Source organism: Punica granatum, chromosome 1 (genome assembly GCF_007655135.1).
Source record: "Punica granatum isolate Tunisia-2019 chromosome 1, ASM765513v2, whole genome shotgun sequence".
Lineage (NCBI taxonomy): Eukaryota > Viridiplantae > Streptophyta > Magnoliopsida > Myrtales > Lythraceae > Punica > Punica granatum.
This window is the reverse complement of record NC_045127.1, coordinates 8,233,883-8,286,649: the sequence shown is the minus strand read 5'-3', so window position 1 is coordinate 8,286,649 and position 52,767 is coordinate 8,233,883. Positions and strand designations below refer to the sequence as shown.

At 40.0% G+C, this 52,767-nt stretch overlaps 5 protein-coding genes across 7 annotated transcripts; 4 read left to right on the top strand and 1 right to left on the bottom strand.

Annotated features, from left to right (window-relative positions):
- Positions 1–14,397: 14,397 nt before the first annotated feature.
- LOC116192140 (polyadenylate-binding protein RBP47-like) lies at positions 14,398–18,757 on the top strand. The gene is made up of 6 exons (XM_031520596.1): positions 14,398–14,878; positions 15,464–15,944; positions 16,839–16,897; positions 16,977–17,107; positions 17,344–17,440; positions 18,012–18,757. Exons 1-6 carry the CDS (start codon positions 14,480–14,482, stop codon positions 18,174–18,176), a joined length of 1,332 nt encoding a protein of 443 aa, XP_031376456.1. The 5' UTR covers positions 14,398–14,479; the 3' UTR covers positions 18,177–18,757.
- A 6,205-nt stretch (positions 18,758–24,962) lies between these two features.
- LOC116192834 (uroporphyrinogen-III synthase, chloroplastic) lies at positions 24,963–30,637 on the top strand. Of its 3 annotated transcripts, none has more exons than XM_031521503.1 (9): positions 24,963–25,285; positions 27,028–27,115; positions 27,604–27,670; positions 28,076–28,194; positions 28,667–28,762; positions 28,849–28,904; positions 29,487–29,572; positions 29,755–29,857; positions 30,199–30,637. In XM_031521503.1, exons 1-9 carry the CDS (start codon positions 25,043–25,045, stop codon positions 30,208–30,210), a joined length of 870 nt encoding a protein of 289 aa, XP_031377363.1. In that variant the 5' UTR covers positions 24,963–25,042; the 3' UTR covers positions 30,211–30,637. The 3 variants fall into 3 exon arrangements, with proteins under 3 accessions (XP_031377363.1, XP_031377362.1, XP_031377361.1); XM_031521502.1 differs by lacking the exon at positions 30,199–30,637 and adding an exon at positions 29,970–30,188; XM_031521501.1 differs by having other exon boundaries at positions 24,965–25,285; positions 29,755–29,889.
- A 9,323-nt stretch (positions 30,638–39,960) lies between these two features.
- Positions 39,961–41,142, top strand: LOC116192393 (transcription factor MYB44-like). The gene has a single exon (XM_031520935.1). The coding sequence runs from the start codon at positions 40,096–40,098 to the stop codon at positions 40,942–40,944; it is 849 nt and encodes a 282-aa protein (XP_031376795.1). The 5' UTR covers positions 39,961–40,095; the 3' UTR covers positions 40,945–41,142.
- A 4,974-nt stretch (positions 41,143–46,116) lies between these two features.
- Positions 46,117–47,214, bottom strand: LOC116192120. Its single transcript, XM_031520569.1, has 2 exons — positions 46,950–47,214; positions 46,117–46,605 (listed from the first exon to the last, which is right to left on the bottom strand). Exons 1-2 carry the CDS (start codon positions 47,137–47,139, stop codon positions 46,370–46,372), a joined length of 426 nt encoding a protein of 141 aa, XP_031376429.1. The 5' UTR covers positions 47,140–47,214; the 3' UTR covers positions 46,117–46,369.
- Positions 47,215–48,963: 1,749 nt separating this feature from the next.
- LOC116192320 lies at positions 48,964–50,447 on the top strand. Its single transcript, XM_031520855.1, has 2 exons — positions 48,964–49,465; positions 50,065–50,447. Exons 1-2 carry the CDS (start codon positions 49,025–49,027, stop codon positions 50,206–50,208), a joined length of 585 nt encoding a protein of 194 aa, XP_031376715.1. The 5' UTR covers positions 48,964–49,024; the 3' UTR covers positions 50,209–50,447.
- Positions 50,448–52,767: the final 2,320 nt, after the last annotated feature.

The window sequence follows — 52,767 nt, the reverse complement described above, 5'->3', positions numbered from 1 at the left end:
AGGATCGACCCACTAATTTATAAAACTTTTCCAGGCGTGAATTTTCTCAATTCACTAAATACTTCAAAACTTTTCATTCATTAATATGGTTTACTAGATATAGAACATATATATTTTTTTATGATAATTTATAGTTATTAGATGGTTAGCCGTGTTATGTGCAGTTTTTGTTATACAAACTCTTCAAGTACATAACATAAATAAATTAATTTACACTAAGGTTTTAAATATTAAAACTCAATGAAAAAGCACACAATCGTGCATTAAAAAAAAAAAAGCTTCACTATATGTGTATTAACATGCATGTAGTTTTCTTCTATACGAACTCTTCAAGTATATAACATAAATAAATTCATTTACACTAAATTTCTAATGATTAAAACTCAATGAAAAAGCACACAATCGTGCATAAAAAAAGCTTGATTATATGTGTATTAACATGCATGCTTAGCATAATCAATATATATACATGATCTATAGATATGTATAGATATGTGTATATATATAATCTATAGATATATATAGATTATATATATTCTATATATGACTTCACTTCTCACATATAATAATAATAATAATAATAATAACAATAACAATAATAATAGATAATAATAGATTATGATTAAAAATACTATTTTTATGTTTAAGTACACTTGAGAATTAAAAAAAATTCTCTAATTCCGCCTCACGGTTAATGTAATAAATTCATATTAATAAATTTGTGATTATTCAATAAATTTATATTATATAAATTATTATACATATACAAAAATATATATTTCTAATTCACATTAAATATATATATATATATATATATATAAACTTGATTCCCATGTAATAAGTACAATGATGAAAATATTTAGAAAACATATACTGTAATTATAATTAGAAAATAAGTAAATCTGAAAAAGAAAAAGTTCAATTTAGAGTAGCTATTTTTTCTTCTTACAATATAATTCATATATTCATTATAGGATTTTAAAAAAATCATACGGTATATCTTTAAGGATGAAAACATCTCACATACATAGAAAGTAAACATAATTTATGAAAATTATGTAAAAGTGAAAATACTGTTTGCACTAAAAACAAAAAGTGAAAATAGTGAAGACTGTTATATATTAAGTATTTTGTTTACCCTTTTGAAATAATAGGTAATTTGAAAAAAAGAGTTTTAGATGGAATTTTTTATTATTTCAATTAAGCATCATAGAAATCAACGTACTTTTGAGAAAAAAATCGAATTAATTATTTCATAATTAATATGACTCCAAGATTTTTAGTATATAGCCAGCAATACTAGTAATTGTTGAAAATTTATAACTTAAATAAAACTCATAAACAAAAAATAATAAAAAATAATAAAATATGTAACGCACGGCTACAAAATTAATATTGTATGAGACGAAAAGCTTGTGCATGACTGTTATTTCAAGTGTTTGTTTGGTGAATTTGAAAAAGTATCCCATATCTCGATGAATTTCTTAAATATTCGAGAAGATTTTTAATTTTTCAAAAAGACTCATAATTAAATACCAGTACATACAAATAATATGGACATATATTTAAAGTTCCTCAAATATGATATATCAAATAACATACAACAAAAATTAATTTAACTGGTATTTGAAAAGACAAATGCATGAATCTTTCCATTAGAAATTAATCGGAGAAGTTCAAAAGACAATTAACCATGAGTTGAGAGTTTTCAAAAGACGACGTCTCACAAGCGCTTGTCGACTTTTATATATTATAATAGATAGATAGATAATATCCCAGATTTAATGCAATAAATGAATTTATACATTCATTTATTGTGTACATTAATAAATAATGGCCAAAAAATTCATTTATTAAATACATTCATTTATTGTATTAAATCTGAGATTTCCTGGGATTTAATTCATTAATAAATAATGGCCAAAAAAATTCATTAATAATTAGAAGTTCAACCAAAAAAATATTATTATATTAGATTAGATGGAACTAGAAAATTAAGTATTTACTCCTGCTATGGCCTATGATCTCTATAAATACATGGATCCATAGGATCACAAAATAATCTCAAGCCATTCTCTCAACATTTTGAAAAATCACTCTCTCTCTGTTTTTCATGGCTCCACTCAAACTTAAGAGCACTTCTCTTCTCATCCTCCTCTTTGTAGCCTTCTGTGCTACGATAATCATGTCTTGTGAGGCAAGGAAGCTCCTGCCAAGCAACATAAACACTGATAATCTGTTCACTGCCTCCCGGAAAGGCAGCATCAAGCATACGGACCCTGGCCACAGTCCCGGCGTTGGACACCTAGGCAGCATCAAGCACACGGACCCTGGCCACAGTCCTGGGGTTGGACACTCTGTGCCCATTGCCCAGATCAACCAGGATTACTTCCGACCCACCACACGGGCGAACAGCCCAAAATCTGGTCATTCTACTAGGAATAGTCCATAGCTAGATTATGTCTTGCATGCATGATCAACCACATAGATACAATCATATGCGTCTGTCTATGAACCTATATATCTGGATGTGTATGTAAATGAAAATAATGTTTTGTCAACAATAATTATCATGCATTTCTATGTGCAGTACATCCATCTTCTTCTCTCACACAGGTCGTCGTGCAATTGATAATTTGTCATCACACAGCGATTACTCCGTAAGAGTAAGATTGTAACATGTAAGACTGTTTATCGTCGCTCAATACCGTACCATACATAATCCGTTGGATTGAAGATGATCTGTTAGAGAGGATCGGGAATGGTGGTCAAAAATTTCACAAAAACACTATCCCAATAAACATTACCATTCTTGCATGCAATATTATTTCTGCAAATTATGCGATTACGAGCTTCACGACCGCTCCGAAACCAAATCAAGTCTCATGAGACTTAGATGCTGAGTTGGGTGACTCGATAAGTGCACCATAAATAATAGGAAAAACAGCCCTATATAGCACAGTTTTTACCTTATTTTCACTTCTTAACACGTTTTTTAAAGTTGTCACGATCTAGTACGAATCACCATTTTATTCCGGGATCTAGCACACCGTTAAACTCCGACTAAAAACCGTTAAACACCGTTAGACAGAGTGGTTTTTAGTCGGAGTTTAACGGTGTGCTAGATCCCGGAATAAAATGGTGATTCGCGTTAGATCGTGACAACTTTAAAAAACGTGTTAAGAAGTGAAAATAAGGTAAATATTGTGCTATATAAGACTTTTTCCTTTTTTTTTTTTAACTTGAAGATTCACAGCATAGTTATCAGAACCGGACCGACCGGTTCGACCGGTCGAACCGAAAATCGGCACTATGATCGGTCCGGTTCCACCTTCAAAATAAATGAATGCGGTGGCCTTGGTGGGATTTGAATCCCTACCCCTCCATTTCACACCCAAATTATGACCATCTCACTAACCAGCTAAGCCACAGGTCCTTTTTTGCATAACTATACAAATGTTATGTATTTATTATCAATTTATTTTTATCTAAAGCAATAATATAAACATTTATTATACAATTAATTAAACACGCGGTCCGACCCATCGAACCCCCGGTTGAACCCGTGAACCCATGCCTTACCCGGTTCGCTATCCGGTCCGGTTTTAATAACACTGATTCACAGTCCAGAAAAATCTGAAAATTAGTGTGGAGCTTTATAATAATATCAAGAACATGGGTTAAAAGTTTAAACTATTTTTTAGATCGGACGATTCACAAAAATTATCAAAATCACAATAAAAAAAGGGTAAATATTTTTTATCTAAAAATTCACCATCTAGAAAAATTTGGGGTAATAATATCAAGAATATGGGGTAAAAGTTTCATCTCGTTCTGAGATCGGGCGATTCACAAAAACTATCAAAATCGGAACACCGAAAAAATAGGTAAATATATTTTATCTGAAGATTCACTGCTCATAAAAATATGAAAATCTGTGAGGAGCTTTATAATAATGTTAGGAACATGGGGAAAAAGTTTCATCTTGTTTTGAGATCAAACGGTTCATAAAAACTATCAAAATCATAGCACAAAAAAGAAGGGTAATTATTTTTTATTTGAAGATTCACCGCCCAAAAAAATTTGAAAATTTTGTGTGGAGCTTTATAATAATATCAAGAACGTCGGGTAAAATTTTAACCTTGTTTTGAGATTAGACGATTCACAAAAGCTATCTAAATCACAACACCGAAAAAAGAGGTAAATATTTTTTATCTGAAAATTCACTACCCAGAAAAATTTGAAAATTAGTGTAGAGGTTTATAATAACATCAGGAACATGGGGTAAAAGTTTTAATCTCGTTTTGAGATCGAGTGATTCACAAAAACTATCAAAATCGAAACATCGAAAAGATGGGTAAATATATTTTATCTGAAGATTTACCGCTCAGAAAAATCTAAAAATCTGTGAGAAGCTTTATAATAATGTTAAGAACATGGAAAAAAAATTTATCTCGTTTTGAGATCGGATGATTCACAAAAGCTATCTAAATCACAACACTAAAAAAAGATGTAAATATCTTTTATCTGAAAATTCACCATCCAGAAAAATCTGAAAATTAGTGTGGAGGTTTATAATAACATTAGGAACATAAGATAGAGGCTTCACCTCATTTTGATATCGTACGGTTCACAAAAATTATCAAAATCAGAACACCGAAAAAAGTGATAAATACTTTTTAAGGGAAAATAGCCCCATGTAGCACAGTTTTTACCTTATTTTCACTTTCTAGCACGTTTTTAAAAGTTGTCATGATCTAGCTCGAATCACCATTTTATTGCCCGATCTAGCATGCCATTAAACTCTGTCTAACGGTTTTTAAACGGAGTTTAACAGTGTGCTAGATCCGGGAATAAAATGGTGATTCGTACTAAATCGTGACAACTTTTAAAAACGTGTTAGGAAGTAAAAATAAAGTCAGAATTGTGCTATATGGAGCTATTTTTCCTAAATAATATAATGACATGCTCGAACAATATGATTGCCATGAGAAAACGAAATTGCTTCATTCCTAGGTACCATATATATTAATCATCTCTCAAGCAGCGCTCCTTGCCCTATCCATGGCTGCTAATAGAGGACTAACGAAGATCTAGTTACATTGCGATGCTTTGCTACTAGTAAAAGCCATTTTGCACCCACATTCTTCTTCGTGGGAAATTAGAAGCATAGTTTCCGATATTTTAGTATCTCTAAACACTTTCTCGGATTGGATTTGCTCTTGGATTCTTAGGACCGAGAATACCTTTGCACATGACCTAAGCCACTTCGGCGTAAGGTCAAATTTTCATTCGCTTTGTTCTATTGATAGATATTCGGACCCCGTTTGTTTTCAAGGTTAAAATCACAAAAATTTTAACTTTAACTTTAACTCAACCCACTACACAACAAAAATACACATTTTCCAAGTCAAAAAACTTTAACTTTAACTTTAACTCAACACACTACACAACATTTGTCATTTTCCACAATTAAAATCAAAGTTACTTTAACTCTCAAACCAAACGCACCGTAACTCTTGTAATTGACTCTAATTATTAAGTTTCAACTATATGCTTTATTCATAAAAAAAAAATCTCTTTCCTTCGTTCCTATTTCCAAAATAATTTTGTGAGCAAGAATGTGATTTCGGAGTCGCCCTTGACTTAATATCAATTCTAGTTTCAATTTTTACAGGGTAAATTTGTCATCCCCTTTATTTCTCTTCCCCTACCCTTTTATTAAGTTCATAAGTCTTCGTTAAAACTCTCTCCTCTGTTGAGAGCTCTCCTCTCTTCCCTCCGTTGGAAGCTCAGCTCCCTTCTTCTTTCTTCTTCTTCTTCTTTACTGCACTGATGCTTGGATCTTCAATGGCGCCACCCACCCCCCTTTTCCCACGCAAAGCTTTCAATACTCATAAAGCCAAGATCTATTCTGATCTTCTTTCTGAACATTCCTCACCAACTGTGTACTTCAGAACAAAAATGGCATTTATGAAGCTCTCTAAACCTGATCCTATCCCTCTATATCCTCCTGCGACTTCAGTATCTCTCACTGCCCAGATTGCTCTCATTCCTCCTCTGACCCCACAAGACACTCCCCCACCGAGCAGAAAGATCACAATGGACCCTACTGACCTCAACATCAACCTAGCAGAGATGTTTAATGCCCATATGTCCATGGCTCCAACCGCTGAGGTGCTCGATCTTCCTGCCAATGATGAAGAGGCACCTGATCCCGCCCCGCTCACACTCCTAGTCAAGCCTTTCGGTTTCAGAATCCCTCCTCCGAAGCTTATCATCCCACGCCTCATTCAGATTTGGGCTGCGAAAAGGGTGTCACAATAATCCCTGATGACAGAGATAAAGAAATACTGGTCTGCCTCTCAGGGACCAAAGAGACCTCATTACAATAGAAAAGGGAGGTGCCTACCACGTCCAAGGCGCCCACATGATGCTGGAAAGGTGGGACCGAGCCCTCCCGTTCGAGGAGATCAAGTTCAACTCTGTTGCCTTCTGGATCCAACTCAGGGGAATTCCCCCAGAGCTCCTCTCGCACCAGAACATAACCCAACTCGCTAAGCAAGCTGGCTCAGTGGTTCAAGTTGACTGGAAAAATAAAGGCAGTGTCCCCAAGTGGTTCGTCACCCCCGCGCACTGGTGAAAGTTCCCACAGCTAAGCCTCTGTGCCCAGGGTACCTAATTGCCAGAGGAAACAATTCGGCCTCGTGGGTTTACTTCAAGTACGAAAAACTCGCAACCTTCTGTTACGACTGTGGAACCCTAGGCCACGAACAGGGAAATTGAAGCTCAGACCAGCCGATTATCCCCGACCAATACGGTCCATGGCTCAGATACGATCCAAAAAACGACCTCCCACCACCCCAGGTAGCTGCCGTCCCTGACTCTCCCCCTCCAAACACCCCTCTGGCGCGACCGGAACCGAGCCCAACGGCTCTCCGCACACCCCCTACCTTTCCCCCAAACCCCCAACTCACAGAGGCGACACCGCTCCCAAGAAACCGAAATTCAAAATAATCTTCAACATACCTGACAATCTTGCAGCTTTAGCCCCTGACTTTGACGTCCAATCTGACACGGAGGAGGGAGCCGTTGCTCAAACTGTTGGGAATTGGTGTATGCCCTAGAGGCAATCTATAATCAGTTCTGTAATATGATATCTATTTCATTATATTACGAGGCATATCTGTTATTGTGTAGATTGCGCTAAATATGATTTTACACAATAATGTCCTTGGAATAGTAGGTTCAATAGGCATCAAGTGTGACTTGATTGTGAGATCCTATAATTAATGAACATTATTCCTAAATGTCCATAGTCAAAGTATTATCGTTAATTAGGACAACGATAATACGGTTAGACTAGTGTGAGTGTTGATTGATGACCAAGTCTCATAGGTCATGGATATGGAGATATCAAATCACACCACATGTATACATTAAGAGTAATGTGTATTGGACTGACCCACCATGAGATTGCTACATGGGTTGTTACGTGACTGTCATTAGCATATCTCAAAGTGACTATAGTGTAATGGTCCTTTGACTTGAGGTCACCATAGATTCCTACATGTAATGTCATATACTTTGATACTGTCAAACGCCACTGTAACAGGATGGTTATAAAGACAGTTATTGGGTATATCACAGAGCATGGAGAGGAATGTGAGTAACCAAGATAGGATTTGTCCCTCCTACGAAACGGGAGCGATATCTCACGGCCACTTGGTGGTTAAGTCTAAAAGTGTATGCATACCCAAATGAGTCGATATAGCGATATCGAGCTCATTTGTTCTGATAGACTTACCCAGTAAACCAAGAAAGAGAGATATTGAGCCATACAAGGATGTCATCGACCATGCCTTGGGCTCAATAGAGATATAGAGGACAATGGATTATATTACACACGTAATATAGGTCACAAGGTTCGTCGAGAAATTGACTTTTCGATTACTTAAGTAACAGTGATGCATTGCTAGATGCCGCTCACTGTTTGTAATATTAAAATAGAGATTTCGATATTACTATCAACGTAATTGGGAACCTACAGGGTCACACACTACGACTAAATTGACGAGATATTTTGAAACAATAAAATCGTCTAATAGAGATTAGATGATTTATGGTGCGACTAATTAATCGGATATTTAATGAGATTAAATTTGTCGATTAATTAGACTCGATTTATTAGATTAAATGGACCAAATTGATGCACGATTAATACGGTGACACATGGGCCATACATATGTCTACATTTATACATACACATGGGCTAATTAAATGATGCCATTTACCTAGACACATGTCATGTAGGGAGCCCATGTAATTCTAATCCCACATCGGTGGGATTTGAATTTTCTTCCCTTCCTGTTTGTTATATAAAGGGTACAGAGCATACAAATATAATATAGATGAGATATATATGTATGCATGTGTTTGTGTACGTTTACATACACAAATATATATAAGATATACATGTATGTATATAAATGGGCATAATTGAGTTGAATTGTTCAACTCATTAGGTCCAATTAAGTCTAATAAATTTCGAGAGTCGCACCAGTGTTTCTTCGAGTGTTGGTCACTAGCACCGCCGATCTCGAAGACTCGTCGACAAAATCGGTGTGGACACCGGTAGAGGCGTCACGCGTGGGACGCTCGGTCGACAACTTTAAATATTCCAGGTACGCTTTTATTTACTCTTATTCTTCTAGTAGGTCTTGGAATTAGTTTCACGGGTATGAAATTTTGAATTTCTGTTCCTTTTCGCTTCCGTTGCGCCCCGTGGAACTAGCACAAACCCCCTCTCAATCCCCTCTGTCTTCTGTGTACGACGATGAGCAGAGGAACCATAGCAATTTTCCCCCCAATTCGTGACTGAAAGGAGAAGCCCAGCAAGACGGGCCTGAAGAGGAGGCTCAAGGAAGCCCATCTCAGCTGGGCCAAGTCTGGGACTTTACGGGCCAGCAGAGCAGCCCAATGGACTCCCTTTACTTGGGAATCACTAGCAGCCCAATGGACTCCCCAACGGGCCCAATTTACCCGGTCCATTACTCGCCCGAATTCAACTGTCCTTCAGCCAACACCGTTTTCTATAACCCATTCGCCAGGAAAAGAAAATTGGAATTTCCCACTATAGTGCCAGTTAAGCGAGCTGCTCCTTACTCGCCCCCCCCCCCCCCCCCAACAGAATGGCAATATCCCCGGGGCAGCAGCAGCCAAATCGGCACTACTACGTTGAGGAGATGGAAGATAGCGATACCCCCAATGACATCCAAATGGCCGAGGAGGCGGGCCCAAGCATGCCCCCAACTTATCCATGAGTATCCTCGCTTGGAACTGTCGGGGAATGGCAGGAGACCCGACAGTTCGCGCTTTAAGGCTCCTCCAAAATAAGCACCAGCCCAGCATAATATTCCTATCAGAGACTAAAATTGATTCTGATCGATGCAAGAAGCTAGCTCGGCGATGCAAGATGGACGGTATTTTCTCGGTGGATGCTACAAATTCAGCAGGGGGACTATGCTTGCTTTGGAACACGGAACTCAAGGTACAAATCCCCAACACTCTCCTCATTATATCCATGCTATCATTGATCATGCTATTTTACCTGCCTCTTGGTGTCTTACTTGTGTATATGGCCCCCCATATGTTCACCTAAAACATGATTTCTGGACTGATCTAGCCAACATTGCCACTGATATTAAACGCCCTTGGATGCTTATTGGTGATTTCAATGAAATTTGCTCTAGAAATGATAAGAGGGGCGGAAAACCCTTTGTTTCCTCAAGCCGCCCCTACCTTGATGATTTTATGAGCCTCTCGGGCTGCATTGACCTAGGTTTCAGTGGAAATCCTTTTACCTGGAGAAATAAACGATCCGGGCTTGCTCACATCAAACAAAGATTAGATCGTGCTATTGCAAATGATGAATGGCGTCTCTTGTTCCCAAAAGCTGGTGTTTTGCATCTGCCTAGCATTAAATCCGATCACAACCCTATATTAGCCAAGCTTTGGATGGATTCTACTAAACGCCCTAAACCTTTCCGTTTTGAAGAAGCTTGGACCCGCGATCCAAGCAGTAATGAAGTAATTCAAAATGCCTGGAATTACGAAATAAATGGCTCAAAGGCTTACCAATTTTCCTCCAAACTTAAAATCATGAAAAAAGACTTGAAAAACTGGAACAAAAATTGTTTTGGCCTTTGTGATACTAAAATTGCAGGCATCATTGAAGAACTTGATGAGATTCAGTGCGATATTCCCAATCCTGAAACTAAGCAAAGAGAGGACTCACTGCTTGCTGAGCTTGATGAGATTTTGCTAAGGAATGACTTAATATGGCGACAAAAATCCCGGGAACTATGGTTAAAAAATGGTGACAGAAACTCCAAATTCTTCCACCTCTCCACCATCATCAGACGGAGGACAAATCACATCGCCGCTGTAAAGGGAGAAGGGAATCAATGGATAGAAGACCCTGAGAGCATCGGAGATTATTTCCTTAAAAACTTCAAGGACCTATTCACCTCTACCTCCCCCACCTTCCCGGAAGACCTTGAAGGATTAGTGGAACCTATCATCACAAATGAAGAGAACATCCTCCTTACCTCCATCCCAACCCGTGAAGAGATCACACATGCCCTAAATTCCATTCCAAATCTCAAGGCACCTGGACCAGACGGCATCCCTTCACTAGTTTACAAGCACTACGGCAACATCATCAAGCCACTACTCACATCGGCAGTCCAAAGCTTCTTCTTCTCCGGTAAAATCCTCAAGGAATGGAACAACACCTTCATCACCCTTGTCCCCAAGTCCAAAAAGGCTTCCACCTTTAAGGACTTCCGGCCTATAAGTCTCTGCAATGTCTGTTACAAAGTTATATCCAAAATCATCGCAGAAAGGCTAAAGCCCCTACTTCATAAACTAATCTCGCCAAATCAGATTGCCTTCATTGAAGGCAGATGGATCAATGAAAATGGACTTCTCGCGCAAGAAATCATCCACACAATGAAGACATCAAGGGCGCGAAAAGGCTGGGTCACCATGAAGATCGACCTAATGAAAGCCTTTGACAAGTTAGAGTGGAGCTTCATAATTACAGTCCTCAGGCAATTTGGCTTTCATGAAAAATTCATCGCCTGGATACACCAGTGCATCTCCACCTCTGCAATGTCCATCCTCATAAATGGGTCACCACACGGATATTTCTCCCCAAAAAGAGGCTTAAGACAAGGTGATCCAATCTCCCCCTATCTTTTCGTCATTTCCATGGAGATATTATCCCGTCTCATGTACAGGGCCGAAGAGCAAGGTGCCATTAGAGGAATCCAAATCTGCAGAGGCGCGCCCCAAAATCTCTCACCTAATGTTCGCTGATGACCTGCTAATTCTAGCTAGAGCAACCCCCGCCGACACAAATATGTCAAGAATATCCTTGATAAATTTTGCTCATGGTCGGGACAAGAGGTCAACAACGCAAAATCAGGAGTATACTTCTCAAAGAACACTCCAGCCGCTTCTCGCAGAGATATCAAAAATGCAATGGGAATGAAAAAGCTCAAAGAAGACTCCCGCTACCTTGGTAACCCCTTCCTTATCAAGAAGAAACGAAAAGATTCATTCCAATTCATTATTGATAAAATCAAAAACAAGTTATCCTCTTGGAAAGCAAGATCTCTATCTTGGGCGGGAAGAGCTACATTAGTGAACTCAGTTATCTCCTCAATCCCCATATACACAATGTCCTTATTTCGGCTCCCCAGATCAACTCTAAATGAAATTGATCGAGCTACAAGCCGATTCTGGTGGGGGAACTCAAAAGAAATAGGACATACCTTCACTCCAAAAAGTTGGGCCGCTCTATGCCAGCCTAAAGCATCCGGAGGCTTGGGCTTTCGAAGGGCTGAAGACTCCAATCGCGCCATGCTTTCCAAAACGGCTTGGGCCCTCGCCTCTAATTCAAATAGCCTAGCCTCGCGAGTAATGAAGGCAAAGTATGGGAGTCCCCTAGGCCCAAACCAACGTACTCCAGCTTCCACTTCAAGCATTTGGAAAGGACTTCTATGGTGCAGAAATACACTTCAGGCAGGTACGTGTTTCTCCATTGGAAATGGCAATTCCACCTCCGCATGGCATGACCCTTGGATCCCAGGTAATCCATCCTTTAAACCTATCCCGAGTATAGGTATTCAAGCCGAACCAGACACCAAGGTTCGCGACCTAATGCTCTTCCATCCCAAAGATGGAACACCCCTCTGCTCCTGAATCTCTTCGATCAAGCCACGGTGAGAAATATCTTGAAAATCCATATCCCTCTAGAAGATTATGGTGATTCAATTGTATGGACTCCGTCCTCTTCAGGATCGCACAGTGTCAAATCTTTCTATCTCTTAGACCAGCACCACAGATTCAACACGTCCCAGACCACAAACTGGAAAAGCTTTGGAGCTTAAAGATTCATGACCGCCTGAAAATCCATTTATGGAGAGTTGCTAGTGAATGCCTCCCCTGGTTCTCTCAAAGCGATACTCCTTGTCCGCTTTGTCGTACCAGCTCCGATAACTTTGCGCATCTCTTTCGAGAATGCATCTTTTATCGCGTCGCTTGGAGGGAATCACCATGGGATATATGCGCTGAAGCAATCCCATGCACTACGCCTGCTGATATTGTCAACTTCATTGCGAATCCTCCTGTTTGCATTTCTCGCCATTTGACTAACAGCTTACACTTTTCTCTTTATGGCTCCATCATTTTATACCGTCTCTGGTCTCTAAGAAATGATGTTTTGTTTGCAGGGCGAATCGCCGACCTATCCGAATACCTTCGCAGCATCGGGCGCGCTTTCACAGAATACAGCACATGTCGGGCTCCACTGCCTCATTTCGAGCCCATTTCGGGATCTGACCAGCAAGAAGAGGAAGCAAGCAGTCTCTCCGCAGAGTGGAGCTTCATACACACTGATGCCGCATGGACCTCAGAAAACGCCACCCTTGCAGGAACTAGAAGCCAACCAAACAGGCTCACATCACACTCATGGATTTCAAAAGCAGAAACAGCCTCCCCCCTGCAAGCTGAAGCCCGAGCAGTCTTGCTCGCAATCTCCGTGGCGCTTGACCAAGGATGGCAGAAGATCTGGATTAGGTCGGATGCCCTGCTGCTAATTGAAGCTATTATTTCTCCGCATCGCTCCCCTTGGGAAATCAAACCTTTAGTCTCCGACATCGTTAGATTATTAGCTCTTTTCTGGGACTGGAAATGTACTTGGATTCCACGATCTGATAACTCTCAAGCTCATGACTTAGGCCAGCTTGGCAATAAGTAAAATTTTCCTTCCTTTTGTATGTTTGAGGGTTATCCAAAGATCGATGTACCTTTTATGAATTAATACAGCTCTTATCTTATTTATCAAAAAAAAAAAAGTCTCCGTTAAAACTGATTGTGTGGCCCTCGTTTCCTTCAAATTGAAGGGAGAGTTGGGCTTGCATAACTTGGGGGCCTCTCTTAGCCATGGCTCCAGGAAATAGACAACATGCGATGTAAAACGCAATGCATTACAGCAATTATCATGTTTGTGCGGACTAAAGTTTAATGAGCGTTCGAGACCGACTTAGAAAATCAGTTAACACGCAAAGATGGAACTACCCTATACGGCGTGAATGAGAACCATAATAATTCTCCTCTCATCAACTCGGAACTCATGAAACTCTCAACCGTGCAATCTTTCACTCAATCAAGCAATATCTGCATTAGATTTTCCTCTATACTTTGTAGAATTTTTTTTTTCTTTTTCTTCCGTCTACAATTTTAAACGTAAATCAAATTATAAAAGTTTGCTAGCGGTTCTTTAAAGAGATCATGTAAACTTTTACGCACCTCGAAAAACAAATGACGAGACAATTTCAGGGCCTAGGAAACGTCATCGTACGACACAAGACACAAACAGAAGCCCCTTTTCATGGTAAAGCTCCGAAACCGAACTGCAAAAAGAATATTTCGGCAAAACCCCGAAAAAGGAAAAAAAGAAAATATATCGACTCAGTACAGGAGAGGGAATCTCCAGTTCGTGCAACCGGTGCACGTAAGCCCACCGTGTCACGAGTGGGTCCCGCTCATGCAGTCACGTTTTGGCTTAGATGCGCCGGGAGTACGGTGAATCTACCAGATGAGATGAGATGGGATCAAGAAGAGAAAAAAAGGGGAAATAAAATTAATATTAAGTAATGATGAAAAATGGCTAAGAAACCTTGGCGGCGGATCCAGCAGTTAGATCCCCCACATGCATATCCCCAGATCGGACGGCCAGGATCGCCCCTCCCCACAGCGATCCAACGGTTCAACCGACAACCGCGTTTAGATGGCCAAATCCAATCTTCTCCTCCTCCTTCCTTCTCCTAAATAAACAAACTAAATCGTCTCTCTTCCTTCTCCTTCCCTCTCATTGATTCGGGGCGGCGGTTCTTTAACGAATCCCATTATGCAGTCCAACGGCGGCAGCGGCTCCTCCGGCTCGGAGCCATCGTCTCAGGAGCAGCGGCAGCAGAGACAGCCTCCACCTCCGCCACCCCAGCAGCAGCAGCCTTGGATGGCAATGCAGTATCCGGCGGCGCCGGCGGCAATGGTCGTGCCCCACCCCCACCACCATCCCCATCACATGGTCCCCGCCCAGCACTATGCGCCCCACCACTACATGGCTTACGCCCAGTACCAGGTGGCGGCGCCCCTGCCTCCCCAACAGCAGCAGCAGCAGAGGCCCCACCACGGCCAGCAGCAGCCCCAGGGTGGCGGCGAAGAGAACAGGTCGATTTGGGTCGGTGACTTGCACCATTGGATGGACGAGAACTACCTCCACACCTGCTTTGCCTCCACCGGCGAGGTCATCTCTGCCTTTCCCTCCATCCCCTGTTCTTGAACTCCGTATGATCTGACCTTACTTATTATGTACTGTATTGTTATCAATTATAAATACATATGTATATGTGTGTGCTGGAACAAGTGCATATTTGCTGTTTCAGTGATGAATGTTGATGTGAGAAAGATAAAACTGGAAACTTGTTTGCTGGACGATGTACTGAGCAATGAATAGGAAAACTGGTAATCGATGAATCAATTGGAAGTATGCAATTTTTCTTGTCGATGGTGAAGAAATCAGTTGTATGCATTCATATTACAACAATACTTGTTGGGTAATTGTTATAGGCCAAAAATGAAGAATCTAATTGAGCAGAACCATAGTCGAAGGTTTGTGCATTTGTGCGAGTTTTTCCGTTTGGTGCAGAATGTAGCTCGGGAATTTAACGGAAACGTGTTATTTTTTGCGAAATGTTGCCATAGAAAGATGAGAGATATTCGGATAATGTCACTTGGAGGAGAGTTTCGAAGAGACCGACCTGCTAAAATTTATTTCGGACGTTGGTTTTTTGACTGGCTTCTCTTTATTGATTTTCATTGCTCAATGCAGATTGCGTCTATCAAGGTAATTCGCAACAAGCAGACTGGTCTGTCCGAGGGCTACGGGTTCGTGGAATTCTTCTCACATGCTACAGCCGAGAAAGTACTGCAGAACTATTCAGGCATTCTGATGCCTAATACTGAACAGCCCTTCCGCCTCAACTGGGCAACCTTCAGCACTGGCGACAAGCGCTCTGATAATGGCTCAGACTTATCTATCTTCGTAGGCGACTTAGCTGCAGATGTTACGGACAGCTTGTTACACGAGACGTTTGCCAGTAAATACCCATCTGTTAAGGCCGCAAAAGTTGTATTTGATGTTAATACAGGTCGTTCGAAAGGGTACGGGTTTGTGAGGTTTGGGGATGACAACGAGAGGACTCAGGCGATGACTGAGATGAATGGTGTGTATTGCTCGAGCAGGCCCATGCGTATTGGAGCCGCAACTCCAAGGAAATCATCTGGCTATCAACAACAGCACTCTTCGCAAGGTATTATCTATTGGTTTTACTGTTAATTTATCTTTTCATAATTTTATGAATTGCTCTCCCTGTGACATAAGTTGTTTACATTTGATATACAGAAAGAGCGATTATTTACCCAGAAATGGGTATATCCAATGAACAGATCCGCTCTTGTTCATTTATGCAAAATGTGAGCTTACATATTTGCAGAAGTATCTAGAAAAATTTCAACCAAGGTCCAACTGAGAAAGTGGATCGTTTTAGATTGATTCAACTGCAACCACAAATTCTTGGGGGTGCCATGCTGATTGTCATGGATGCACAGCGCTCTGTGGTTGTGATTGACTCAGTCTAAAAGAACTTATTTCTGCAAGAACCATTTCAGATGATGGTCTAGGCAAGAGTTGGACAAGGTTGTACGGCAATGTGCTTGCCTTCCTTTTCTTCAATACATACTTCTCTTTTTGTCTGGTAGTTATTGAGTTCAAAATCCAACCAATCATTGTCTACTAAATATACCTGGAGATGTCATACTCACAGTGCCCCTTTTTTTTTTAATTCATTCTTGCATGATAGATCTATGAGCATTTGCTCTGATTAGTTTTTCGTTTAGTTTACTTTTGACTACATGGCTTTAAATTCTGCTACTTGGCAGTGTAATCTTGTTTTAACCGTCTCTGGTTTCTGCTTCGGCTTTGCTAGAAACACTTGTATCCCCCTCTAATCCTGATTGACAGAGTTTCCAACCGAAAATTTTCCCATTAATTACCATTAAATGCTTGCGGATTTTTCGCATTTTATTGGTTGTTCAGCATAATTATTTTTCAGATGCACTATATTTCCATTGAGGAACAGCTTTGATGTGCAAAACATATTGACATAAAATTTCTTCCATCTTTTTTCTTTTTGGGATCTTGATAGGTGGATATTCATCAAATGGTCCTTCAGCTCAATCTGACGGAGATTCTACAAACACTACAGTGAGAATAGCTTCGTTTTCTTTATGGATGTATAGATTTAGAATATTTTCTTTTTCTTCGGCTAATTTTTTATCATTAGATATTTGTTGGAGGCCTTGATCCAAATGTTAGTGACGAGGATCTCAGGCAGCCTTTCTCTCAGTATGGGGAGATAGTCTCGGTCAAGATACCAACTGGGAAGGGATGCGGGTTTGTACAATTCGCCAATAGGTACAATTTAAATGGTCATTTATACACTGGAAAATGATGGAATTACTTGATCATCCCTCGCACTCGCTTAAAGTAGTGGTTGACTGAATGTTGTTGAAATTACATCCATGTTTTTGGTGAATGAAGAAATTATTACATGTTAACAGATGTCTTTGTGATATTCATAGCTTTCATCCTGATCCTTGGGGTTTTCTAGCTTTTGCTCCCCTATCATCTTAAGCAACATGATTGGACAGGAATAATGCTGAGGAGGCATTGCAAAAGTTGAACGGGACAACAATTGGCAAGCAAACAGTGCGCCTCTCCTGGGGTCGTAATCCAGCAAATAAGCAGGTAGTCTCCTCTGTCTCTCTTGTGTTACATGTTATGCTTGCGTTGTTACATAAATTATTTCAGCTTTCCTTAATGCATATTTCCGCACAATGGAAAACGGCATATAACTGCATGAAGGAAAGTCTAATCTATCCCAGTGCAAAAGGGAACGCTTTAGGCACGGTCAATCATGACCTATTGAGTATTGTAGATCCACATGAATCTTTGTGGGATTTGTGAAAATTTGCAGCGGAGATTGATTTCTTCCAAAATAACTTCATAGCACCTAGTTGGTACTGCAAATTTTTCTGTTAGATATTGTATGCAAAGAGGTTCTGTCAAGTCGATAATGGCTAGGCTATCTCATGTGGAGCCTCGTCTAGCCAATCTTTAGTAACATGGTTATGCATAATATTTTACTAGTTTTCATATGCATGTTTCTTGTAGAACGAGTCTTGATTCAGGGCAATTTTTCTTTGTTTGAGCAAAGGAAATTTTATTTCTCTCTTCAATGATTTAACTGAAATAATCTGCTCAAAAAGCATATATGTTTTTCTCTGATCTTAACCGTCATTTCTTTTCGACATTGCAGTTCCGAGCAGATTTTGGTAACCAATGGGGCGGCCCAGTCTACTATGGAGGGCAAACATATGATGGATACGGGTACCCTCTACCTCCACCGTACAACCCAACCATATATGCAGCAGCATATGGAGCTTACCCTGTTTATGGAAGCCACCAGCAGCAAGTGAGCTGATGAGCTTGGGGAGCTACAGGGAAGTGTGTAACCGTACCGCTTGCAAACCTCACCACGATCTGTCATGCTAAGACTGAGCGGCGTATTTATCACTGTAGTAGCACGCACCTAGTAGCCAGCGGCAATAGCAGTAGCAGTATTTCACTGGGTCTGTAGTGGGAATATATAATCCACTCGTAACGGGGGGGTGGAACTGAATTTTGATGATGATGACTAGCAATCAGTTGGTAGTTCGTTCTCTAGGGGAGATTCGTTTGAAATGTTCATTCCCGAATTTCGGGCAAAACTCATAATACTTTCATTCGTTGGAAATGGGTGGTCGAGACTGCTGGGGTGGATTCGGAATAAGACGTGATGAGTTTGTGACGGGGCATGCACTTGAGGAGCTCGAAGAGCTATTCGCTTGCTTTGCATTTGAACTTTTCCCTTTTTGGAGCTTCAATGTTTTTCATCTTTTAAGATTCCTAAGATAGGAATAGAATTTTTCTTCCTCGTAGCATGCAGTAGAAAGAGATGGAACCTTACGATTTGTTGGAAGGATAAATAGGAAATATTATCGATCTAATGACCGTTTTCATTCATATGAGACCCATCACCAAGTATTGATGTGACGGCTCTCAGAATCTCATAAATTGTTCATGCTATGAACATAATATTTTCTTGTTACAAAGTTATGTCGTATAATTCGAATGTTGAGGTTTGTAATAGGAAGAGTCGCAGAGAAAGCCCTTGGTTACTGATCATTTGACTTAAACATCGATGTGGTGATGTCGCAGGGCATGCGAACCCTTTTCTAGCCGGGGTGCAGCGAAAAACAGAAAAAATCCTTATAAAACGAATGGGACTCTTTGTCATATAGTCAAGTTCAATACTTTCTCACACGATCCCAGGTTCGAAACCCCTTGAAATTACTGGAGCTCTGGGATTAGTAAGGCGAAATTTGGACGCTCCATATTAGCAAAAAAAAAAGTTCAATACTTCCTTTTTTCAGTATATGATCTGGTATCCAAGCCCAACAAGTATTGATTAATTTCATTTGAGTCTGATCGACAAATTAAGGGATAAAATTCTTCCAATTAAGGGTTTTTTCCATTTACAAAATCTAAACTCGAAATCTTGTTTAAAGAAAACGGACGTTAAACTGCTTAAACCAATCGTTATTGGTAGTTTAACACCTCTCTTTTTTTTTTCTTTTTTCTTTTTAGTGAGATGCGGAGACGTAGCCCGAAGTTGATCACCTTTTTACTTGGACTGGGTAATATAAATTCTTTATAATTGTTTGTTTGTTGCCAATGTCATTATGAGTGCTCATGACGATTTTCAGAAAAATAATTATGAGCAAAATTCATTTAAAATTAACTAAAAGAATTAGGATTGCTTGCAGATCCAAAAGAATTTTAAAAAATTGATCAATCCATTATGTGCCCCCCAACCCAACTGCACCAGACAGAAACATCCTATAAGCTTAATAAATAATAAAAATATTAATCAGTGACAGTAATCTCCCAAAAAATAATAATAATCAGAAAAGGAAAGTCCCCAACGTGAGAAGGAAAGGGAAGCTTCAATTATGGCTGCATGCAGGTTCCTCAAGTACAGGACCTTCCCTTATATTGTAACCCTGTATACTATGGTATGCCGGGTCCCTCGTCGGACAACCTAATAATATTTATCAGAAATTTTCTCAATCTACTTTAGTCGGATATAATCCATAACTTATATATGCTATAAGAACTCACGACATTTCAGGCACAATCTAAACTTACCTGTTGGTATTCTATGCTGGTTCAGATAGCCTTTCGTTATGTTTAGTTGTCGGGTTTAGGATAAGGATGGGGTTAGGATGAAGTGGGATTTTTTATCCTATAGGATTACAATATCCTAATGAAGTGCTCGGACAATGTTTAGGTTTAGAATTAGGATATTAAAGCAAAATGACCATTACATGATTACATATGTTAGAATAAATTTTTTAATTTAAAAAATTAAAATAAACTCTGAAAATTAAAATTTTAATTAAAAAAAAAGGCCATAAAGTTTCAAAGCACAAAGGGAGGAGTAATGGCGGTGGCAGCCCATGCCGGCCACCACGTCCTCAGCGAAGTCGCTGACAACCTCACCTGGGCGATGGTGTCTGGCATTGGACACCGTCGCCGGGAATTTAAAAAAAAAACACAAAAGAGAAAGAGATCGAGACTGTGGTGGCCCTATGCCGGCCACCGTCACCCAATCGAGATCGCCGATGGCCTCTGTGGTCTTTGGCGACATTGATTGGGGCGATGGTGGCTGGCATCGGGCCACTACATCTGCAATCTATCTATCTGTCTCTCTCTCTTCCTTGTGTTTCTTTTTCTTTTTTTAATTATGGGCGGCAATGGCTCGACTGTCAACCACCACCACCCTAGGCGAGGTCACAGGTGACTCCTGGGTATACCGACAACCTTGTAGGGGCGGTGATGGTCGGAGTTTGGCCACTGTTGCCCCTCCCGATCTTTTGGCTTCAACCCTTAAAAAAGAAAAAAAAAACTATAGTGGTAATTTTGAAAATTTTGATGTTAGGACTGGGGCATTTTCGTCTTTTGACACAAATTTTAATTCCAATCCATCCTTATCCCACCGCCTGCATGGGATTAGTTTATCCTTATTCTAAATCCTATCCCGATCCTATCGACACTAAAGCCTTGTCATGGAACGGCTTGATAGAGCAGTAGCAAATTCAGCTTGGCATCTACTCTTCCCAGATGCTATGGTTCATCACCTTCCCCGTACACACTCCGACCATTATCCTATGCTGCTTCAGCTTAGCCCCACAATGTCGCCTAGTGTGAACTGTCCCTTTCGCTTCGAAACTATGTGGCTAACCCATAATGAATTCAAAGGGCTGGTTCAACACTCGTGGGCACAAGCTGACTTTGTTCACAGCTCTGCCATTACAATCTTTAAAGCAGTTGCTCAGCGTTGGAACAAAGACACATTCAGAAATGTCTTTCGAAGGAAACGGACCTGCTTAGCACGCCTTGCTGGTATTCAACGGTCCCTTGCCCTTCGGCCTAGTAAGTTCTTAGTCCAGTTAGAAAAAGATCTTCGTCAAGAGCACTCCCTGATTCTCACTCAAGAGGTAGCTCTTTGGGCAATCAAATCAAGAACGAACTGGATAACCGAGGGTGACCGAAATACTAGATTCTTCCACATGTCAACCATTGTTCACCGTCGGCGTAATAAGATTTTATCACTCCGTAACTCAGTTGGAGAATGGATATCAGACTATACCTCTCTCTCATTCCTGATCCAGCAACATTTTCAACAATTATTTTGCTCAGAGGAAAACTCTTGCTCACGAGTTACTCCTTCCTTACAGACATGGAGAAGGACATTTAACCCCAATCGAGCAGCTTCACTCCTCCGCCCTGTGTTGCCTGATGAAATCACTGATGCATTGTTCTCTCTCCAGCCGTATAAATCTCCTTGCCCTGATGGCCTTCATGCTTGTTTCTATCAACGCTGCTGGGATATAGTTCGAGCCTCAGATCAACAGGTGGTCCTCCAGTTCTTTGATTCCTCCATAATGCCGGATGGAGTGAATAACACCCTTATTACGCTTATCCCAACAATCAACTCGCCGGAAAACTATAGCTCATTACCGACCCATTAGTCTCTGTAATACTGTCTACAAGATTATCTCTAAAATCTTGGTGAGAAAGTTGCGCCCACATCTCAGTGATCTCATCTCCCCTTACCAATGTAGCTTCATCCCTGGTCGCCGCTCCTCTGATTAACGTCATTCTTCTCCGCGAGGTTATTCATTCCTTCCGTAAGCGTAAAGGAAAACAAGGTAATTTTGCACTTAAGCTTGACCTTGAAAAAGCATTTGATCGCCTTGAATGGAGCTTTATCCGGAAAGTCCTCCATCATTTTGATTTCCCGAGGCCGTTGATCAACTAGCTTATGTCATGTGTCTCCTCTCCCACAACCTCCATCCTCCTTAATGGCAGTAGCCTTGACTCCTTCTCACCTTCTCGTGGAATCAGACAGGGGCATCCTCCATCCCTATATCTCTTCATTCTTTGCATGGAGTACTTGGTGCATCTCATAGAGAATATGATCGAAGCAAGAACCTGGAAAGGTGTTGAGCCCACCCGCAACAGCTTCTCCATGACACACCTACTTTTTGCAGACGATATTCTGTTAATGGGCTCAACCTCTCCCGCCACATTAAATGCAGCTAAGTCTGCTCTTCAATCTTTCTGTCAAGAATCTGGCATGAGGATTAATCTGGAGAAGTCCAAGTTGCACTTCTCTAGAAATACCTCTCCGACCCATCGACAGCAAACCTGTTTGACGTTCAACATTACCGAGACAGAGGATCTTGGGAAATACCTCGAGTTTCCAATAGGCCTCTCTCCGCGTAAAGAACGGGACTTCAACTTTGTCGTTGAAAAGGTTAGAACCAATCTTGCTGGATGGAAAGCTTCCATGCTGTCCATGGCGGGCCGAGTACTACTCATTAACACGACTTGTGCGGCTACCCCCTCCTATTTCATGCAGTGCTCACGTCTTCTTCAGTCCACCCTTTCCAAGCTTGATCGCCTTAACCGGGATTTTCTTTGGGGATCGACGTCAACTAAAAGAAAGATACACCTTGTATCATGGGAAGTTGCGACAATGTCGAAAGCCTCGGGAGGTCTAGGTATCCCCAACATGAACCTCCGTAACAAGGCCCTGCTTGGGAATCTAGTCTCTCGAGCAGCCTCTTCAGGAGAGCCCTGGGCTCGTCTTCTTCGACATCAATTCACTACCAACAAACCAGCTTGCTTGAGCAGCGGCTCTAGTAATTGGAAAGCCCTCCGAACAGGTATGGACGTGTGGGAGATGGGGGCGAAGTGGTTGATCGGTAATGGAGCTTCAGCATTGTTCTGGTCAGATCGCTAGGTGGGAGAGAAACCGCTTAGGAATATCATCCATGGCCCTCTTCCTGCCCATGAGGACAACAGGGTCGTTAGCTCTACCGTGCTGCCCAACCGAGTCTGGGATTTCTCCTATCTCCCTGTTGAACTGCCATCATGCGCCCAGGATTTTATTTAGGGCTTACCAATCGGAATAAAGCATGACAAACCGAACTCAATTATCTGGGGCCTCTCGCATGATGGCTAATACAGCACCAAATCAGCCTATCGTCTACTCTGTAATCAGCATGCCCATCCTGAAGATGATTGGGATTGGTTATGGCAATGTTCAACCCTTCCTCGCATTCAATATTTTCTTTGGATGTGCTATAAGGATAGACTCCCCACAGCTACCCTCATCAATCAACGCGGTCTTCATATACCGCCTCACTGCCCCAAATGCCCCTCACAGCAAGAAACTGTGAACCACATCCTTCGGAGCTGCTCCACAGCTCTTTCTTTCTGGCGCCAACTGGGAATCCCGACCTCTAAACGGAGCACATTAGCTGCGCCAGTCAAGGATTGGATCAAATACAACATTGTCTCGTCTCAAGACTCGCACTTTCATATTCCCCGGGGTGTTATCTTCTCCTTTGCTCTTTGGCATCTATAGAAAAATAGAAACTCCTTCACCTTCTGTTCGAAAGTTCTTCACAATAACCTGGTGGATTATACCATACAAGTTGCTGCAGAATACTTTGCTGCAAAACAAAAGCCTCCTGCGCTGCCTTCATCCATTATACAAGTCTGCTGGGAGCCCCCTCCAGATGGTTTCCACAAGCTGAACATTGACGGTTGCTCGAAGGGCAACCCGGGTTCAGCTAGTGCAGGGGGACTTATATGAGACTCATTGGGCAGATGGGTTAAAGGTTTTCAAATGAAGCTTGGGTGTACCCCCAGCCCGATAGCTGAGCTAAAAGCTCTTAGACAAGGGCTAATCATGGCTAAAGAATGTGGAGTCACCAAGTTGATTGTTGAACTAGATGCTAAATTAGTTCTATCCTGGGTATGGGAGAACTCCACAAATATGGCACTGATGAATTTGATTGATGACTGCAGGTATCTATGTCAACACTTTGATACCGTTATTCCCCAACATGCTTACAGGGAAGCCAATAAATGTGCCGACCATCTCGCCAACATTGGAGCAGAGCTTTCAAACCGCCTCTCCATTTTATCTTACCTTCCTCCTTCTATTATGACTGTTTTATTTGAAGACAATATGGGGCTTCCTTTCCCCAGATGTGTACGCAATGAGCGCTTTGACGATTAAACTTAAATGAATCTTCATATTTCACCAAAAAAAAATTTGTTCCAATGAGATAGCGGAGAGACTGACATACTTTATTAGTATATAGTTTGGTGTCCAGAAATCGGCTCCTAACTAATCTAATCCGAATCTGAATGGGCCATTAAAAGATATACATCGTGAATATTTTTTCTATTAATAAAATTCAAATACAATATCTTATTTAAGAAGAACGAGTACCAGACGACATGAATTAATCCAATCCGAGTCCAATCTGGCCACTAGACGATACGCTATAGGTTTTTTTACATTCATAAAATTCAAATTCGACATTTTGTTTAAAGAAAACGAGCGTCAAACGACTTGAATTAATTTATATTTTTTGATTACTCCCATTTATTTAATCATGATATTGTTGGGTCATTGTATATTCATTTAATCATGATACTTTTTGAACGAAGAGTAGTGGGCAACTAGAGGTGCATAGATTCTTAAATTGGAATTAATTAATTAATTAACTAATCAATCGCGACTAATTTAAAATAGGAAAAGGGCGCTGGTTGTGGCTTGGGCGGTGGGATATTACTAGTCTGGTCACTTAATAAGAAAATAGCTGCCCCTCTTTTCAGTTTCCAGGCCTCTCTGTTGCTCTCGCAGAACCCAACACGTCTCCCATGGCCTCAGCATTATTCCCATCATCATCATCATCAACCCCTCTCTCTTTCTCTCTCCTCCCCCGTCCCTCTTCCCTGCTGCCATCTCCGCCGTCTTCGCCACTTCACTGCCACCTCACTCCTCCCCCTCGTCCTCGCTCCCCGCCACTCAGTTCCTCCCCAGCCCCTCCGACCTCCGTTTCGCAGCCGAAGGTCGTCGTCACCCGAGAACGCGGCAAGAACGGGAAGCTCATCAGCGCCCTGGTACTCTCCTCTCTCTATCTGTCTCCCCTACGCATCGTTGCTGTTCCTTTTGCTTATCCCGGTCGTGCCGCGTTATCTTTCGAATTCGGAGCTCTTCCGGCGAGTTTAAGTTCGTGTGAGTTCGTCGTCTCCGTACATCCTCGCCCGCGGTCTCTGCTTACTCGATGCAGGAGTCGATCCTTGCTTGCGTTCGATGAGGCTTCGAAAGTAAATAGCGATTTTCTGAATGTCTCTCTGCTTAGACAGATGGAATCTAATCTACTGGCGACTTTGAAGATCGTGGAATTTCTTGTTGGCTGGAAAATAAAGTAAATGGACGTATTGGAACTGTTGGATTAGTTAATCTTTTTCAAAGGCTATTCATCGAGTTCTAATTGGATGTGATGCTAATTCCTATTTCAAAGATAGGGAGTAGCCTTTTCCTTCCAATTTATCTTAATTCCAATCACTTATTTTCTTGGAAACGACTATACTTTACTGTAAAATAATGAAGATAATCTGTCTGTTACTTGAATTTTGAACGTAAGGGCGCTGTACGAAGATAGTTATTCCGGTTCTGCCGCGTTATGTTTCAATTTCGGAGCTGCTCCGTCAAGTTCTAGTTCGTCTCCATCGGATTAGCACATCCCGGGGCCGCGGTCTCTGCTCACCTGATGTAGGATCAGTCCTTCCTTGCGTTCGATGAAGCTTCAAACAATTATTGATCTTAGAAAATAAATAATGATTTTCTGAATGTCTTGCTGTTTAGCAGATGGGATCTAATCTATCAGCGACTATGAAGGTCGTGGAATTTCCTATTGGCTAGACAGTAAAATAAATGGACATATTGGAACTGGTGAATTAGTTTATCTTCTTCAAAGGCTATTCGTGGAGTTCTAATTGGATGAGATCCTAATTCATATTTAAGTGATAGGGAGTAGCCTTTTTCCTTCCAATTTATCTTATTTACAGGTGATTCTTGCAGATTCCGGTCACTTAATTGCGAGACGCGTACTATTTTCTCGGAAATGACTGTGCTTTACTCTACAACAACAAATATTGTTAGTCTGTTACTTGAATTTTGAAAGTGGGGGCCCTGAACGCTCATTACGATGATTGATTTTACGAAGCTCACTGTTTCCCTGTTTAGAGAGAGATTTTTCCAGTGCCTTCTGCTGCAAATTAGAAGCACACTAGACTATATAATACTAAACAATTCTTTGTTTCATCCACTTGCATGGGAGGAAAAAGAAAATAATTTTTTTACTTTATGATATCTAGTTCTTGATGAATGGATAGTACATAAGGAAAAAGTACAACGTTTACGTGATTGGGCAATTAAATCTTGGGCTCCAAACAAATGGGAAAGTTTTTACTCGTTCAACTACAAATGGGCAAGTTTTTAAAGAAAAGTGCAACTAAGTGATCATAGCGTCAATTTTAAACTCTGAGAAATTTGTTCCTCTTTTTCTCTCCCCTGTTCACGCACAAGACCCCGCATTGATATTGTGTCGTCTCAATATTGATCCAGCTAAAGAGAGAATATACTGTTTATGAAGATGTGCTTTAATGCCATTCAGTTATGTCAGGGAAACCATATTTCATTACTTTTCGTCTTCCTATAGTTCCTTTTTTTCTTTTTATTTTTCTTTTTATTTTTTTAGCTCGGCGTAGCCTTCTTATCATTGATGGTGTAAGTGGTAGAACCTTTGATGGAAGGTTGATTAGCTGATGGAAGTTATCTCATTTCAATTGGATTGCAGGCAAAACATGGAATTGACTGTTTGGAGCTTCCCCTAATTCAGCATGCAGAAGGACCTGATTTGGGTCGCCTTCCTTCTATCTTGACAGGTATATTATAAACATTCTTGTTGACACTTTATAGTTGCAATGAAGTTGCCTTGGGTCTGGTAAGGCACATAAGTTTCCAAGGTCATTCTGATTGTTCAGTACAGTAGCAATGCCTTGATCATCGAGGATGACTAGAGTATCCAGGTTATAATGTGAACAACAAACAACATTTTGTATTGCAGCTCATGAATACTAAAAATTGGCAAGCGGAAAGCGGTCAATTCGACTTTTTATTTTTTATTTTTTAAAAAAGATAGAGAGGTGCATGCTATAGCTTGCCTCTCCTATTATACTAAACAAGACATTTAGTGTCTAAAAGTAATAATTTTTTCTATATTGTTTAGTAAAAACTGGTTGAAGTTTTGCTACTTGTGCACTTTCACTACCATGAATCGCTTGCATTTGTTGTCATTAGATGTTCATAGCGTCGTCTATGCAGATCTTTCAAATGATCTTGCAAATTTTTGTTCTTTTCTTGTCACACTCAGATTGTGCATTTGACTGGATCGTGATTACTTCCCCAGAAGCTGGTTCTGTCTTTCTAGAGGCATGGAAGTAAGTTCCTGACATTGCGAACTGCTGCCTAACTGACATATAAAATGATATCTACTGTTTAATACAAATTCTGGCCTTAGGTTGTCACCTGTCAATCATCCCTGATGTGACAATAGATAACTTTTTAGTTGTAGATCTAATATTTCCAGAATACTGATTTCCGCGAATGACTTAAGTGTTAAAGACTGATTTCTGTAATTTCCATTTGATTTCTTCAATATGCATTTTCCCAACAGGCCAGAGATAATGGGAATGATCTTGAAAATCGTCATAGGGTTTTTATGACAGAACTTTACTGCTCTGTCATTCACGAGACAGTGTCTAGAGTGGATATTTGGCAAAAAAATTTATATGGATTAAATCATATTGGTTCTTGTCATGTAAGACCTAATCTAATGGTTATAGGGCTGCTGGGACTCCAAATGTGAAAATAGGTGTTGTGGGAACTGGTACAGCTAGCATTTTTGAGGAAGCAGTGAAGTCATCGCAGGGAAAACTCAGTGTTACTTTTGCCCCTTCAAAAGGTATTCTTGGATCACCGTTATCTATGCCAATGGAAATACCACATGCTTCAAGCTTTGTTTTCCTCCTAAAAGAAGAGGCTTCATTGATAATCATAATGTTATCTTGGGAAAGACGGAGATTATCATGCCTTACAAGTATAGGGCACACTAGATCCTATTGTTCGCTTTTGTCCCAAAACTCCATCTCATATTAACTGCCTCGTTCTATTATGGATATTATGGTTGGTACAGATACAAAATTCCTTCATTGCCAACTTCTAGTACCTACACCCACCCCCCCACCCCACCCCCCCCCCCCCCCCCCCCCCCCCCCCCCCCGAATGGCCCTTATGTGGTAGTTTAATACATATTAAACTTCACATTCTAAAATGTAAGCTCCATCAGTTGTGAACCATCAATCGGATGGTTGGCTTTTATCTGTGTGAATAATATCTACCTTACTCCTGTAATATTGTGAATTCTTCATTTCCAGCAACTGGTAAAGTCTTAGCTTCAGAGCTTCCAAAGACAGCGAACGGAAAATGCACTGTCCTGTACCCTGCTTCTGCAAAAGCTAGCAATGAGATCGGTACAATCATGTCTGCTTTATATGCTTTTCTGTTGTTATATGTATTACTGGATATATTACATGTAACCAATGTATACCTTTTCCAGAGGAAGGCCTCTCGGGTCGAGGATTTCATGTCACAAGATTGAACACATACACAACGGTAAGGTACAGAATTTATTGTTTTGCCATAATTGATTGGCCATTTTGTATGCTTTGAGGACTAGGATTACATCTGGCCCGACTTTTTCCTGAAGTGAGCTCTTGTCAATTTTGCAATTTGAAATGGCTTTTATTATGCTCTCAAGTTCTCTGCAGTCAGCTTTTTATAAGTTGTGGCTGTGATTGTAGTTTCCATGAGTTGAAGAGAGTACTCAATCTCCTGCAACTTGTCTTCTGAGCCTTTACTCTAAGCTATTTGCAGATTTTTCTTCATGGACTTTGTTGTTGTTTTAATCATCTGCATAATCCTATTTCTTGTTATCATTAATGAAATAATGATAGAGAGGCAACTAGGCTGCACGTTTATGGAACAGATTAATCAGGTATTAGTGGTGCAAGTCTGTCAATGTTCTCATATATCTTCATTTCCCGGAAATATATCACGCAAGGCTAAATTCAGACGCCTTTTTTTTTTTTCTTTTGGGCAGCCTGAGATCCTCCGTGTCTGTCTGTATACTGTACTGATAGACTGAGCCAAAGAAAATCATGCTAGTCAGCTGCTAACTTTCGTACTTGCTTCTAGATACCTGTTCACCACGTGGACCAGGAGGTTTTAGAAGAGGCAATATCTGTGCCAGTTCTAGCAGTTGCATCACCTTCAGCAGTAAAGTGAGTCCTTACTTCATTCACAGTGTGAGCTTAGAAAATCACTTTGTTGATTGGTGTGCTTATTTTTCTCTGTTAAAGATGACCTGAGGAGATTTTTCTAAAATTGACAACTTTTTGTCTCATGATTCCATAGTTACTCCTTGCTTGTTTTCTTTCTTCTGAGTATGCCGCTAATGCTGCAGGGCATGGATCAGTATTATTTCACAACCAGACCACTGGACCAATTCAGTTGCTTGTATTGGTGAGACGACTGCTTTGGCTGCTAAAAGACTAGGCCTGCAAAAGGTGTACTACCCAAAACGCCCTGGCCTGGAAGGGTATTTTGTCGATGCTTTTCACTTTTTATCCTTATGTTCTCTTTCTTTTGAATAGCTATTGCTTTCTGTCATTTACTCAGGATATCATGCAAGTTTGGATTTTGCTCAATCGGTATTATTCTACTTAATTATTAGTTGGCTCGCTTTGAATCTAAAATTTCGATTTACCATCCTATTTTCACTCATTTCATAAGGGGAGCCTACAGTGGTAGGTCATCCTCATTCCTCAATGTTTCGTCACAGCTGCTTAATCTCGTTGTTCTGCCCGGGTTGATGTCTCCTCTTATCTCTTTGTTCCCTTTGGATTAGGTGGGTAGGTAGCATTCTTGAAGCCTTGAGAGAGAGCAATCAAGTATAGCAAGTGCCATTGCGGAAAAGGCCGTTTACCCAAGACCGCACGGTTCAGAAGCTCGTAGTTTACTGAAGTTTGGGCAGGACAGTGGCCTGAAGATTGTGCAAGGCAGCAACAACCACAAAACTGGGAGCAGGATTGGAGCGTCGCATGTTGCGGAACCATTCCTGAAGGGAAGTGGCTTGAGGAGATTGAGCAACCATTGTTGAATGTAGTAATTTTAATTTTTCACTGTACAATTCTTTCCGCTGTAATTAACCGATGTCACATTATGTATCATTGTCTAAACGAGTAGATTTAGAAGGTTCATCCATTAGTCAACTTCAAGAATCTCTTCTGAGTCACATTATTTACTGGAAGATTTGTGCGCTTTCCCACCATTGCGGTGATCACTTATTCAATGTGCAGCATCTAGCCATCTCTGACCGGTTCGACATGGCAATGTAGCAACGTCTTTGATTAGAATAAATTGTTTTGTTGCATTTGTAGGCAAGTTGCAGGGATAGCTCAGTTGGGAGAACGTCAAACTGAAGATCTGAAGGTCGCGTGCTTGATCCCGCGCTCACTGGACTTTTTGGACCGGGTCTAAACGGGCCTTCTCGCCGTACATGAATAGTTCAGGTTGGGCCTTCTCATCTTACATGAAACTATTGATCCCGAGATCGAGTAGAGTCATAGCGCTTCCATCTTTCGATCCTTAGCAAACAAATTTTTCTCCAGTTTCCCTTCTTTTTTTTCTTAATAATTTTTTTGGTGGGTACGGGAGGAGACAACACGCCAACTTTTATCCATACATGCACACATAGATATTGTGCTCTTGAAATAAAAAGGATTTCTTTCCCTTGCAGATTGTTATCTTTAAAGAACAAAACAAAAGGAAAAGCCAATATTCAATGACCATTGCTCATTATGAATAGCAACTACCAATCAGTTAAATATGTTTGTAGCTGAAATTTTTTTGATATCATTGCGGATTCAATTTATCAATTACAATTGTGTACATTTTTTTCTGATTGGATGCTATTCAGTCACTTATCTAAATAATACTCATCGAATATTTTGCTCCGTCCAGCAAGATACAAACAATCATAACCATCTTATTGACCACAACGCTCGACATTCTGACAAAAACGCAATAAATAGATGAATGACTGATCAGATAAATTCCATGCAATGCAATTGCAGGTGCATTTCCCACGCTGTTTTTGGGGGCATCGGTTTCTCATAGGGCCCACGCCACCCGACCAGCAATGGGGTTGGAAGGGAACAAACTTGTGGCCCGCCACTGGTTACCTATCCAGCGGCTCAATCATTTCAATTAATACCCAAACAAACGACCAAACAAAATAAAACAAATAAATAAATTTGCATACATAATTTTTTTTTCTAAAAAAAGGTTATGAAGATCAATCACTTTAGCATAGAGGATAAATTGATGATTATGCGAAGCTAATTAACTAGCAAAAATATAATTAATAACCAAAAAAGGGTTGGCTAATATAGCTAGTTGAATATGGAGTGATTGCCTTGAAAGAAGAAATAATACTCAAGTTCGAATCCCCGCGATACGATGTCAGGTGAGGACTCCCATTAGATCATCTATAGCATATCTGAACAAACTTATCTGTCCGAAACCCACAAGAAAAAAAAAAGTGATTTGGAATTTCTTCTTCTGAAAAAGTAAGGTCTTGAATCGAGTTTTCTAAGTGGAGAATATCTATGATTAGAAGAATTTTATCTCTTACTGTGATCAATCCACCTTGAAATTAGATAGGGAACCATTGGGTTTCCAAATATTACATGGTATATGCTGAATAAATTAAAAGAGTTCATCTAATAGTTGGAATATATATTACAAAAAAGAAGAGAATTTATTATGAAATTTCAAATAACCTCTCATGAAAGATTCTTTTGCACCGTGAAATGATCGTTTTTATGGTGTATTCACATATCAAGGTAACGCACAAAGCAAATCTCAATGCATAAGCCCTAAAGCTCATTTCATAGACTAATATGACACAACATGTAACCTATCAAAAAAATGACACGAGATGTAACTATCAATGCAACCTATTGCTTGTATTTAAGTGCTTTCTTTTTTTTCTTTTGGCGAGTGTATTTAAATGCCTTTAGGTTTGGCTTATTACTAACTAATTAATTATGCTTCTAATTTGAGTATCTTGAAGATAATTTTTTTGTTTGTCCAGGTAGTTATCAATCAACTACATGTATCTAAAGAGATTTTGAAACATTTACCTAATTAATTATATATCCAACCAATGTCTTATTGTCGTTAATTAAGATAAGGCATTCGGAAACAAAGCCAGCTCGCGATTAAACTTTGGATAGGCCGAGGAAGCCAAGGGAACAATTATTGAAGGACCCCTCAGTACAAAAAATTTGTCCTTTCGGTACAAAAAATGATAATATTCTTTTTTATAAAATGGTGTTGGACCGATTTCTCTCCTAAATGGATAATGGTGAGTGCGGGTGTTGAAAGTAATCCCACATGAAAAAGTTGAGAGGAAATCCATAGATTTATAAGAGATAATGGTCTAGCAACCCATTGGCTTAAGTTTTTGGATTGCGGATGGGCCCGAGTCCAAAGTAGACCTGTGGATTTTACCTAACAAGTGGTATCAAAGCCCAAGGTAACGATCCTAGGGAAGTACACACGCTATACGTGGAAACCCACACCGCACCAAGGTCCGAGTGTGCAACTCGTGGCTAGTGAAGGGCCTAACAATTGATATCCGAGTCCGGAAGTGGAAGCCCGGCTCGAAGTCCTCCATATAGTCGAGAAGGGGGGAATTGTTGGGGCAATTTCTCTCCTAAATGGAGAATGGTGAGTGCGGGTGTTGGAAGTAATCCCCATGGAAAAGTTGAGAGGAAATCCATATGTTTATAAGACATAATGGTCTAGCAACCCATTGGCTTAAGTTTTTGGGTTGCGGATGGGCTCGAGTCCAAAGTAGATCTGTGGATTTTTCCTAATAAATGGCGATGTATCTTTAATTTATTAGTTAAATCTAATTATATGCTCATTCCAGTATCGGTTTGACACTAATCACGAAATGCTTCTATACACCTAGTCTCTGAATCTTGTATTACATGAAATCCATTCAAATGAAGTGCAATTTGTCAACTGAGGCAGTTCTCGAATTAATAATAATATAGTTTATTTGTTTTCTAGTTGGCTGTGGTTTGAAAATTCTGCACACGAGAGTCGGTGGAATTAGGGTTTTTTGTTTTTTTCGAGATTCGGGTTTTTCAGTGGAGACAGCTGTTTGTAAAAAGGATCAACTCAACTGCCCAACTGCTTCTCCTCTTCTTCTTCTTTGGCTGCAAAATGTTTACATCATGCCATATCATCACAAGCCCAACAGATAAGACCTCAAAAATACTCCCATAAATGTGCATATTATATATATTGTGGGCGGCTTCCATATGCAATCATCATTGCTCCCCCCACTGTTCATACTACAATTACTTGCCCAAAGTTAAGCCGTGTTCGTACACAGTCGATCAGAGATCAAGGATATACAATGTGCACGGAGTCATAACAAGCGATTGCTATGAATAAGATATAGTCATTTTGATAATCCGAGATTGTATACTGCATTTGATTTGATCCAAGTGGAAACTTTCTTCGTACCATTAGTATCGCTCCGAAGTTTTGCATTACAAGCGAGGATATTAAACTTATTACTTAAGGTCATCATTCGATCTATGTGTTGATCTTGTTGGCATGCCTTTTGTGACAAAAGATGATCAGCTCTTGCCAAATGCCAATTGAGGAGGATTTCTATCTAGCAAGGAGTGTTTAGCAGCAGCTTGTTTCATAAATGTAGAGTACATAGCACGTATCATTCAAGTTTTATGTCATGCTGCTGATGCATGGTACGGTGTTCCATCCTCTTTGGGACGGATGTAGTATACTAAACTATTCTGTTCGGTATCAACGTAGAATCTGTGATTCAGGAATTTAGCACATGGGCAAGATTCAAGAATTGGATTCATGAGCGTCTCTCAATTTCTACCAACACGATTCACATTTCATACGTAAAATGAATGTATATTAAGTGGTAGTGCATATACACGTCCTACTAAGAATCATTGTAAGAAATGATCGTCTAAAATTGATATATATATATATATTTCAGAAAAATATAAATTAAAATATTTTTCGTCTTCCATTCCATGTCAATGAAGAATTTGGAATTGGATTGAACTGCTTTTGTTTATTGAATCGAGTACAACGCACTATAATTTCAAATTGCTAAAACTTTGATGATTGCCAATTAACTAGCATCCACTATTTAGTCCTAAAATGTCACAGGGTATCTCTGCCTTATAGCTTTCCAGAAAGGAATTTTAGGATTTCACCAAAAACCATGTTTTCCTAAAGCGGGTTTTGATCGAACGAAATATCTTTTATTTCTGACAGAATTTTTTTGCGAAATTTCGTCTTTAATCTGATTTCATAATGGGACCTTTTTTTATTTTATTTTATCCTCTACTTTTCCTCTGTCCCTGTTAAATCAAGAAGCTTTATTTGTAAATAACCAAAAAAAATAAATAAAATTTCTATAATGATGAAAATGCAATAATTGGAGAGGGGAGGAGCGTGAGGATCACGGACGGAGAGGGGAGAGTGGGGGGGGGGGACCAATAGGGGGGGGGGTCTCTTTTCGGATCGGCGGAATCCATTCGAGAGTAAGAAAGTCAAAGGGATTCAACTCTTCGGGTCACGTGAGATTCCTCCAGGCTGTTTGTGGGGCCCTCCCGACGTATAATATGTTTTTCTAAGTCCCATCATCCTTCGTCCCTCCCCCTTAATTAAACCTGTCCATCCCCCTTCTTTTTTTTCTTTTTTTTCTCACTATATTTTTCCAGATGTCTCGATATATTGCACGGGTATTCCACGCTATTGATTGCGAAATCTGAACTACGTGATATAAATATGTTGATTTTTTTCTTACTTGATCCGGGCGATTCGATATGAACTCCGAAACGAACTAATTATCCACTGTAAAATTCTAATATACAAGTTTTTAGATATAATTAGTTAATATGACGAATGGATTCTATAAACCATAATGCTAGCTATGAAGCTTCACGATATTGCTAGTTATGAAGCTTCGGAACGCATATGTTTTAGTTATACCTTTACAATTTTAACTATGCCTCGATGGTGAGGATATATAGAAGCTTTTGGACCCATATCTCTCATGCCACAAGGAACCTAATCGTATGTGAGCAATTGCATGGCATAAGATGATAATCTCCAATGCCAATCAGCTACAATACAAACGAAATAAACAAATAGGTTTCGGAATACCTTGTTGTCATGTCTATGCAAGTCGGCCTCAAATGACCACCTAGTATATAGAGCTAGCTAGCTAGAAGAAAATATTTACTCACACCCGCCAAGTAATGTATGAGGAGGGTGGTGAATCGTGTCGTCGCTTGCCATGGATATATCTAGCAAATGTCTCATGTAGAAATTCACGTGCTAAATGATCCCAGTGCACTTCAAGTGAAAAAAAAGGGGACAAAATAATAAGAGTTATTTCAATATTTGAGTAATCAATTTTCATGCATATATCAATATATTGAACGCGTCACATGACGATCGGATACAGCTCTCCTTCACATCCACGATAGCTCCGCGTTGCAATTATTACATGTATCTTAACAACCTACTCACCCTTCCCGATCTCACACTCCATCATGTTAACATACCGCATATAGCCAAATAGGAAGATTGGGAAAAGGCATTGATCAAGCAAAAAAGGAGAGAACGAGGGGGTTTGCTTGCCCTATCCGGAGACGGTTGATGGGGAGCCGTTGATTCCCCGAGTGAAACTGAGGGTCAAGATTTGGACTTCACAGCTGTAAGCCGAAGGAGGGAAATAAAAGCAAGTCAAAAAGGCCAACCCCCGGGCCCCACAATTTCTTTTTTTTTTTTTGCCGTTTCGAAACGTTTCTATTTTGTTTGTGTCAAACAGCTCGGAGTCCCCTGTCATGTTTTAAACGCTCCATTATTTTTAATCATCATTACTCAATAAATAAATATGATTAAGTTTAACCCCAATGTGATCGCCATTGAGAACGAGAATGATTCCCATTTTTATGTCCCGTAGGGCATGCGAGAGCCGTAAGCGCAACTCAAATTAATTTTCGCTTTGAGATTAATTTATCAGGATAACGCGATATTTTTAAAGATTTATATTCATGTAATAGCGGAATTTGTCAATTCATTTTTTCATTTATCCGACTAATTATTATTACTGGTGGTCGGGATTGGTTGCATTTTGAAATGACTATCTTACCCCTCCCAGTGGCAAGAAGCTCTACATCGCTACATGCATATATATGAATATGATAGCTTTTGCTACTTGGTAGTATAAAGTCCACTTTCCTACTAACTTCCTTCTTCGCCCTTTCCTTCTTCCCCCCTTTCTTTTAATAATTATTTTGGTAAATATATATATTTGTTCCCTCTCGATTTGCGACAATGGTTAGATACTTGTGTCTTTTTTTCTTTTTTCTTTTTTGGGGTTGCATGTACTTATGTCTGTTGGCAAATGAGAATGTGGGTTATTTATCTTCGTTAGATCTACTTCTCACGATGAGTTATATATCGCAAAGAAAAATACTATTTCTTCCGACTTTTTCATCCTCGAACTATCTAACCTCGTATAAATTAAAACTTAACTACATATTCATCCACTTAATTATGATTGTATCGGCTCATAGTACGTAGGAATTAAATTATTAGTGCAACGAACGCGACTATCACAAATAGAGGTTTTTTTCCCCCAATCTAGACTCTCTCTTTTTTTCCTGGATACTAGGCTTCTTTTTTAAACTGTCTACACGATAAACTTTCGCATAAATTATTTTTTAAGATAGACTTCTTAATAAAACTAAAAATGGACTTATATTATTATCCTAATCATTCTTTTAATCCCTATAACTTTGCTTTTTATGTATTTCATGTCAGTCCATTTTAAAAATAATCTCTCTTTTAATTACTATTGTACCCTTCCTCGATAAATTACAAGTTTACCTTAGACATATTCTGAAATACATTTCTCATCAACTTAGATTTAAGTTTTACAAAAAATATTTGTTAAATTTTTTTTAAGAATTTTGTCGAGCCAAGTATATAACGAGTCAGGTAATCTATTTTATTTTTATCGAATAAATAGGAATATTAGAGAAATGGCAGTAGTAAATCATTTAAGCACTATCGTGAATTTTATGTAGAGATTTAAATATTTTAGAAATCATGTAGAACTCCGAGAATAACGCAATACAAAAAGTAATTTTAATTGGAAGATGCATGCTTATTGTGTTTTTGGTATCGTTTGCTCCATATATGATGATAATTTGAAAATTATGCATCTTTATAATGATAAATCTCTATATGATTATGACTCTTATTAAGGGAAATAACTCTAATTACGGACCATTTCCTAGGCGTAGTGTTATTATGTTTCATCTCCATTGGTTTTCAAGTGTTGTGATTGCTCTCGAGGAGCTACTTGGTTCCAACATTATTTCACTCCTTGGCCACAAAATTCCATTGAATTGACGCATAATTTTCAAATCATCGTTTCACCTAGTGAACAATACCAAAGTATGATAAATACTTTCTACTTGATGCATCTATATCAAAGTAAAACTTTTTTTTCCTACTATATTTTTCTTGCATAGTTTTACCTAATTTTTTAAATATTTATTTATTTTTATGTAAAATAATATATTTTTCTTAGTAGGATGTAAAATAATAGACGGCACTCAATGGTTTGCAATTGACAGTATTACTATATTTCTATTTATTCGACAAAATTACTTTGACTACGTACTTCGCTCATTGTATGTTTTGTCTAACAAAACTCAAATAAAATTCTAAACTGTCTAGCAATTTCATTCATAAATTTTTACAATAAATCTATCCAATACATGTATAATTCATTTAATTAAAAAAAAATTTCCAAATGGATTTAAAAGAAATACAGATAAAAATGATAAGAAGAAATAAGATAAATTTATTTCGAGAAATAGTGTCTGGGAAATAATATCATGAAAAATAATTTAAGTTTTTTTTTTGCTGAATAATTTAAGAATGTTGTCTAATTGGGTAAAACTCCACAAAGAATTGATCTAACAGATGCAGATAACGTGGCCGTTTTTAATGAGGAGGACAGAAGAATTACCCATGAGAAAATTAAACCCAAAATAAAAGAAAAGAAAAGCTTCGATCGAAGGTTTGATGTTTGGGACATCGTCCGTAGCCTCCGTACAAAGCAAAAATTGAAGTGAGAAGAGAACACGTCAACCGCAACCCCCACCCCACATATATCATATGAATTATTATTATTATTATTATTATAAAGAAGCCCAAAATGGTAAATTGACAAGAAAACGACAAAAAGGCCCATCAAATGAAATTATAAAACAAATTGCTCACTCCGCCGCGGAAAGAAAGGCCGGAGAAATTATAAATTAGGATTTCTTTTGGATGAATAATTATGGCTCTGTTTGGTTTCAGAGTTATATTTTAGAATCACAATTCTAATTTAATTCTACCCACTACAAAACAAAATAACTCATACAAAGTCAAAGAGTGGGTCCCATTTATATTACTTTTTCCACAACAAAACAACATAACTCTTACAAAGTCAAAGGGTGAGCCCCATTTATACCACTCAAAATCAAAATCAAAATCACAATTATAAAATCCTACTATGAAACCAAACACCACCTATAAATTAGGATTTAGCAAAGACACATAAAAATGTTTTAAGATTGAAGACAATATTGATTGATTGCACTTTAATTTTCTGCATCCACTTTATTGTTTGTGCTTATAAATCGTCCCTCACCAATCGCGTATATATGGTAAATCCTATAATTTCAAGAATGGTTACCATGTTTCAGATTATGACAATAAAGATACACACATAAAAGAAAATGAGTACATTGTGTTTATATTTACACACATTAACTTATCAAATATCTTCTTGTTTTTTTTTTTTGGGTAAGCACGTACTTGGATATCGAGACCGAGTTCAATATACCATCTCCATTTTACTACGAGACTAAGTTTTCTACATGGACACCAAATGCATCAGTATGAGCATATTATATATGCGTATCGAGTCATAATTGCATAAGGTACTTAAGTGATGTATAGAGTCGTAATCCGCTCTATGTGACAGTTTTATTGTCCAAGTCCAATTAAGGTACAATATGTAGGAACTTGCCAAGTACTAATCACTATACACTTACCAACCATAGAAGATGCAAAATGTTGAACATATCCTTCTTTCCATTTACAAGAGTACAGGGACCGTAACTCGCAAGTCTTGTTAAGATACAAGAAAATGAAGATAACCGGATAACGAAATTCTCATTCCTCATAAATAAATTCATAACTTCTTGATTTCAAATCGAAGTGATTATATATGGAGAGATATTGAATAATTTTTAGAAATAAATAAAAACAGTAAGGAAAAAAAGGGATTTGCCTGTGATCATATTATGTATTAATAATAATTAAAATTACACAAAATCTTTCCGATCAGTCCCTCCTCCCCACCAACTTTACACGACCCATCTTCCTGGAAGTAGCCTCACATCCAAATCTCTCTCACTCTCTCTTCCCCCTCCATTGTTACGTTCGTTGCACCTTTCCCTCTCTTTCTTTCTCTAAAACTTCTCTCCGTATATATATAGAAGTCCCTCCTCTCATCAATCCATTCGTTCCAAAAGATCCCACAGGCAGACACTCTCTCTCTCTCTAGGCTCTCACTTTCTCTCTCTAGACAAAGCAAAAGCCCATGGAGTTAGCCATGAACAATAACAACAACAACATGTGCTCAACCTCGGCCACTTCCTATTCCTCGGACTCCTCCTCCTCCTCGGAGTCCACCTACACCTGCTACGGCCCCGCGGCTGTGATGGGCCGGTCTTCCTTTTCGGGTCACAGGTCGGACCGGGTCAAGGGCCCGTGGAGCGCCGAGGAGGACCGGATCCTCACCCAGCTCGTCCAGCGCTACGGCCCCCGCAACTGGTCCCTCATCAGCCGCCACATCAGTGGCCGCTCAGGCAAGTCCTGCCGCCTCCGCTGGTGCAACCAGCTCAGCCCCTCCGTCGAGCACCGCCCCTTCTCCCCCGCCGAGGACGAGGCCATCCTCGCCGCCCACGCCCGCTACGGCAACCGCTGGGCCACCATTGCCCGCCTCCTCCCCGGCCGCACAGACAACGCCGTCAAGAACCACTGGAACTCCACCCTCAAGCGGAGGGCCTCCTACTACTCCCCCTCCCCCTCCGCCGCCCCCTCCGCCTCCGCCTCCGCCGCGGCCGCCGTGCTGGGCTGCAACAGCGGCAACAACAACGCCACCGACGAGGCCAATGGGGCCGCCGTACATCAATATCACTACGCGCAATGCGATGCTGGGACGTCGTTGACGACGACGATGGAGGAGGGGGACGACCCGTTGACCGCGTTGACTCTGGGGCGGCCGGGGTTCGGGACGGGGACAGAGGAGGAGGAGAGGAGGGGGCCGGTGGCGGCGGCCGAGGAGGTGCCGGAGGGGTTTTGGAATGTGATGAGGGGTGTAATAGCGAGGGAGGTGAGGGAATACATGAACTCCACGCTGGACGCTCAGACCTCTGGATTTCATTAATTTTAAATTATTATTTCCAATTAATTAATCAAATTTAGGCCTCCTTTTTTTGTCCCCCCTTTCTTTTGGGTGTTGATGGGGGAGTAAATTGAATGGAGGATAATTTAGGAATTTCGATTAATTCAGTGTTAATCGCAATTGTAAGAAATCAAATTGGCAATTAAGTAAAAAATATATATATATAATTATTACCCCCAATCTCTCCCTCTCGTACCGTAGTCTCTCGTCTCCGACTCTTCTTGATGGACCGGTTGGGAAAGGGTCGTTGTGTCGATGAGGGCTCGAGTTCCGATTTGGTGCGCCTACGTATCCCGTAATCACAGGAATCAGAGCCCTACACGTAGATCTAGGTTGTCGGAGATTGGCAGAGGTCCCATGGAGGTCGCGGCGGAGAGTCGGGTGAAAGTGATGATGAACCGAGTCATGCGTCGGTCTCATGGGCTTAGAGCCTATTTATGATATGAGCCTGGGCCGAATGATAGTTTGAGCCCGATTGACTCTATTCGAAGCCTAGGTCCATATCAATAATGATGATAAGTAGAATCTAGAAAGTAATTGAAAATATATGCACGGCCCATTTCGTTTGTGGTGACGCAAGGTTGTCCACTTCTCTATTTTGCGAGGAACCTATTTTGCAGGTTGCCCGCTCTGATTGAATGCGTGGGGGGACTTGTTTTGAAGTTGCCCGCCCCGGAATTTGAATTACGTGAGGGGGACTCGTTGTTGCAGGCTGCCCGCCACTAAGCCTTAATTGCCTGAGAGGGGTCCTGCTGTTGCAGGTTGTCCGTCCCTGAGGTAAATAGCTTGAGGGAGACTCGTTGTTGCAAACTGCTCGTCCCTGAATTTGAATTGCGTGAGGGGGTCCCACTGTTGCATATAGCCCGCCCCTGAATTTGAATTACGTGAGGGGGTCCTGTTGTTGCAGATTGCCTGCCCCCGAATTTGAATTGCATGGGGGGGGACCCGCTATTGCTGGTTGCCCGCCCCTAAGTTAAATTGCATGAGGAGGACTCGTTGTTATAGGTTGCCTACCTCTGAATTTGAATTGCGTGATGACTCGCTGTTGTTGGTTGCCTATCCCTGAGTTAAACTGCATTAGAAGATCATGTTATTGGAGGTTGCCCGCCCCTAAATTTGAATTGTGTCAGGGTTTGCAAATTGCGTGCCCTCGAATTATTGAAAATGTATTGTCGCAAACATTCTCCAAACAGTATTTTTCCAGTCGGGCATCAACATCATGCAACCGGGGGAGCATGAGGAAGCTGGGATGGCAAAGCTAGCCGGCAAACCTTGCAGGGGCTCATTCTGTTCGCCTCACTCGCAGACATTTAGAACAGAATTTAGAGACACTAAATCCATGGAGAACTTTCAAAAAGTCAAGGGAAGCTGAGCTTGCCAATGAATCAATTCCTTCATCATATTATATCTTCGAGAAAGATAATCCTATAGAAATCATGCCTGTAGCTTTTTCTTTTTTTCTTTTTTTTTTATAGCAAATGATCATCTCCAGAAAATGATCATCTTATTGCATCTGAATCCGTTCCTTTGCACAACCTCACCTCTCGGAAAACAATTAATCTAATCTTCCCGAATTAATGAATCTCATAAGACTAGATTAAGATCATTACTTCTACTAAATAAGCAGCAAACTCAACACTTGGTCAGGATCAAAGAAACTCAATAGTAACAAATGAAAGAACAACCACTAGCACGGTGGTTTAGTAGTTAAGTTCCAAGCGTTCTACTTGAATATCACGAGTTCGAACCTCACTGAGGACGTAGAGCTCGCCACTATGTGGGTGTATTATGGGATGGCGGTGGCCGGCCTATAATGCTTGATCCAGTGGGCTTTTGACTTAATTCATTAGTGTGTTGATGGGGCTGCGGTGATCAAGTTGGGCTAAGTCTCAACGAGCTATGGCGAAATGAACATTCCGTGGCAGCCAGGTTCCTTTAGTTTGGGCAATCACAATAGGCCAATAACCCGACCTAACCTTTAATTCAGCTTAAAAAAAAACAAATGAAAGAATGAGGAATCAGAACTTAGACAATGGAAGAATGAAGGATCAAAACTTAGATAGTGGAACAATGAGGGATCAAAACTAGATATATGAATAAGAATAGGGGACAACTTGTATGCAACTTGAAACGGCAGTAGATCATGTCTCGCTGGAGTTCTTCATTGCCCGAACAGACCTCCATCGCTATCATGGTTTCAATTTCAGGTCTCACATGAAGACACACCTCTCTAGGCAGAGGCCAAAGTAGTGCTCATTGCCCTCACCATAGCAACAGAAAGAGGATTAACGAAGATCTGACTACGTTGCGACTCTTTACTTCTAGTTGAAGCCGTTTTGAACCCCTGCTCCTCTCCGTGGGAGATTAGAAGCATAGTCTCTGATATTATCTCGGTTTTTAATGTCTTCTCGGATTGATGTTCTTGGATCCCTAGGTCCGATAATTCCCTTGCACACGACATGGGTCATTTTGGCTCAAGGTCCAAATTTCAATCTCTATGTACTTTTGAAGGGTACCTAAACTTTAGGACTCTTGTAAACACTTTCTTTCACTAATATTAATAATATGAATTATTCAGAAAAAAGAAAAAGAAGAATAAGAATAGAGGACAATGTATGAATATGAATAGGAGATTCATTTTTCTTGAATATTTTCGAGCATGTATAATCGGGCCATGCCCACATCATTATAAATAGGCTCTAAGTCCAGGAGATCGATGCATGACTGTTCATCATTACTTTCAGCCATCTCTCTCTCTCTCTACCACGACCTCCATGGGACCTCCGCCGATCTCGGACGACCTACAACGATCTCTCGCTCACAATCAATTGATGTATTCTCACCCCGCATCGGCATCGGTATGCTCGAATGAGAATAGGGGATTTGTTCACAATCAATTTCAAAATGATTCAGAGGATCCTATGATTTTAATTTTGTTATTAATTTTGATGTTTGCTCAGAAATATATGTGTATTTTAACCGACACATTGCTTATTCGTCTCAAAGATTTCCCGCGCGTAGAGCGATCTATTTATCGTTCCTGCTCGGGTTAAAAATTACCCGCCGAAATTATTTATTTAAATCTAAGCAGCATTTTATTAAAAAAATTAAAGTAAATGTAATAAAAATACAGTGGCAAGCTAATTTCATAGACTTATTAAAAAAAATACCCTTTCCTTTCCCAACCGGTCCATCAAGATCTGTTCTTCATCACGATGCAATGGACACCAAACCAAATGCTTTACGTCATGTAATTGGGGGATTACAGGCTGTCCCCTCGTAAAACTAAATATTATATTATCTTAATTTTTTTGTATTAATAATTCAATTTTCTATTTCTGAAAATAGAGAGAGAGATATGGATCAGAAAATCTGAATATGGCGCAATGTCATACGAGCTCATCCATATCCATAAAACAGTGGTCTCAACCTATAACATAACTACCGAACAGTGGTTCACACTTTCCCGATTTCTGTTTTCGCCTTAGCTTCTCGTCATAGATCCAGTAGGCACCATACCCCGAGCAATATCTTTATCGGTCAATATTGTCGGTCTATGTCCGACTCCTTTACGACCAATCTCACCGAAGCACCCAATATGTTATGGAATTCTTAAGATATATGAATATTAGGAGAGTCGGGGACTATACTGAATAGTATTAAAAAAACAAAAGAGAAAGATAGGAAGGATAGCAGTGTGGGCAAAATTGCGTTAGTGTATAGATAGAGAAGACACTTTAATGGACTAAAATTCGTGTAGAAACTTATCATAAATATTAGTCTCGTCATTTTTTTTTTGGCTATAGGGAAAACCCATGGACATGGTACATATTCGTCACTAGATATGAAATATTTAAGTAGAGATTTGCTGAAGAAGGAAGGTAATTAAGGAGAATGTTTAATTTAATAAGAACCTGCCTTGCCACATTGGAAGAAAATAACATACCCATCTATGTCCAAAAATTCAATAAATAAATAAATAAATGGAAAATATAAAATAAAGATCAACTTTGCCCTTACGTACGGTGTCTGAACGTAACCGATTCCTAATTATCGTTGACTACACCATTCATAGTCAATCCAACGATGATCGATTGAAAGGAACCCAAATTTTCACTGGATCATTGTATAATAACAAATCAATACATTAGAGTATACATAGTTATCGTTTAAGAATTCTTGGCTAAACGCGCATTATTAATTCTTGGAAGGGCTTGTCAGGGTAATGACAAGTTAGTCTTCTTAGTTGACTGATGAACTGCTTATTGATTTTGACCTGAAAATATGTAATACTGAAAAAAAGAAAAACTTAATTAATTAAGGAAAAATGATGAACTTTCAACTTCTTTTTGCGTCTGTCACTCACTGTTCCAAATGGACCTCTCCTCCCTGAAATTCCGAATGTTATTATTTAACACGTCCAGATTATATAATATGGGCCTGATGATATGTGCTTTCTTCTTCCTCTGGGCTTATTTCAGATGGAGAAGATTTAGTGGTTGGGCCTCGATTAACTGATCAGATTGAAATACATTTCGCATGCTTCTTGTTCGTGTGCCATCAGTCGATGGAATCTTACGTATGGGGATGGTGATTTTTTTTTTTACGCAATTTGATAACACGTCATGAGTACATTACAGAGTTAAGCAAGTTCGAGTGTAAGCTAAATATGTTACAGTGGCTAAATGGGTCAAACCTGTTGGGCCGACCCAATGAACAGTTCTGGTTGAACAAGTTCAACCTGTGTAACCTACTTGTATTTTATGTGTTTTTGTTGTGTTATCGCGTATGGATACGTTCATTTACAGAGGTCATATCCTATTGTATTTAGGTGGTTATACATACAAACTTAGACACGATTAATTAAACGGGAATTAAGGGTGTTGTATCCGTGTTAGCATGAAATGAAATGGGTCGTGTAGTGTACATATATGAGAATCATGATCCGTTCATTCATTGTGTCAGTGTTGGGTTAAGGGCTTTCTGACACTAACCTTTAACCACGATCGGTACGAGACATAGTCACATATTGCCACCCCTATCGTGCATGATCAAGTACTACTATTCTCGATGATTGGATATCGTAGGAACGGCACGATCTAACATTGAGAAAATCATGCATCTTCGAGTTATGCAGCCCAATGAGATAGAGAGAAGACACAGAACAAGACTCAGTTTATTCTCTGAATTGTGCACGTACGTATACATGGCGCGAAACAACAGATTCAAACACAATTGTTACACAGAACAAATACAGATGATCATACAAAATTAAATCAAACCCTTTATTCGTTATAATCCTGCAGATACACCTTTTTTTAGCTGAACCATAAAGTAGCACGAGGAGAATATTCACCAGAAACAAGACGCCTTATGATCATCGATGCATAGCAATTAATGATCATGATCAGTAATTCCAGTGAGGCAGAGGCATCGTGAAGAACTTCATCATCCCGGAGGAGCAGTCATTCCCGCTTGATGAGGCGAAGTAGTAGAGCCTCCACTGGTTCAGCACGACCTCGAATCCATTCCCTGCACCATTCGTCTCAGAGGCGAGCAGTTTCGCATTCTTGAAGTCGCACTTGATGTAGCTCCACAGGTTCGGCAGCAGGTACACGTTTTGTGGCGCTTCATACTTGAACACTGCATTTTTTTTTGGGGGGGCACGCAATCGTATATAGAATATCATTCAGTGCGTGGTCGGCCCACGGATGAGATTAACGAAATTTAACCATGCTTATATAATTATATTATATCAATATTACATCAATATATATCTGTATATATCTATATATATGCATCATGCATGCTTTCTTATATATGTGTAACCATGAAAGATTAACTCCGGAATCCTTACAAATTCGCGTAAAAATTATCATATTCCTGCGATGGCGCAAAACATGCAGGCAAAAGTATAAGAGATCATGTGTGACAAGAATAATATTCCACGAAGCTCAATGAGTTCGTGAGTACATATACAGACATACCGAGCTTGTCATTGATATAGAAAGGGCTGTTCTTCAGAGCCCAGTCGGTGTAGTTGTAGCCAGGGCGCCAGTTTTCTGATCCGCCGACCACGACAGTCTCGGCCTGGCCTACCGCCAGGGTGGTGGCGGCAATTACGAGGAGGAGGAATCCTCTCGTGATGGCAGAGTTGGTCGATCCCATCATCTTCATCCTCAAACAAAACCCGAATTCTCGATGAGGTTCGAATTAGGAATCAGTGTTCTTAATTTGTGAGATGGTGGAGTTAGGATATGAGGTTATGGGGTTTTTATAGAAGGATAAGAGGACTTAGTCGTCAGTGAAAGTGTATAATTTTTCTTGCTCTGGCGGGCAAAACAAATTTTATTTCTAGAAGGAAGAATAATGTTTTGACTCACCCATTGATATGCACATTCAGCAATTTCATGCTCCCTTCAAAATGATGTGTTAGGAATTTATTTTCCCACGAAATTGGTGCTTTTCACATTTTTTTTTTCTATTACATCTCGTGATATCATTAAAAATACTCCATAACCACATATAATACATTTTTTTTGGGTGAATGGAGGGATCAAAGACCCTAAGATATTATTAATGAAACTAAACATTACATAGACGAGGCATGGAAAACGCATAATTCGATAAATAACCAATCTGCACAAGAGTTCTCTCTCGATATGTATGTTGGACTTTGACCAACCAAGTCCGAAGCAAAAGCTGACGAATGTCCCATAAAATTGAGCCATCGCTGCCACATTCCGAAGATCTTGAAGTTAGAAAACGAACCATTACTTCAGAATCCACCTCAAGAATAATTCTACGATAATCATTAGTATCATAGAATTGCACGCGAATTATGTTCAATAATAGGTTTTAATCATCACCTGTATATATAATTGCATGTCTACGATTGGAGATTTGTGTTAGTATAATACATGGATTTTGCGCATGGTTAAATGAGATTTGGGATTTGATTATAATTTGCTCAATGGGGTTGACCGATGGGCTAATGGAAGTCATCTTAAATCTGGTAAAAACCCATTTTTGAACAAAGAAAAAGAGATGCCAAGATGGGGCATTGCAATGATTAAAAGGCCAATGAATTCTACAACATATGCCCTGAGAGGAAGAATACTTTGGGGTTAATGGAGGTTAGTCAAGTCTTCCATATATACGGGCTCCAACGGTCATGATACGACATTTATGTTATTATTAATTAATTAATATCCTAATACGGATTTTTTTAGTGTTTTTTTTATTTCATAATAGACGCTAAGCGAGAATGCGTAATTTCTTCTATTTTTGAATGTGCACCGCATCATCTTACGTACATCGAACTGGTCAAGGCATTGGTTGTATAACTTATAGGTTATAGCACACTGTAACGTATAAAGACTTTCGCAGCATCTTACATTTCTGCATTATTCTGCATGGAGATACTACTGCTCTCTCAGCTAATCCCAATGATACATTGTAAACTACGCAAAATCTATTCATGAAAGGAATTTACTTATGCGTCTAATGAAACATATTATTGTTCAAATCCATTGAACATATATATTAGTTATGGCATCATTTGTGGCTGTGGGCATGAACCGGGCTCTATAACAACCATGTTAGGTTTTACTCCCTAACTTCTAAACTTTCATCTCAGATCATCATTCCATAAGGTAAACTGCAGTGCTATTGAAATTGAGAAATAAGTATAGTATAGTAATATATATCTGCCCTCGCATATAATCAAGAAGTTTCAACTTCAATTATTGCTTGCGAACTTCCTGCACCTTCCCCCCACCCCCTCCCTAAACTTTTACTTGGTCCATAATCCATTGATCTCCTTGAACTGGAAAAGTACCAGTGTGAAATGAAAAAAAAAAAAATAAATAAAAGAATTCGAGTGAAAAATTACTATTAACCTCTCCTGTCGGCCCACTGGAAGCCCAACGAAAGCCCATACATGAAATCGGCCCAAAGTACTTCGAACGACAGCTTTGCATTTTCCACCCGCCATTGCCGTACGGCTCCAGAGAGAACCACTGTGCAGTCCTCTCCTACTTCTCGGAGTTGTTCTGTAGCCATGAACTCCGGTCCCAAGCAGCCCTTCTTCTGCTTCAAGCTGCCATGGGATTCCCCTCAGAGCCCCACCAAGACGATGCCCAGCACCTGCGATTTCGACACCCCATGGATGTTCAAGTCCCTGCAGAGCATGGGTTCCCTCGCTTTCAATTTCTTCAACAACTCCGTCTCGAAATCCAGGCTTTTAGCCGCTGGCTCCGGAGATGCCGCTCCGAGGTCGAAGTCAAAGAGGCTGAGCCCCGGAGAGCAGGGAGAGGCGGAGCAGAGGGCGTTCGCCTCGGCCCTGGCTAGTCAGAAGGAGGCGACGGTGTTAGAGTTCTACTCTCCCAAGTGCAAGCTATGCAATTCGCTGCTGAACTTCGTGCTGGAGATGGAGGGGAGGAACAAGGAATGGCTTAACATCGTCATGGCCGACGCCGAGAACGAGATGTGGCTCCCCGAGGTAAGTTACCTTTGAACCCGTCCGTCGCCTTTCTTTGTTCTGTTGGGTGTTGGGTGAGAATGAGATCAATTTGGTTTTAGGGAAGAATATAACTTGTTTGCAGCGAGATCTGATATGGGAAATCAGGGTTTCACAAGTTCGAAAGTTGAGTCAGCACATTAAGTGCTGCCCGGTTGTCGATGTGCCGTGGTTGTTGCTGATTGTATTAGAATTTCGGGTAAGATGGCAGCCTCTTGTGCTTTGTTTGGATGGAGTGGTGATGGTGGATGAATTGTCGAAACACCTATTTTGTAGAACGGAGCTTGGTGAATTGCTCGTTGTGTGATAACCGAATCGGTATGCCATGTATTGCCTAGTCGGGGCCCCAGGACTCGAGGAACCGATATAAGGAAAATGAATGAGTCAGTATGTGAACAATTCTCATGAAAGGTTAAGCTTTATGAAATTGGCGCAGCAACCAGCGTATATGCTAAGCTCGGTTTTGACAGTTAGAATACCAGGGTTCTGCAAGGCCATCTCGAACTGTTGAAAAGTGACTCTGTGGCTTCATACTCTTTGGACTCGATGGGTAAAAACTGATAACTTTCTTATTGATGCAGCTCCTACACTATGACATAAGATACGTCCCATGCTTTGTGATCCTGGACAAGCAAGGGAGAGCACTTGCGAAGACTGGAGTTCCGACCAGCCGATTACATGTAATAGCTGGTCTGTCTCACCTTCTCAGATTGAAGCGTCCGTAGAAGTATTAGTCATCAACAGCATTCCCAAGAGAAACAAGGGTCGAGACACCATTGATTATGTTAGATTGTAACTACGAACTTGTTTATGTACATAAGGACATCTTGGGGCGGCCTTGTCTCGTGTAAGCTCTTTGTTCATGGAAAAGCCTGAAAGACAGCTTATAGACAAGTCCCAGATATCATGACTTGTTCTGTTTTCAAGCTACAGTTGAAAATGAAACTTGTCAATTTCTTGAAAACTTGATGTGGGTTCTTGAATCATCATCTGTTCACGTTTCCATCTCTCGAGTATCTGCAAATAGATAGAATTCAAAGAAATCGATGCTATGAACTATAATGAGTCGTCCTGTACATCTTCGTGCAGGGGGCATGGTTTTTCATCTATATCTCGTTGAGATGGTTCAGTAGACATCTGGATATACAGTGAATTGTTTGGAGCTGCGCAACCAAATATGCGAGGACCACATCATGTCTCTTGCTCGTTAAGACGATGTGATGGCTGTAAAACGTCAGGATTTATGCTTAGAGCTGGAGAGTGCGGTCCCGGACGGGAATTGAAAACAGTGTGGTTGTTGGAACATTGGAATGTTAATCAATGCAATGTTTCGCGGGGAAGTGCAACGACTAGTGAGTTGTAACCAAGATCAACAAGAGTATGGTTCCCAGCACAAAACATCAATAAGCTCATATGACATACTATCAAGAAATTTTAAAAAAAGAACAGAACAAAATTCGAAAATCAGGAGGGAGAAAATTCTAATAATGGATTCCCATTCCAAATCGAACCTGTCGAAATTTAATGATTCAATATTTTCCAGTGCAAAAAAGAAAACAGATAAAAGAGTTTCTGACATCGATATTTTGCCTCTTCTTTTCTGTCGAGAGTCGAGACAATGGAGAGCCATCAACTAGAACACCAGAATTCAATTACTTGGAGTCATCATTCTAATCGAACCTCTGCTCGGGCATAAAAAACTCCCCTGCTTCCTGATTCTACTACTACCAGAGCAGTACTCATAATCATGGGCGTAAGGCCAAAGCCAACAAAGAAATAGAATTACATGAAGAAGATATTACCATTGATAAAGAAGAGTAGATGTGTATCAGGTAAGGATGAATTTGCTCTCAGGCTGCTTCTTTCTTTGCTTCAGCTTTGGCAGGCACAGGGATCTCCTCATCAAGAGTTCTTCCATCAATGCAAGAGGCGCACTTCCTCTCAGCCCACTTTTCTATATCAGTACCATACTCGCTGTTTCTTGCCCCTTGTTAGGAATTGGTGTATGCCCTAAAGGCAATCTATCATCAGTTCTGTAATATGATATGTATTTCATTATAATACGAGGCATTTCTGTTATTGTGTAAATTGCGCTGAATATGATTTTACACAATAATGTCCTTGGAATAGTAGGTTCTATAGGCATCAAGTGTAACTTGATTATGAGATCCTATAATTACCGAACATTATTCCTAAATGTCCATAGTCAAAGTATTATCGTTAATTAGAACAACGATAATACGATTAGACTAGTGTGGGTGTTGATTGATGACCAAGTCTCACAGGTCATGGATATGGAGATATCAAGTCACATCACATGTATACATTAAGAGTAATGTGTATTGGACTGACCCGCCATGAGATTGCTACATGGGTTGTTACGTGACTGTCATTAGCATATCTCAAAGTGACTATCGTGTAATGGTCCTTTGACTTGAGGTCACCATGGATTCCTACATGTAATGTCATAGACTTTGATACTGTCAAACGCCACCGTAACAGGCTGGTTAGAAAGACAGTTATTGGGTATATCATAGAGCATGGAGAGGAATGTGAGTGATCGAGATAGGATTTGTCCCTCCTACGAAACGGGAGCGATATCTCACGGCCACTTGGTGGTTAAGTCTAAAAGTGTATGCATACCCAAATGAGTCGATATAACGATATCGAGCTCATTTGTTCTAATAGACTTACCCGGTAAACCAAGAAAGAGAGATATTGAGTCATATAAGGATGTCATCGACCTCAATAGAGATATAGAGGACAATGAATTATATTACACGGTAATATAGGTCACGAGGTTCGTCGAGAAATTGACTTTCCGATTACTTGAGTAACAGTGATGCATTGCTAGATGCCGCTCACTGTTTATAATATTAAAATAGAGTTTTCGATATTACTATCAACGTAATTGGGAACCTACAGGGTCACACACTACGACTAAATTGACGAGATATTTTGAAATAATAAAATTGTCTAATAGAGATTAGATGATTTATGGTGCGACCGATTAATCGGATATTTAATGAGATTAAATTTGTCGATTAATTAGACTCGATTTATTAGATTAAATGGACACAATTGATGCACGATCCATGTGAGGACACATGGCAATTTAGAATTCTTAATTCCACTTGTCCCACACCGGTTTGGGGACTTGAAAAGCTCCCCCCAAGCTCTATATATATATAGATATATACTGCTAAAGGGATATAAATATAAAACACACATATATGTATATATATATGTGCTAATACATATATGTGTACGTGCATATGTGTGTA

Coding starts and splice junctions, on each gene's coding strand:
- LOC116192393 (XM_031520935.1), top strand. CDS start 40,096: ATGGAGTTAGCCATGAACAATAACAACAACAACATGTGCTCAACCTCG.
- LOC116192834 (XM_031521501.1), top strand. CDS start 25,043: ATGGCCTCAGCATTATTCCCATCATCATCATCATCAACCCCTCTCTCT. Junction 28,763..28,848: donor AAAAGCTAGCAATGAGATCG/GTACAATCATGT, acceptor TACCTTTTCCAG/AGGAAGGCCTCTCGGGTCGA. Junction 28,905..29,486: donor GATTGAACACATACACAACG/GTAAGGTACAGA, acceptor ACTTGCTTCTAG/ATACCTGTTCACCACGTGGA.
- LOC116192120 (XM_031520569.1), bottom strand. CDS start 47,139: ATGAAGATGATGGGATCGACCAACTCTGCCATCACGAGAGGATTCCTC. Junction 46,606..46,949: donor CTATATCAATGACAAGCTCG/GTATGTCTGTAT, acceptor AAAAAAATGCAG/TGTTCAAGTATGAAGCGCCA.
- LOC116192140 (XM_031520596.1), top strand. CDS start 14,480: ATGCAGTCCAACGGCGGCAGCGGCTCCTCCGGCTCGGAGCCATCGTCT. Junction 14,879..15,463: donor GCTTTGCCTCCACCGGCGAG/GTCATCTCTGCC, acceptor TGCTCAATGCAG/ATTGCGTCTATCAAGGTAAT. Junction 15,945..16,838: donor ACAACAGCACTCTTCGCAAG/GTATTATCTATT, acceptor GGATCTTGATAG/GTGGATATTCATCAAATGGT.
- LOC116192320 (XM_031520855.1), top strand. CDS start 49,025: ATGAACTCCGGTCCCAAGCAGCCCTTCTTCTGCTTCAAGCTGCCATGG. Junction 49,466..50,064: donor ACGAGATGTGGCTCCCCGAG/GTAAGTTACCTT, acceptor TTATTGATGCAG/CTCCTACACTATGACATAAG.